General features: G+C 45.6%; 1 protein-coding gene and 1 pseudogene across 2 annotated transcripts; both read left to right on the top strand.

Moving 5' to 3' along the window:
* Window positions 1–7,305: 7,305 nt before the first annotated feature.
* Window positions 7,306–10,729, top strand: LOC144157132 (THAP domain-containing protein 1-like; annotated as a pseudogene).
* Window positions 10,730–14,954: 4,225 nt separating this feature from the next.
* LOC144141461 (glycosyltransferase 25 family member-like) lies at window positions 14,955–56,404 on the top strand. Of its 2 annotated transcripts, none has more exons than XM_077673027.1 (9): window positions 14,955–15,332; window positions 18,093–18,321; window positions 22,074–22,138; window positions 26,544–26,613; window positions 28,228–28,435; window positions 30,626–30,736; window positions 44,348–44,430; window positions 50,826–50,932; window positions 56,116–56,404. In XM_077673027.1, the coding sequence occupies exons 1-9, from the start codon at window positions 15,127–15,129 to the stop codon at window positions 56,120–56,122; spliced, it is 1,086 nt and encodes a 361-aa protein (XP_077529153.1). In that variant the 5' UTR covers window positions 14,955–15,126; the 3' UTR covers window positions 56,123–56,404. The 2 variants fall into 2 exon arrangements, with proteins under 2 accessions (XP_077529153.1, XP_077529145.1); XM_077673019.1 differs by lacking the exon at window positions 56,116–56,404 and adding an exon at window positions 51,213–52,024.
* Window positions 56,405–72,089: the final 15,685 nt, after the last annotated feature.

Genomic DNA, 72,089 nt, shown 5'->3' with positions numbered 1-72,089 from the left:
ATAACGTTTGGCGAAATGTGATGTAACGTTTTACATTGTTTTTAAACGTTTTTTGAACGTTATTAGCTTGTTCGCTGCAACGTTAGGGAAATGTAACACTAACATCAATAATATGTTGTAAAAATGTTTCGTGGACGTTTAAATAATATTTGACAAAACATTATATTAACGTTTTTGATAACATTAGTTAAACATTTAAAAAAAATGACATTAAGAACATTGCTCTAACGTTAGCACCAAACAAAAAAAAAAACGTTCTTCTAATGTTTTGGTGCTACTTGGGAAATTTTCACCGCACTGTCACCCCCCTTCTCGTATGTGGAACTCTGTATCCGCGGTGATTGCTGTTTACGCGAGAGATGACCACCTTTCGGCCACTCGCCACATCGCGCGTGAACGGGTCGGCGGTGCCGGGACCGACCTACGCGGCCGTTTGGCGTAAATCTCGGCAGATATTTGAGCATCGCTTTGAAAACCATAGCTGATGACACTACCTAGCACAATTTTTCACCACACTACCATCCACTTTCACCCACCTGAAACTTCTTTTCCACGGCTATAGTGTGATATTAACAAGCGGCGACAAGTTGCTGCCGCGACCTGCGTCGGTTCGAGCCGCTCCGTCGGCCGTGCGGGCAGGCACGGCGGATGCGTGTGCGGAGCGTTTTTGCGAGCAGTAAACGCTTCGTGATTTCCTGCTTTATACATTTTTTGCAAACAAGGGAAATCTATAGAACTTAACTCGGTGATCGTCGTAGTCTACAATGTTGATCGGGGAAACGAGCCGCAGCTTAAGCTTTGGTCGCATACGTCATACACCACCACTCTCAAGTTGTTTGCGGATAATGTACCACAGTTTATACGGTTATAAAGTGCCCGTGAGGTTAAACTGCACTTAACTGACGCAGAGAATTAACTTCAAACGACGGAAATTAACCCGAAAATACTTTTAGAACACGCGTCCTAAACGAAGTGTCACGCGCTGCAAGCCGCAGCAAGATAGGAACGGTGATCGTACAAGTAACGTCAAAACGATCGCAGCGCCGGCCTTTCCAGTGGTGGGCCATCGCGGCCAACACAAAGGGCTTGGGATAACTTTAAATAAACTACGTGGCTATTTTTAGCGAGCATCGAAATCTTGACAGCAAGGTGTTTTCGCTTTTCACCATCCCCAGGATTGAGGGACACGCGCCGCGGAAACCTGACTGCGCCCCTCTCCCGGCGCTTCGCCCGTCCGGGGCGTAACTGAATGGGGCAGAAAAAAGAAACGGCCGCCGTTTAATAACGAAGACAGCTAGAAAAATCGACTCCGGGATATCCGTAGCATGGCTCTAGCGGCATGCCGTGGCAAAATATTGGGCTTGTACGACTAACTCACGAGGTTCCCGGGCAGTCTAAAATTTTTCTGCTGCGGCCTATGAGAACAGGCTGGATTTCAGGTCGTTCCGCACTAGTTAACACAAAATTGTGGCGCTCAGAAAACAGATAGAAAAAACGACTCCCGGGTTTGAGTACTTCAGGTTGTGGGCTACAAACCTGTTATTGTAGATTTTTTGCAACGTTGTTTGTGTAGGTTCCCTGCAACACTTTTCATGCCCGGGGTGAGGCGTATCGCCACAAACTTCGAAAAACTGACGCTACGTGGCGCCCCCGTCCCCCTCCTTTTTCCTGGAAGGAGTGGAGAGGAGGACCGTCTCCACCCAACACAACACTCGCCTCTCCTCAGCGGAACCAGGGAGGGTTCCCATCTGTTGTCGCTGAGAGTAACAAAGAGGCAGTCGGTAGTGTGCACGAGGACGAACAAGGCCTGCTCCTCTGGTTTATCCCAAGGAGGTGGGGGAGATAATTGCTGCCACTGAAAAGGTTTGGCTGACTTGACTGTCCCCCCTCCTCATTTTTAGATTGCGCAGAGCAAACAAAGCGTGCTCCCCTGGTTTTTTCGCTCGGGGTGAGGGGGGGGGGGGAAGACTTTCCAGCACAAGAACTGTGCCTGAAGGACCTACGACGTGTCCACACGCGCTACTGTGTACAGTTTTTACTTCTTCGTTTTCTTTCTTTTTTCTGAGGTGGCAAATAACGCTATGTTAGTACGGTGTCAAATGTGAAAATAAGTTATCCGCACGGTTTCCTGCAGTGATGCGTTAAATGGTGTAAAACGTATATGTTTGCGCGCAGGTATGCCATTTTGTCTTTTTTTACATACGGATTAGTATGAATGTATTTGTAATCTGTTTAGCGTTTTCTCTTCTTTTGCTGTATTGTGTTTTTCTTATGTATACAGGTAATCATGCCGTCCTTGTTACTGTATATATCTATTCCCACACATGCCTAAGGCCTGGCGCTCAGGCTGGAAGTATGAAATAAATAGTAAATAAATAAAAATAAAGCACTATCTTCAAGTTTCTGAGACTGAAATTATGGCGCAAGGGGGGTTGCCAAGAGCTGAACGAGCGCCGCTTTTTTAACGCTATTATATCGAAGCGGCGTCCGTTTTATCAAAAATCGTTTTCTCGAATGCCGGTTTATAGATTCACCAATGTTCGTTGGTTTTTTTCATTTAAATTGTTATTTTATTCAATTTATGTACCATTCATCCCAATGCTATTTAAACGCTTTTTACCAGAGGGAATATATTAATTAGAGGTGTGTTCAAGTTTAATTAATTGTTTTTCATCCTTTTGAAAAATTCCCAGTATATTGCCGTAGTTTCGCAGTTTTTTTCCCGCAGCTTTTTGTTCAATATTTGTTGCCTTTAAGCTTTGCGAATTTTCTCATTCTTGTGTGCGCTCTAGAGAATGTGTTTGATATTTTGTTAATTGTAAATATTAAAATTGTGGCCGCGCTCCACTGCTTCCAAGGCGCTTCCATCAGAACAGCACCAGCTAAAAACTGATATGCGTTAAAAACGGTTATAAAAAGTATAAACGACGCCGTAAGAAGCATGCATATACGTGAAAAAGTCAATGGCGCTTAACCGAAATGGAAGCAATTATACATTTACAGCACACTGTTACAGTTAAAGTGTCGTGAATTATACGAACGCAATGGTAGTGCTGCACCTGAAATTAACCCCAATGTTGAGCATTGATGTTTGGGATTCCAAGTTACTACTATTTAGACGCCTATGAACGGCCCTAGGACATTTCGATGTACTGGAACATTTCAATGCGGGATGTTACGGTGCAAGCATTCCGGTGCACCGACATTTTCGTACGCCAACTTTTCTGCGAACGGATTTGTGTGCTTATTTGTGTGAAACTTTCGGCAACTTATTATTTGCGTAGGTATTAGGTTATGGATGACTGTCTACGCACTGATTGCATCGTTTGTGTTTATGCTTTGAAAGTTTTCGGTCAGAATTTGAGATTTTTTAGAGCTTTATTTAATAACTCCTTTAGGCAATACCAATTATTATGTATCTTATTTTTTTCTAGGGGCGCGGGCGAGGGTTAAGAAAGTCACAAAAAGAGCAGCTTCTTGCCGCCTTGTGTGGCGCCTTGCATCTGCGCAAAAAGAGATATTTAACGATGTTACGGCACATATAATGTTACACTGACGTCGAAAGGGACAAATTATGCAGCTCTTAAAGCTTTATGCTGTCGTTCATGAAACTTTGTGTAAATGAGCTGAAGAAACGGTTTTCATTAAGACTTGTAACAAATAAAACTTGCTCAAACGTAGGCACTTCCAAAAAAAGACGTCTATTGCTAAGCTTGCGCACCAAGCTTCTGAACTGTGCCTTTTCTGTGCACCCTTCGGTGTCACACACAATAATTGCAGCTCTTTTTCCTAGGTGTAAATTCCGAGGACACCTAAGCACTTTTTTATGATACAGTGATTGAGAAAGCATTAGTGTCCAGTTGCCGAACGTGCACTCTCAATCGTCCTTTTTTCTTTCCTGTCTGTCTATCTGTCCGTCTGTCACTCGATTCAGCCGCTGGGCCAAACATGAAACAATGCTGGAACAAGGAGTATATATAGGCAAAACCGTCCCAAGCTACTGAACCTGGCGGAGTGCATATATTTCTACGTGTCAATATTGTTCAGAAGAAAAACTTGGCCGCGTATCTGCTCGCTTCGCTGCAAATGTCGTCGAAAGGCGATAGTCTTCTGCAGCCCCTGCCGTCTCATACATTCTCCTCCCCCCTCTCTCACTCCTCGCGCGTCTGACGCGATGGAGGGTAGCTAAATTAAATCCACTTTTCCCGCGCTGCAGAGCTCGCACGCCATCTGTTGGAACCTTTGCTACTGTTCGGCTTAGGGTTGCGCTCGAGCTCGAGGCTCGGGCGCCAGCTTCTTTTCGTATTTTTTGGTCAAACCATTGTTTTAACGCCTCTTTTTTAAATTGCTATCGTGAAAACCAAGGCCATGTCTATGCTTATTTAAAAGAACGCGCGTAATCCCGGTTATGTGCTTACATTTTGCCTCAAATGTACCTGGGGTTTCCTTCGCGCCATATTATTGGGACATGTATGACAAATCTTGGCAGTTTTAGAAGTTTGGAACGGTTTTGCGTATATAAGCGTCTTGTTTAATAATATTTATAACTTTTGAACCGGTGGCTGAATCGGTGCCGTCCACCGGGCGGGCGCCCTAACATCTGCGCTTCATGCTCGCCAAATAAAGATATATCAATCAATCAATCGCGTTTAAGTAGCCCAAGAAAGACTATCGTCTTTAAAAAAGCATTAGGCATAATTGAGGCAAAACATTAGTGCATAACTGGCCGCAGCAGCGTTCTTTTATTCAAAAATAGACGTGCGATTGGTTTTAATAAAAATGCGGTAAAAGACGGTGTCAAAAACAGGCCAGATAAAAGTAAATATAATAAAAGAAAGATGTCTCCTCAAGAGTGAGAGAGAGAAACCTTTATTTGGGGCAAGGCTGGCCCTAGGCCTGTTGGGGGAATAGGATCAAAGGAATGGGTAAGGAAGGGGAGCAGACCGGCCGTTCTATACAGCTCGTGCTAGACCGCTTGTGACTGCGAATACAGCAATCTTGTGAAGGATGGGAGTGCCCACGGAGTGAGGGTCTATGGCTATCGCGGGATCGTTGGTGGGGGCAGAGAAATTTCTATAGCGAGTTAATTTGGGGCAAAACCAAATGAGGTGGTGCAGATCAGCTTTGGTTAGGGAGTGGCACTTGTTCACGAATACCTCAGCAGCTCTTGGAAGCGTAGGTAGAGAAGCCAGGAACCCAGGCGGGGTGAGGTTTTTTTTTGAGGCGCTGTTCCAAGAACAATTGAAAGAAAAGGTCCCAACAGGTGGCGCGCGAACCAAGAAAACGAGGGAAAAATGAATCTAATTCATCAAACTTCAATTGCATTAATTATGGGGCAGGCAGGGGGAGAAGAACAGCGTGAGGGGGAGAGGGGAGGATGTTACGAGGCGGGGGCGGCCGAAGGCTATGGTATACATTTGCAGCAAAGCAACCAGATACGCAGCCAATTTCTTATCTTCTCCTCGTGACTATGACTCGGCACATACCCGGGGAACGTACTGTAAATAAAAATACTACTTACAGTACGGTAGCATACCCCATTTCAGGTAGTATGACGGACAGGGCGTTTCACGTAAGAGCGCTAGTCCAAGAATATTGTTCACTGATCATGTCGCACACTAGCCGGTGGTTGGGGCGGGGAGTATTAAAATATTTTAGTGTACGTCTAAAAGAAAAGAAGAACCTACCCGCAATCAGTAGCACCTTTCTCTTCTTGAGCAAAGCTGCCTCAGGGGCTAGCGCGTGCAAGTCGATCCAGCACGTGCTCTTTTCAGAAGCGTTCTCGTCGGGCCGGCGTGCGTCTTTTTTAGCTTTGGAGGCACCGGAAAGCCCGTTGAGCGGACGCGTCCCACGCAATAGAAAACATTCATAACGTGTTTTTCTTTTACTTGCCGAAGACTTGCATATGCTCATCTGCTTGTTTTGGCACTGTCGCGTTAATTGCGTATTTCTTTGTTTTCCGTTACTCATAATGTTAGTATACTTGCACCTCAACCTTAACGCAAAGTAGGTAAGGGTTGAGGCATTTGATTTTTGGTTTTTTATGAACCCCGAAATAATAGATTATGATCTTGCTCTACCGCTTGTGCTTTGCAACAATAACGCAAAATGTTTTTGTGCTGCAAATTATTTGTCAATGCAGATATTAGCATAGGAAAAATAATTTTCCTGAATTCGGGTGTGAATGTTCGCGCGTAGAAATTAAAAGCGAGCAGAAAAAGAAAAGCTCGTTTCGTTTAATTGCATGCGTCTTCAAAAGACGCCCACATATCAGACACCTGATTAATTCTAATGTACGAATCAATGTACCAACGCAATTTGTGCAAGTTGTTCAACAGCAAAAAAAAAAGTTGGGGTTGTGCCAAGTGCGAACAAGTATCATGCAAGCGGAAGGAAATAAAAATGCCCTGTGACAAATTGAACAGATGACCCCTTAATGTCGAAAAGGCGACCCATGGGACCTGAAAGGCTTTCGGAACCGACGTCCCCCAACAACACGTTTCATTCCGTGAAATAGCCAGGACACCGGGCTGGTCGAGCGGCGCGGTGAGCAGACGATGCGTCCGTAGCAGACGACAAGACGACACTGGCAAAAGTTAACTCATTAGCGACGCTGCAGTTGACCCGAGCCTGCTCGATACGTACTAACGCACATTGTTTCACAAGTCGAAAGAAAATTGTACCCGGGTCTTTCCTTCGAGTGAGAAATGCGGCACGAGCGCCACGAAAAAAGCAGGCGCCCGAGCGGGGCGAGCCCTCCCCGTCCACACGGGTAGGGTGCCTCGATGCGCGCCCGCAGAGCGGGGGCGCATCGAGGCACCAACCGCAGCCCATGCGGGGTCGTTTTGTGAGGGCTCCCATCTTGTTTTTTTTTTTTTTTCCTTCCTGGTTCGGCGAATTACAAAGGCGAAAAGCTGGCCTGTTTGGGAAACCGTCGCGAGCGGCTAGACCCTGTGTGAAGGCCCTGCTTCTCGCACCGCGGGGGAGAGAACAAGAGAGAAGGAATTGTGTCTTCAGGTCGCGACGCCACGTGGTGTCAGTTTTTCGAAACTCGACGCCGTGTCCCGAAATCCTGGCCATGCTCCATCAGAAAAAAATTGCCGCCGTGGCTGGAACCGAACCCGCGTCGCTCAACTCACAGCACAAAGTGTTTTCGACCGCGGCGAGTTCGAAGAATTTCTGCGACAATCAGTTGCCACATGCCATTTAATATCCCAGATTAGTTGTATCCTATTTCTAGAATATTTATTTTAGACTGGAACAGTACGGGAACAAAGCCGATTGGGAGCTGCTAGCGCGGAGCCTATGGACAGGTACTCGCATTTCGACAAATTCAACATAGCTATAGACAAGTTACTATATCCATTAAAAAAATGTAAGTGGCACAAACTCTCCTCGTTGTGAGCATACAAGTAACGCCACGTCATCAGCATAAATTTGACTTTTACTAGCTGTTTCACTTCGTGGGAGAAGAAGGCCCCTAAATTTTGATGTCTCAGCACAGCCTGCAGAAAAAATTCCCCCGCATTTCCCCGAGGGGGAGAATGTGAAAGTGCGAATGCACGGTTGTCGGCCAAGGAGGATATAAAGATTTGCTGGAGTGGAAGCGGCGCCCATTAGGTGACGCCAGCGGCCGCCATCTTGCCGGAGGCAGAAAGCGCGCTGCCGGCGCGTCGCCTGTACGATTCTTCGCTGGTGCACGCTGTTTTGTTAAAGTTTTAAATGAGGGAAAGTCTTGCTCTTGGATAATAGTTGCCTCGTGCGTTGCCTACAGATGTACAAACAGGCTGAAGAAACGTTGTGGCCTCACATTTCACCTTTAAACATGTTCAATTGAGCTACTCGCGGTCATTTCAGCCGCATTGTAGTTTGCTTGCACGCCCGCGCATCAAGCAGCAGCAAAATGACGTTGCGGGTACGTTTGGGCCGCAGCTGATAGTCGTATATTTCTTGACAGGTTTCCGAAGAATGCAGAGGGGGGAGTGTTTGGGAGCGGGCAGTTCGCCGTGAAGGGTGGCGTGCTAAGGATGGAGGCCGCCTGTGCTCTGTGCATTTCACTCCTGAGTGCTTCGACCGCACTGGGCAAACGACGCGACTGCGGGTGGGAAGTGTGCCCACAGTGTTTCCAGCTTTCCCCCTCATCTGCAGAAACTTGTAAGTATTACTGCCATCGTTACATAAAAACTTGTCCCACAAACTGTTTTTGCGGGTACGCGCGGCATTTTTTGTGGGCCGAGAATAGGCGGTACGGTTGAGGAGTAGCTGTTGTTAATTGGTGATCAAGAAACATATCAAGATACATCCGGCGAATAGAAAGTTACACTAGAGCGGGTGCCATGTCTTTTTTTTTTTTGGCATACAACTTCTCGTGCATGACTATGAAGAAGCTTGTTGCTTAATACATCTATTATTTCTCCCAAAAAAATGTGTAGCCTAAATGTTGGATTCACAGCATTGATATAAAGTTTTATATAGTTTTTGCGCTTGCTGCCTTTTTTACTCGTCTGAGAAAACGTATGGTTTCAACTTCAGGTAAAACGGAAGCGTCCCGACCCCAAGTCTCGAGATTTCCCGGCCACGCCTAGTTCTGAGCGTTCTGGGTTGTGCGACCTGCATGGAGCTGAAGATCCCCCTGAAGACTCGCCCACCAAACAGTTCTACAAGGACAAGGTCCTTGCTTCACGAGAAGAGATAACGCAGTTAAAGAAGAAGGTCAAAGCGTTGCAGCAAACTAAACGAAGGCTGGTCAAGAGAAACGAAACCACCCAAGAAATCATCAAAGAAATCAGAGAGCGAAGGCTCTTGTCAGGAGACGGTTCGCTTGTGTTCATGGGCGTCCGGAAGGGGGGGCAAGGGGGGGCAACTGCACCCCCTTGGAGATTGGGATATTTTTATGCACTACAAAAAAGCTCCCCAGCTTGGTTGGCCCATAATTAAAATAACTTTGCCTTGAAGCACGGAAGAGAGGAGAGGATGACGCCGACGTTCTGTCCTTTGTCCCGCCCTTTAGCGCAAAGCTTTTTTAATTATGCACATGTACCAACTAGCCCAACAATCCATGTTACTGAAATGATTACCACACTCAGGTCCTGCGTATCCGTATGGAACGCCCTTCAAGACGGCGGTCAACATTGCACTTTAGACCGAGAAGCAGTCCGGCATTATAATTTCCCTTGTATACCTATGGCTTCGGGGAATCCTCGGACTAGCGGCGCGGACTCTCCGCGGTGAGTCTGAGACTGTAAATCGAAGAGCCCCACTGACTGAAATTGCCGGTCATGTGACGACAGTGAAACAGACTGCCTGTGCTGGCTATTTTAGATAGCGAACAATTCTGAAAGGCTTGACTTTTTTTTTGTTTTTTTTTCTTAGCTCTAGATTTATGCAGTATTACCGCGAGAACATCAGTTTTCGGACAAATTTGCAGCTATATCTAGCTTAAAATCTTCACCGCTACACTTAGTAGGGAGAGCGTAACATCCTCCCGTGCCACGGAGGAGAACCTTTTCTTTCCTCCATGTCCCGTGCCGTCCCAGCACATTGTACACCCATTCCTTCAAAATTGCGAAATGTTGGCACCACCCAAGCCCAGAAACAAAACCTATAAATCAGCCCCTCAAAACGCTTGCACGTCTGTAGTGCATTGAAAGTCAGGGAGGCCAGTAGTATCTTTATTGTGTGAGCCATTTCAACAGACTTCATCACACATGTCATCTCGCAATTTGCCCAGGAAAACTCGAGGCCTCTGCAGCTGCTATTCAAAGAACATTGACGGAGTGCAGTTGTATGTGAACGTGTTGTGATGTGTGCTGGCGATCAGTTAGCGTGAGTAGAGAACCCTCACGCAGCGAGACTGACCACTCTTTTTAACGAAGTGACAGTAACGTTTCGAATTTTCTTTATTAACTTTATTTCTTTCTTCGGTAATAAAATTCAATGTATATTCTTCAAGTCTGGTTCTAATTCGCTGTTTGTAGGTGTTGTAACCACAAATAGCGCTTTTTTGGTGCTGTCCAACCGTACCCCCCCCCCCCCCCCCCCTCCGCGAATGGATGCCCCCCCTTGCAAAAAGTTCTGCGGACGCCCTTGCTTGTGTTTACATCGGTTTTCTCAGATGACAATCAGCAACTACTTTGCAGGGCAGGCAATGAACAGAAGGGCAAGTACCCACCTGGGCTGCGAGCATTTGCACTGACTTTGCATTTTTATAGTCCCGCCGCGTATGAGTACGTACGATCCAAGTTCAACGAGTCCCTCCCGTCACAGCGAACACTTCTGGGCTCGTACAAGTCGATTCAAGGAGCTCCTGACATCTTCTAGTTCGGGAAACTGCACCAAAGACACGGTTTTCATCCTGAATGCCACTACTGTTGTCTCCCGGACATGTGCAGGTCCTCGATCTTGGAACCTCATGACGACCACGACTACATGCACCCCGAAAACCTTTCTGCCGTATAGTTGTTGCGGTGGTGGCTTATATTGCAGGCATCGTTGTACGCCAATTGTACAGGTCAAAAACATTCGAAGAGTGCATTGCAGCCTTGTACTCAGATGAGCCAGCTCCTCTAGTTGAGCAGAAAAAAAGGTGGGCTCGTGTCCCCGTCCAAGGATGTTATTGGCTTGTGTGAAGCCGTTGAAAAGGGGCTGCGACGGCTACAGATTGAGTGTGCAGCAATTCAAGCATCAAGTCAAAGCATCTCGTTTTGGGAGTGCTACGATTGTCTGTAGAGGAAAAATGTTTTCACAAGCTAGAGCAGTACATTCTTGACCTTGATCTCCTTGACAATCATATCTACAGCTTGGAAACCGCGAGATCGTAAAGGACAGGGTCAGGCCCGTTCTTTCCAGAATGATAATCTTCAAACTCCAGTGAGCCTCCCCGCAGTGCGCTATTTGGCTATGCTGTCGCATGTATTTTTAATGTTTGTGTGATTTTGTAATTTGTGCCATTTCCGAGTTTTTTTTAAAGCGTTTTCTTAGGCCATTTGGCCACCGACAAGCGAAGAATAAATGCTTAAAACCTGACGCAACTGTTTTTACTGCTTTGAAGATGCGGGAAACTGCATTTGCTGCACAAATAAGCGCGAGCGCAGATCTACTCGGCTGTTTCTTGCCACTTCCAAGATGGCCGCCGGCCGCTCGGCGCGGCTTCACCCGCTCCCATGGGTACCCATAGGCGGCTTCCACTCCAGCAAGTTTTCATATCCTCCTTGTTGTCGGCCCGCTTGCGGCGCTTGCGCTCGGCCCCCGCAGCCCACCGCCTCGCCGCCTTCTCTTCCATCTCTTCCATCGGGTTTGTAGTATCACGTGTACACCACGCAGTTATCACGCCGCTATAACGCCGCTGAGTCGCCAACGCACGCCGCTGACGACGTAGTTTGAATGCGTTAAAGATATAAGGCGCGTCACTAACACTGATATCAGCGTCGCGTCCGTGGCTTGGTCGGTAGAGTGTCGCGCTGCGGCCGCAAAGTCCTCGGATCGAAACCTGGCGCCGGATGCTGTTTCTTTTTTAAATATAGAGGAGCACTGCGGACGCCGACGCCGCCGCCGCCGCCGGCGGTGGATGGTTTGGGGTCGCTTATAAAGTGCACTTAAAAGCTCTAAGGCCAAAACGAACAGAGCAGGTGATAGCGGACACCCTTGTCGCAGGCCACGGATAACGAAAAAATTGTTCACTCTCTACGCCAAAAAGAGAGTGCTCCCGATCCCGATATGATGTGGCGTGTCACGCGCGATAGGCTCTGAATGCTGTGCCTGGGAAGGAACAGGCCTGGTGACAAAGCAACAGTCGCATTCATCGGAGTATATTCAGCTCAGCAATCGTCGTTGTTGATCGGGTGAATCGGGAAACGAGCCGCAGGTTTCGCTTCAGCACGGTCACGCGCAGTCTCGCTGGCTGCGAGAGCGACGCAAGAAACGCAAGCTCCTCTTGGGGCCAGCTTTGGGGCATCCGCTATTTCAGGCGCTAAACCGCTAAACGCAGACACAAAATCCCCAAGGACGGCTTGGGTTCTGCGCATGCGCAGTACGGCGCCCCAAGCCACTTGCGGAACCACGGCCGGACTCGACTCTCTTTTAGCGCGGAAAAAGAGTCGAGTCCGGCCGTGGTGGAACCTAGAGCATTGGCCCCCTATTAGATCTAAAACTCCCTAAGAAGGCTGGTAGGTCGCCACTACGCTGAGCGAGGAGACGGAATACCCTTCTTTGGAATTAGGCGCGCGCGCAGGATATACGTGTCCTACGTGAAATAATCCTGAAAATTCACTGTGGAAAAAAAATTCTGAAGGACATTTGTTAGGTGCGGTATAAGTCCCAAAAGGTGATGTAAAATTTTTCAGGTAGTTCATCGCCCAAATGCGGAGCTGCCCTTCATGGCGCCGTGCAAAATCTCTTTGACCTCACTACAGGTGGGTGGAATAGCAAGATAACAATGGCACTGTGCGAGCACTTGTGGCAACCGTGAACGCACGGGCTACAATACTAAACGGAATATTGATTTATGGCGCATTTAGTCCATATTAACCACAATGATGGGGGTGCAGAAATATGTACAAATTGTGTTGACTGCGCTTACGACAACCTGCGACGCACGCACGCAATAGCTGACAAATTTCACGCTGACTGAGTGATCAGCCGGTCCTCGGTTTTCTGCTCCCCGATAGCCGGTCACAGACGACCGAGCAAGAAGCTTGTCAGATGGACGCGACGTTTTGGAAGACGCTCACTCCCTGCATTACTTACAGACATCTGCGTCTATAAACACCACCAAGAGTAACAACAAGTGCAAGTGGTTGAAGTTGCGGCAGCGCTAGGGTACCCTAGCAGCGCGCAACGCATGAGAAAATGCATCTCTGCATCTGCCATATATGGCATCTGCAGCTGGCGAGCCCTATTTAAACATGGCGCCTTCCTTTCCCGTTGGGTCATCTGCTACATACATTTCTAGCTTAAGCGAGGAAAGTTAGCGCTGAATATGCCTATCAGCACCCCTAATAACGACATAAAAAGCAACTTCCCGCTCTGTAAATAAGATAATAATAATAAAAAAAGTACGCAGCCACTGCACACTGCTGCCGCCGCTGGCCATTTTTCGAAAGGCGTCCGCCAACACTGCCTCATTTGTCACGTGGCTCGAAATTTACCTGTTTCGCTCTGGACACGGTGTAGGAAGGAGAGGTGACTCAACGCGGCGGGCGAGCGCGGCGAAACTTGGTTCGGCGCGGACGCATGCGCTCGTAGGTGGCGCTACTCGAACGAGGGCCATGCACTGCGGGTTTTCGGTAGCCACGGGCATGGAAACGCGCCTCGTACTGCGCCGTATAGAACGCGCGCTTGGATTTCGGTGGCATGAATTTATGGTCGCTTCAAACGAAAATACCCTTTCGAAAGAACAGAGGTTCTTAGGGACGTCTCGGGTTAGTATGGGAATTTTAAGGCCGAAGCGCATGCACGCTATTTGGGGCGCGACAGCGACCGTAGCTTAATTCACTTCTTTGCGAAGACGCAGCCACCTCTGCGAGTAATTTAAACAGTATGGGCAAAAAAATGTTGCGGTGCACCAGTGCTGTCCACTACGGTCACGGTGACTACGGCATACGAAGGCAATTTGAATTTCGCTGAACTCGGGCACACATGAATCAAATATCTATTTTAGTTTTGCGTTGTTACTTTTTGCAAACTAGTTTTTACAAGCTTAATAAGCTTTTTCGAACATATACATGCCTATTGCACTGTTTTACACAAAAATGTCCCCAATAAGAAATATCGAGGAAATCACACACCATCAAACAGCAAACTCTATTTAGGACGCTTGTGCCCATCAAACACCAAACTCTGTTTAGGGTGCTTCCAACTTTTCCAACTTTTGATTCATAAACACAATAAACCCGCCGCAGTCTTTGCTAACTATACGAATAAATCGGGACGGAAGCGTGCAGCAAGATACAATACGTGCCTTCCATAATGCATTGCTAATAATGCATAAGTACTTGCGTTATCAGAAGAAAGCAACGCACACAAACACGTACAGAATACCTAGAAATTGCAACGTCTTCGTCATTACTTTATAAAATCACAGGTTCCTTTCCCCGTGCGGTGGCACTCATTTACGCAGCCGTTATCGCAGGGACTCCGCAAAGTGATAAAAAAATTTCTGATCTCACTGATTTTGAAAGAAAAAACAGGGGATAAGTCGTCAAAAACAAGTGAAAAACACAATGATACTGTCACTGATTTGTTACATAAGATATATGTGATAATAGGTCACTAAAAAACAAAATAATGAACAATTATGTTGTTTAAGTGCTACACATATCTCAGCCAATATTTAATACATAAACAATGTTTTTTTTTCTAGCAAGGCTACAAAACCATCGCCTTGCCTAAAATAACGCAGAATCGCGAACAAGAACATCTGTAATAAATTAGGTACATTGCGTGCTTGCAACCAAGGATTTATATATACACACCCCCCTAACTTCGACACCCCCCCAAAAAGATTCCTCAACCACAAGCACCCTGCCTAGGGATTTATACAACACCCCCCCCCCCCCCCCAAACATCCCACCGACACCCCCCAAAATCGAAATTCTGCATAAACCCCTGCTTGCAACCACCCCGTAAACAACGCGCTCCGCCTAAGCGTTTGCCGAAATTCGTCTTTGTACCGAAACAACCGTATCCCGAAAGGTCCGTGTCCCGAAACGACCGTGTCCCGAAACGACTGTGTCCTGAAAAGTCCGTGCACCGAAAAGACGGTACCGAAACGCCCCGTACCGAAACGTCCTGTACCGAAAAGACCGGAGCCGCCCTAGCACGCACCGTCCGCGGCTCGCATGGCCCCGATATTCCTAGCGCCCTCTGGTAGAAAGAAGGCGAACCCGAACAAGTTCTCGATGGAGCTGCTCTGCTGCGCCTCCGAGGCGATCAGTCACCTCTCCTTCCTACACCGTGGCTCTGGATTTGATCCTTCTTCAGGTGCGCTCCCTCTGCTCCTACGCGCTCATCCGCATCTTCACACTTGTGATAACTTGCGCACCTGTCGACGGCAGTGGATAAACACGATCTAGGTTCGCTTCTCTTGTACCGAAAGGGCGAAAAAAAAGCTCGTTTTCGGGCCAGGCCATGGGATACCTTTCGATCGTGTTGTTTCCCGTGCTTTGTCTGCTGGCTCGGGTAGGCGTGGTGCTGTGTCTGGATTCCAGTGGGGACAAACTTGAGTCACCGACTCTGCTCATCGCCGTCATACTGAGAAACAAGGCGCACGTGTTGCCGCACTTCTTTGGATACCTGGAGCAACAGAGTTATCCCAAATCGAGAATAAGCCTCTGGTGAGTTGGGGTGATGGTCTTCGTTGATCGTGTAGGCATTGGCACATCGCGCGGTTAGGACGTGCGTGGTAAACATGCCACATTAAAAAAAAAAAAAATGCAACGAACCTGTTCTAATTTTGACTCTGCGACATATCGACCATGTACTGGAAAGTGCTTCATTTTCTTACGCAATGTGATTAAAATTTTGATGCTGAAACCGACATCTAACTTATTCAGAGGTGGGCGTGAGCGCGCGTAAAAACGCTGTGCATTTTCCGACGACGCAGGAACAACTGAGAGACGTTACTGTGCTCTGGAATTGTTTTATTTTTGATCCGTTGCAAGCTGCCCGTAATCCAACAGGTGTGAATTCACCTCCCGCCCGTCGCTACTGATAGTTAGTTCAGTGCGTTTATTTTCCTCGTGCGCGTATATGAATAGGAAAAGTTTGAATTACTGTTGCAAGAAACACAAAAGGCTGCAAAAACAACTATGCCACGTGGCACGAGGCTGCTGAGATGCCTTCTTTCTTTTTCTTGGCTGTTTAATAATCCAGCTCTGTGTTTTTATCCTCGAGTATGAAAAGGATATACTTAATTCACCATATTTCGCCTAAACCTTTGGCAGTAAAAATAATGTGCGTTGTGAGGCATGAACGAGGAAATGATGTTCATAGTTATGGACGTCGCTGAGTGGAAACGTTGTCGATTAAATGTCCGCATGGCTGTTTTTTTAACGTTGTCGCTGCATTTACTTTGAATGTTAAACTGTGCAGAACTTCGAAAGCTGCTTTTCTGCTTCCTTTGGGCTAACAATAATCTGGGTCAAAAAACATTGTGTGAGCTGTGTTTCAGCTCACAAGTACTCTCGTGTAAGTTTTCAGAGCACAAGCAGAAAGCATACACTTCACTTCATGTGGAGAGGCATACTGCCACAGTTCACTCTACTGCCACCGAGGCTTGGGGCTATAAGGGACTAAAAGCTTACTCTGCCAACAAAAATGAAGTAAAGTAACTTTATTGTAACAATAAAGTAACAACTTTATTGTAAAGGACACAATAATAATCTTCAATAGCGAAAATGTGCAACTGAACATGCTCCCAGGGCCAAACAAAAAGGCTACAGCCCATATACTGATTTGTCTGCCAGCCAATCCATACAGAGCAAAACAATTAGATACTTAAAGTTTTGTCTCCGCATCTGTCTATGCTTGAATTCAGTCATTGCAGCGCACAATGTAAAATAGAATTAGTTTGGCTGGGCCTTCAACTATCTTGCTAGTTAATCGTGCTGTAGTTACTAAGAAATTAATTAAAAGCCAGAAAGAAATGACACATCCACTCGTCCCATTGTCGTTTTACTTTTTCCTTTGTATTTTCACCTTCTGTGTACGGTGCAGCTGTGCTGAGCTCTGTCATGCTGCTTCATGGTGGTGTGCTTTCTATGAGATTTAACATCCAATTTGTTGCACTTCCTGGCACGGTTCTACTTCACATGAGGCCGGAGCTTCGACTGCCAGCCATGGCAGCTTGATTTCCGTCTGAGGCTGTGGACGACAGTGCGGTGCATGTAAATGATTCTCATGAGGTCAGAATTGATCAACTACGGTACGCCTCATAGACCAGGTTGGATCAGTGGCACCTTGAACCCAAATTCAAAATTTTTCGGCAAACTGATATTGGATGTTAAAATGGCTTGCGTGGCCCTAGTTAGAGATGTGAAGGCAAAAGATGAATGCGCCCATGCATACAAGTCTACACATTCTTCAACACACCCCAGGGGTTCTAAATTCATCCAAAGACCATTCACTGTGGCACACAATTTAACAGTCATTTCTTTGGCGTGTAAACTGTCATCAAAGGAAAGTGTCTGCCTGTCTTAGCACAATGTTCTAGAATGGCTGGCACAGCGCCTGCAGCCTATGATCACCACGCTCTCTGTGAACGATACAAGACTCCGTGAAGAGCGCGTGAAGCTCCACTGCTCATCCGACACCATCTAGATAACAGAAGTGTGCGTGGGCTTCTTGCGTTAGTCTAGAAGGAGCATGTGGTGTACAGCAGGCAAATATGATTATTTTTTTCTCTTCCAGAGGAAGATGATAGAAAATGTGATAACTGCCAGTGCACAGCCTGCTGTCGGGAACGCCGCACCTTTTTTCTTCAAGTCTGAAAAAGGCTGTGTAAATGGGTGCATCGTCCCACTGTGATTGAAGGGCTGCCATTATGTAGCAAGTGGGGACCTGGAATAAAGGAATTTGCCCTCAACGCCATTTTTAGCAGGCCCATAATTCGGTGCACTTGTCACTACAGCTCATATAGTCCCCCACTGAAACTCTGGGGCACTTGTTGCTTGCATCTTTTCTAAGGGATATCTCGAGCAGCTTTTTTGGGGTTTTGTTTAGTTTACTTGATGTGGAGAGATAGTAATTGTTTGTGTTTTTAACATTGTGGTAAATAGTGATAAATCTTAATGCTTTGGCACCGAAGAAGAGAAAGGCAGGAGCTCCTTTTATTGCTTCCGAGTGTGTATTTAAAAAAATTCTTTTGCTGTTTTTTTTTGTAATGATTTCTTGAATGTACAGTAGAACACCACTGAACTGTGCCTGACGTGGAAGTGAAAAGGAAGTTCAAAACTACAGTGCGGTGTAACCAGTTGTTGCAGACTTTGGAATGATGACTTAGGCATTTCCCGTGAACTATCGAGCATTAACGGAATACAGCAGTGCTGTGCGTGCATTATATCTTCATCGTTCATTTGTATGATGCACCCCTGCAGGATCTATACGGACCACAATGTTGACCAGACAGTCGACATGGTCAACACATGGGCAGAGACGATGTCTGACGGGTACCACAACATCAATATCACCAACGAGGATGCTGACAAGTTCTTTCCCGACGAAGAAGGTGCCCAGAAGTGGACACCGGAGCGCTACTGGCACGTCATACGTCTGCGGGAAGAGGCCATCCATGTCGCCCGGTCGCTGTGGGCAGACTTCATCTTTGTGAGTTTGCCGAATGGCACGTGTAACAACAACAGGGAGGTAGTTATTAAAGAGCTAGTTAGGCTCGTTGCAAGCCTGCGGCTTGCACTGTGCAATATGTTGAGTCAAGGAATGAGCCAGCCCTTCAGGGTGAGAATAAAAGCTAAGTGATTTTGAGCTTGCAATCAGAGGAATACGTTAGGCGAGTTGGTCAAGTGCTAATGCGCAAAAGCTTCGATGAAGCAAACTACAGCAGCATGAATGGTCGAGCAAAAAGGATGCAGTTGCATGCTGTTAAATATTAAAACAAACCCGCCGCGGTGGCTCAGTGGCTAAGGCGTTGCGCTGCTGAGCACGAGGTCGTGGGTTCGGTTCCTGGCCGCGGCGGCCACTTTTCTGATGGAGGCGAAAGGCAAAAACGCCCGTGTGTACGAGATTTCGGCGCACGTTAAAGATCCCCAGGTGGTCAAAATTAATCCGGAGCCCACCGCTACGGCGTGCCTCATCACCTGCGTTGCATCGGCACAATAAACCCTACAATCAAATATTAAAACAATGGAGGCAACTTAATGAAATAATATTCCTATTCTAGGTATTGTGTTGCATACAATACTAGCTAGTATGGGAACAGGGTTGCTTTGTTCTAGCCGATACCCATTAGCGAGTGCTGACTTGTTAATGACATGCATGAAAAATAGTTATTGTTATTTTCTTGTTTGTTTAGGTTGCTTGGTGAGGGGTTGGAATATTAATGCCCACTATTTAGAGACCTTGATGTGTGGTAGCCAATGCTTTGGTGTACAAGTAAATCATTCTTGCGGGGGAAAAAGCAACAACAACAACAAAAAAGGAAAGGCTATATTTGTGCTTTAATTTTCTCTTTCATTATTTTTATTTTGTAAAACACATCTTTAACCTTTCCAGTAATTAAATTCCAAAAACAAGTGCTTGCTGATATTGCAATGCCTGCTATAAATAAGCTTCGTTTAGAGCAAACGGTCTGGTCGCTTGGAAAGATATTCGACAAAAAAGTAAAATGGGCATGGTTGTTGTAATGAAAATTCGTCCTGTAAATTACGGCAGTAGGCTGCCCTTGGACGCTGCAACGAAGTCTGGTATCTGATTCTGATAAGTCCGTTTTTACTGTGGCATTAAAAAATAATACGAGGGATCTAGAACTGGTAACAGAGGTAATTTTTGGATAGGGCAGAAGAAATGTGCGCTGAACCAGTAGAAGTTCATTTGAAATGTGGAATGGGGAAAGTGGGGGGAAGTGGGAGAACTGTGGTGGCTCAGTGTCAAAGCACTGTGCTGCTGAGCACAAGGTCGTAAGTTCAGTACCTGACCACGGGGGCTATTTTTGTAATGTAGGGAGAAAACAAAACATGCTGGTGTATGCAAAATTTCAGCACGTGTGAAGATCGCCGGAGAGTTGAATCTATATCCCTCCGCTAAGGCACACCTCACAGCTGAGGCTCAGCTTCAACATATAAAGCCGAAAATTTGACTGTTTTGGGGAAAAGTGTTAAGTTTTTGCAGTTGGCACACGCGCATTGACCCTAGACCTGGTCACGCCTAAGGTGGCTTGTTAGCGTGCAGAAAGCCAAAGTTGGCTGGCAAGGACATAAGAAAAACAAAAGTATCATAAAAACACATGCTTCCCCCCTCCTCCCCCTCTTCAGTTTAGTTTTTCATCCTCTTCACTTCGTTTTTCATTCCTTTCACCTCCCTGTGTGAAGAAGTGGTGGTTCTCTTCAGTGAATGTGGTGGAAACCCCATCTGGGCTTGTAAAGGTAATGGGGAACTTGGCAGACAACGGGCTGAGGATTACTGTGTTTACTCTATTCTCAGCACCCCGTTTTTTCATGGTCGCGATGCCTAAAGTGAGGGGGGTGTTTGGATTTTAAAAATCTAAAATCTAAATCTAAGTGAATATTAAAGCAAATAAGCACAGACAGTGAACTGCTTATACTCAGTCGCTCCCACTACCACTTGAGTGTGCCGCCATCGCTTGAGCTGCTGCTTTCAACATCTCGCTGCAAGTCACCTTCTGTACTGTCGAAGTGGTTTGTAATCTAACATTTCTTAAAGGACCCATGAAGACAAAATACAAGTTGGGTTTATTAGAAAGACTGCTTAGTCCCGATAACAATGATACCAATATCATCGCAATCTTCGAACAAATAACGGAGATATTAAAGAAAACGTGTGAAGCAGTCGCGACCCCCTAGCCAATTTCCCGCAACTTTTCTATGACGTCACGGAAACTTGTTTGTGCGATTGGCAGCCGCCTAACTGACCTGTCGCGACGACACATGACTGGACGTCTGTAATGGGGCCTCTAGTTCAATTTAACCGCATCACTTGAATGCTAACGTGCAGTTAACGCGTTGAAAATTATGTTTTATTGTTGGCCCGTATGACGTCATTCTTGCTCATAACACATCACTGTGGCGCAAAATTTGAAAGTTTTTAAATACTTCTTGCTTTTTCTTCGTTAAAAAAACATCTTTTGTGGATGTAATGGAGCTGAGTGAGATACTGAATCCTAGTTCTTTCAAATTAAACGAAGTTGTATTTTCTCTTCATGGCTCCTTTAAATTGCTTGGCCATAATGTCAACTTGAACCCGCTTTCACGTGTCTGAAATCCACCTTGAGATGGTTGATGTGGACGCTTTTTGCAGCTTTCCCTTTGTGTAGTGTCTTCTGTCATGTAGTGTTGGAACGCAGCAACACGAAACACAGCCGGGCTAGGCCTAGCAAGTAGAGCGTGTGCCTGACCATGCAAAAGAAGCCTAACAGCTCCAGCTCATGAACAGAGCGGCAAGCACAATTGGTGACCTGGGCAATGTGCGCTTCTTTGCAATGAAGGGTGCTTAGATTGGCACGTATCTTTCTTTCCAAATTATATTTCTGAAGGTAGAGGTGGGTGCTTCTAATTGGGGGTGCTTAGAATACTTTGCTGTTGTGGCTGTCGTTGAATATGCTAGTTTCAAGCACACCTTTTAAGTGCTTTCTTGTGCAGCTTTGGTGTCGTACAGAACAGCCAACTTCATGGCGTGCATTTCTTAGAGAAGCCGGAAGAAAACAAACCTTTTCTATTGCCGCCAAGTTATAATGCAAAGAAAAAGAGGAGGGAAAATATTGCAGAAAATCTTATGGGCCCCCATTTGAAAATGGCTGCATGAGAGATAATGGCATTGCTTGTCCTTGTGTGGCAGTGGAAGACAAAAATTAATGTTAAAAATAAATGGCTTAAAAAATTGGGCAAGAAGGGGGTGAATGTGGGCAAATATCTCATGATGCTTTTGTTTTTGTCCCCCCTGTGTGCAGTTAGTGCCGATATCAAAAACGAACTAGACTGCGTGGGTGAATTACTGAAAAAATTTACTTCACATGCCCTTGAGCTGTTAGTTCTGGCAGCGTTCTGTTTGCTGTTACTACTTTTTCTTTGCTGGTTTTTCAATTTGGAGGTGCCAAATCTCAGTCATTGTGATGACATGCATGCTGGTGTATTCTTTCCTGTCTGGTGTATCAAGAAAGAATAATGGAAATGGGGTACCAAACTATGTATGCTCAGGTGGTGCTGTAAAATTGGCCTGTTTGAATTTTGGGTTACACCCAAAATTAAAAAAAAAAATTGTGTGTGTGTGGGCAATTTCGTCAGTTTCTGTTTCTTGGTTGTGTAAGGGAATAATGGAGCAAAAGGGTAATCTAAAGTAGCAGTGGCTTCCGATTCAGTTCACTAAATGATTACTTGTGCCTGTTTCAGTTCCTTGACGGGGATGCGCTGCTGTCAAATCCAAGGACAATACAAGACCTTGTTGAAGAAAACAAGTACGTTGCGCACTGCAAATGATGCCACATGCTGGCAATGCTGCACATTACTAGTATATCGGTGGGGGAGACCACACCTACTTCGACATGCACTTAGATAAATTTCACCTAGGCCAAATTTAGTATAACAATCCCTTCTAACTTGAAAGGGGAAGGCCATTTGTAAGCATTGCACTGACAAGTCACTGAAGACCGAACTGGGTCTGACTTTTGTCAGTACTATGCTTACATGTTGCTATTTGGCACAACTCAAGCTAATCACACACCAGGTCTGCCTTTGCTTCTCTTAGGCAGCTGTTACATTTGAAATTACAGTAGACTCCGGCTAAGACAAACTCGGTTAACACGAACTCCGTGGTTAAGACGAACAATACTTTTGCTCTCTCGTAACGTCCACTATACAAAAAACCTCTGCTTAAGACGAATTTCTGATTATACAAACAAATTTTCACGGTCCCTTCGAGTTCGCCTTAATGGGAGTCTATTGTATATTGTATTTGGTTGGAAGCTGAAACACGTAATGTCAATTATATAAAAGAAGCAGTAGGGGGCAGCACGTCTTGCATACGGTCTGCCACAGCTGGGTGAACCTGCAACATTTAAGAAAATAATCACCAGAAATGAAGCTTCTGTGTGTAAATTACTTTGTTTTACAATAATCGCTTCTTGGTCAGCAAACCTGATTTTCAAACTAGCCACCAGTTGGGTGGCAGTTAGAGTAGTTATTGTGGCATCTCTCAATACAATTCTGTCGCCCCCACTTTGATTGAAGCTCACCAACTTTGAATATGTTTTTGGCATGCTATTGTCTTTGAGTTTCTTTTTCATAACTGTTGACACATAGCACGACGCATATGTGGAAAAGCTATCAATGAAAATAAAAGTTAATAAAAAATGGTGCAAAGTAGATCTCTAAGCCAAGCAAATGGAGTTGAAATAAGCATTGCCTTAGCCTGTTGGTGAACTTTTTCAAGCTGTAATTTTCGAATTGTATATAGGTATTCACAATTAATTTCTCATCACGTCAGCTACACACTTGTGGATAGCCGAAATCTATTTTCTGTCAGGGCTTTTAACTGCTCTTGTTACTGTTTTGAATGCCCTCTTCTAGAACTCTGGTGAGACAGCTTCCATTGTTACGGCTGCTTTAATTCGCACCACTAGAACGCTGTTTTTTGTCTCAGTAAGATTTCTTGCAGCACAGGGTACACCGGCAACATGCATGAAATGTCCATGTGCCGAGATTTTCAGAACATTTTAAAGTTTCCCAGGTGGTCAAAATTGATTCAGAGCCCTTCACTATGGCACGCCTCATAGGCCGAGTGTAGCTTCAGCACACTAAATCCTATAATCAATCAATCGACACTGTGCATGAAGTTTTGTATGTGTGATTCAAATTTCAAAAACCAGGCAAAGGCAGTATAGTGCATGTATTTGGGTGCATGGGGTAACACGAAAATCAATCGCAGGAACACGGGCAATGTCTAGCAAACAAAATGTCGCACCCTTCATCTTATGGTTTGGTTGCGTGTAGAGCTTTGCATTTGTTTCTAGATGTAATTGCAAAACCTATTTGTTTTTTGAAGTTTCAGTGACTGCAAGTAAATTTCTTTTTTTAAATGCGTACATGGTACAGCTTTACTCACTTTCTCGCAAAGGCACTTTTAAAGTGCAACTCCGTGTTTTTCCAAATGGCGTTCACAAGAATAACTGCAACTACAGTTCTGTGTTTATTTTTCTTCAGATTGGGGGGGGGGAATTCTCTGGCGTTTACTGTAGTCTTTTTTTTTTTTTTCTTGGAACTGTTGTTTGAGGTACCTAACATTAGGGCCGGGAACAGAGAGATGTTTATTGAGGCTTGTGTTGTCTGCCTATGGGTGTTACTAATAAAAATTGGTGCAGAAAATCACTCACCTTACGTTACACAACTTGGCTTACTCCGTATGTACTGGTATGTACATACCAAAACACTTTACAAAATGAATAAATAGAAAGAAAGTTCTCTAACTGCAATGCCTGTGGGGACGCGACATCAATAATTGAACTCCCTGAAAAAAGGTAAAATTAACATTAGCATTGCGATCTATTTGGCTTCTATAGGAGCGAGCTCCTTGGGGTAGGGAACACAAGCAAGAAAATGCATGTTCTTTATTCATGCTTAACACAGGAACTACACGAATATTGAGGTATGTTTTTGACTAGACCACGGCCATTCATAGCTAAATGCTGTCCAGATGCTTCACAAGGTAAACTTTTGTTCAAGGCGCCTTGTAGAGTCAATATTCTACAAGCGCTACACTCAAACATGATGATGCTGAAGAGTTTACAGCAGGAAAAAAACAATCTACTAAAATAAAAACAATCTATTGAAACAATTTACTGAAATTCCCTAGTAGACAAGCACATGTGTTTTGTGCAGCTGAGGCTGTCTCTATTCAACAAAAACTGAAATTCAAGTTGTTGTTTTTTCACCACTTCGGAAAAATAACTGGCTTGGTGGTTACTTCGCAGTGTTAAAAGGCGCACACCAAAAACCCCGATCCATAGGTATAACACAGCAGGACATCGGAATTTCTTTTTGTGATGTACCATGTGAAATGGCTGTTGCTTGCTTATTTATCTAACTTGTCAGTTGAATAGCTGTTCAAGAATGTAATAACAACTGGAGAATGTGGCAACCTAAAGGATAAATTTCACTGTATTTTGGCGATTATGCAATTCTGTATCTGTGGTTTGGGATACATTGATTATGTGGGTGAATTTCCAGCAAGACCTAGACTGAGCCTTAAAATTTTGCCTGTGTCTGTCCACCCTAATCCTGCCCAGCAGCTGTTCCTCCGGCAGCTTCTGCACGCCTTCTTCACCTTACCCTGACAGCTTAGTCCGAGTCACACTGAGGGGCTTTAAACAAAGCATCGAGCTGAAAGTGGAACTTAGCAGTTCTGGTGCTAGCATAACTTAATTACGCCGGCTCTGTATCTAGCAGTGTAGTGAAACGGGCTAAAGTTGTGGCTACAGCTGAATCGCAGACTGTGGTTTTCGGCTTTTGTAGTGAGGCTGGATGCACTAGTACAGCTGCTAGGCCCACCCGCGAAGGGCCATCCTCTCTGTGGGGTGGCATTACGACTGGGCGTATTAGCATCACCTCTTGGGGCATAGAACATTTGGGGTGGGGTGTTAGCGATTGTTTTAAAGGGGCCATGAAGACAAAATACAACTTTGAGTGATTTGAAAGAACTTGTCTGTACCTTACTCAGCTCCATTTCAGCCACAAAAGGTGTTTTTCTAACCAAAAAAAAAACAATAAAAAAACAATAACTTTTGAAAAAATTTCAAATTTTGTGCTTGTGCTACAATGACATGTCATGGGCAGATGCGATGTCATTTGGGCCAGCATAAAAACATAATTTTCAATCTGTGAACTTCATGTTAGCATTCAAGTGACGCGATCAAATGGAACTAGCGGCCCCACTAACATCACCCGGTCATCTGCACTAGCGATGGGTTAGTTAGGCAGCCGCCAATCGCACTAGCAAGATTCTGTGGTGTCAGAGAATAGTTGCCGGAAAGTGGCTAGGGAGTGGCCACTGGTTCACATGTTTTCTTTACTATTTCTATTATTTGTTTGAATTTTGCGATAAAATTGGTACTGTTGTTATCGGAATAAAGCAGTCTTTCCAATGAACCAAACTCGTATGTTGTCTTCATGGCCCCTTTAAGCCCGGTAATGGGCAAACGGGTCCTTAGATTGAAGTTCTGTAGACACGAAGGGGCCCCTAATGAACTGGTTTATGGAGATGTAGCGCATGTTTAAAGTGCTTGTCTTTTTTTTTTTTTTTTTAAAGGAAGAGCAATATGATTGAAACACATTTCTGCTCTTCAGAAAAAAATGAAGTTGCAAAGGAAGGAAATTGATGGACGTGTTTTCTGTTCTATTACATGTTTCAACTCACTGTACTTGCTTGAGAGACTGCGAATTTGTTGAAACAAGAACTAGACTAACTCATGGAATTTGTTGTCTGCCTGCAGTCAGTCCCTTATTCTTCGTGGTGGTGCACGCTCGCACCTGTACACACACTTCTGCAGCTAAGGGAGGACAAGAAATATAGACAGTAGTTTGTGTATTGTCATGTAATTGAACTTCACTCTATGTGCAGAGAAACTGCACTATTTAGTTCAACTTTTTTATGTTCTATTTCACCCTAAGCTCACATTTTCATATCAGAAGAAAAATTTGCTCTTTGGAGTTATTTTGTTTTTTTTAACAACTGGATTTGGTCTAGGATCACAAAATTGACCACCTAAGGGCCGGTTGTTGCTGTTGCTATATGCTAGAAGTACATGCCAGATGGCTGCTCGCATTAGTGCCAAGCAGTTTTAATCCTATTGTGTATTGCTCGTGCAGAACCGTCATTGCTCCCATGCTGGACTCCCGCAGCGCCTACTCCAACTTTTGGTGTGGCATGAATGAAAAGGTACGTTCACTTTGCTATGCTGAGTAGTGCTTGCTGAAGTACACTGCGGGCACCTTATCACTTGGCTCGAAATGAGGTTCACACAGGCACGGGTAACTAATGGAGAAGTTGTATAAATACAGCCCTGCAGCAGCTTGCAAGGGCTTACAGCATTGTAAATAAAATAAATAAAACACCCACCCCTGTGGCTCAGTTGCTAAGGTGTTGCACTCAGAGTGCAAGGGTGCGAGCTTTTGTCTGATGGATGTGAAAAACGAAAACGGCCGTGTGTCAAGATTTTGGCGCGTGTTGAAGATCTCCAGATGATCTAAACTAATCCGCAGCCAGCCGCTACAACGCACCTGCATAACTTTGGCACATTAAACCCTATAAATTTTTGAAAATAAATAAAATACTGTTCAAGATGGCAAAAACTGACTTGCACGATAGCGGCAAGCCACAGAAGGTTATAAGAGGACAGTGAAAGCAGGGCAGCCCCTGTCTGTCATAAACCATCAAGGCTTATGATCGGGTTGCCAGCAGGCACTGTATTTAATGAAAAAGTCAGCAGGGGGTGCGGATGTGATGCCATTGCAGCAGAAATAAAATGTGATGTGGCTTTTTTTTATCGCAGTTTTTAGAGTGCTGCTGTGAGCAGTATGTCTTCTTTTAGGAGTAATTGCCTCTTGAGCTGGTAGTTGGAGAGCATATAAGGCTGTCACAGCTCGTTAGAATGCCACTGTTTTTCTCTGAGCATCGTTCATCAAGAAACAGCCAGGTCGTGCCACCTGTATTTTCCTTGGCTGGATCATTGCAAAATGTCTTTTGCACTGGCATTTTTCCCTCACTTTTTTAAACAGTATGGCCTTTGGCAATATGGAGAATGAAAAATAACTGCAGGAGCACTGTCAGTCTCCCCTCAACAAATAGGTACAGCAGCAAGACCACTTTGATATGTAAAACATCTTCGGCCAAATGAATTCTCGAAACAAATAGATTCATGGGTAAATTTCTTTAAAAAAAAACGTAAAGGATCATAAAAATCTCATTCACACTGAATACTGTTTGGCTCTGTGGTTTTCAAGCATGGATATCACATCCTTTTGAACTGATTTGGGGGGCCCTTATAGAGGTATAGTGGTGCAAAGGAATAGGTTTGCACAAAAGACGAGGATGAAGATAGGGAGGACAAGACGAGCGCAACTTCCAACTTTATTTTGCATGAAATAACAACACACATACATATTGGGTGATGTGGCTGTGGATTGGTTGCGGGTGATACCGGTGGGGTTATTATATATGTGTGTTGTTATTTCATGCAGAATTAAGTTGGAAGTTGCGCTCGTCTTGTCCTCTCTCTCTTCATCCTCATGTTTTGCGCAGACTTATTTCTTCATACGTCATGAACCAACTAGCCAGCAATCAAGTCCTACTATGAGATATATAGATGTGTTTAGAGCAGCTAAATGTGCTAAAGGGCAGTTTTTTGTGCATTGCTTTACTTGTGTGCATAGCTGCCACAAAGTTTAAGTGTTCTTCCCTTTTCCCACAATACATTTCTCTGGAGATATGCAAAAGTAAACAGCAAATGCTGGGAGGGGGTATGCAATATAGAACAGGACGTTCTGTTTCCAGGGTTACTATGAACGCACGGATGAGTACATGCCAATCTTGGAGAAAGAGAAGGTTGGTGTGTTTCCCGTGGTGATGGTCCACTCTGCGACACTGATCAACTTGAATCACGCGGACTCCCGCAAGCTGACGTATGACCCAAGAAAGCTGGAGGGCTACACAGGACCAAACGACGACGTCATCGCCTTTGCACACTCTGCCAAGTTTGCGGGTGAGGCTGTGCTGTGAAAGTGTCAGCTGCTGGACTGTGCTTATGGGAAGTGTGCAGTGCACTTGTGGTCAAAACAAAGCAAAGCGAGCAACAGTGGGGTCTGATCAGACATTTGTGGGTTTATGGCAGTAGGATATTAAAGTACAGTGTGTGGGCTAACGTACGGGATAGCGGAGGACCCCGGCTAGCTTCGCTAGAGAACGCTACGCGCCATACACTGGCCCTGCGGAATCCGAAGACTCGCGCACGGGTTTGGGTACTCGCATGCGGTAGACAGGTTCCGGCAATCCAAAGTCAGGCTTTATTGCCTGGCAGATACAGGGCATATACCAGACAACACAACTATCGCTTGCGGGGAGACAGTGGCTCCTGTCGCTCGCTCAAGCCGTGGGACTCAGACCTCGATATCCGTCATCACACCCGGGGGAGCATTTGAGACATCCCGTGCGACCGATCAGGGCAGAATCTCTCAGCAGAGTCCGTGGAGCCAACTGGGTGATTTGGTCGGATTCTGTTGGCTCGGCAGTGCCTATTCCGAATGCCCCGATGACGGTGACCCCAGTTGGCTCCACGGACTCGGCTTAGAGATTCTGCCCGATTGGTCACACGGGATGCCTCCCCTGCTCCCATGGCTTTGATGACGGATATCGACGTCCGAGTCCCGCGGCTTGAGCGAGCGACAGGAGCCACTGTCTCCCCGCAAGCGATAGTCGTGTTGTCTGGTATATGCCCTGTATCTGCCAGGCAATAAAGCCTCACTTTGGATTGCCGGAGCCTGTCTACCCCATGTGAGTACCCAAACCCGTGCGCGAGTCTTCGGATTCCGCAGGGCCAGTGTGCGGCGCGTAGCGTTCTCTAGCCAGTTCGCATCTTTTCTTGTACAGGTTAGGGTAGAAATGTTCATTGTGGTAGAATAAACTCTATGAAGCTAAGAATAGGGCCATGTGATGCTTCTTTCCAATCTCTGGTGAGATGTGAACTGACAACCGCTCCTGCGAAATGCGGCTGTGTTAATCCTAGTTGTCATGCGAATTTCCTAAAGCACAGTACGATATGTACGTTCACTAGAATAAAATAGTGAACACAGCAAGTTGTAGTGCTCTCTCACTAACACCGAAGTATGCTAAATTGAAATTAAGAAATAATCGTATTGTGTTGTTGCATCCATTTGGTCACAATTACGTCAGCATCCTGGCCATTTTGCCCATGTACCGCAAACATAATGTAGCTCTTGCTGCACTTTTTCATGCATTGAGGCTAAAATGTTAGAGGATTTTATTAAGCAATGAATGACAAAATGACAAATGCAGTTCCTGTCTTTGGTTATAAAAATGCAGCTGAAGAGATGTTTTATGAAACACTCAGTTTGCTTGTTGACGTGTTTCTCCGGCCACTTCCATGGGTGCACTATCTGATCGCCTTTGATGCAGCTGAGCATGACCCTTGAGTGGCCACTGAGCATGACCTTTGAGTTTGAGCAGTGAACAGTTATGGCAAAATCCAGGCCTTGCACATCAGCGCAGCACACTCTTGCGGTGGACATCACCGTGCCATACAGGCATATGTCGGCAAATCTATGTCATACTCTCGTTATTTGAGAGCCATAAATTTTCTTCTGCTCAAGGAATTTTCACTGAAACTTCAGTATGCGACATATTTTTAAATGCTTGGTGACGTTCTGATTGAAGATTTTCCAGTAAAGGCACTCATTAAAAACTAATTATGTTGTTTTGACTAACTTGTTACTAATGAAAATGTGAATATGAGATAGTCGACACATTTTGGATTGTCATTGGTATACAGAACTTGGCAGTTGGGCTGCAGAATACGTACAAACATGTTTAAGGATGTTGTGAAAACTTGGCAACTGTGCCAGCTTATGAATTTTTCTCATGTCAGTTGCAGCTTGTTCTTAGATATCTGCTATAAGCACACTAATTTGTACTTGGAATGCTCTGTTGCATACTCCTTTATTTACATTGCATCTAATGGCAATGATGATGCTTTGTACATTGTTATAGAATTACTTGGTGCTGCTAAACCTGTGCGCCAGGTCTTGGTTGGCAGGGCTTACTAATGTGGGCCAGTGAAAAGGAAATAATTTTGCAGAAATCACCCCATTAGGTGTAATTATTGTGTGTGATAGTGTGTGCTGCGTGCTACCAGCAGCTTTGGTTTGCTCCGGTGCAGGCGTGGAGTTGTTTGTCAGCAACAAAGACCTGTATGGCCACATCTTGGCTCCCACTGAGTCCCCTGCGCAAGAGGCAGAGGAACTGTTGAACCTCAAGCTGGACGTCACAGGTGTGTGCGAATTGGAGCAATTGTATTTCCCTCTTGTCGTCATGTGAGGTATCTAGGGGCCAGCCTGCTGGCCTGCCACAGTTCTGCATGTGGATCTCTGTCAGTGTTCCCAAAACCTGGTGCCTCCTCTCCCCATTTTGTTGTTGCCTCCCTAGGGGTTGCAGGGTGAGTGGTAGGTGGGGACGATGAAAAGAGACTAGGAAGTTGGGGAGGAGTAGTTCTTTCTTTTGCCTTCTCCACCCACTACCTTTGTAGCCTCTCGTGTGCAACAACTGTGGGTACTCCTTTGGCCCGCGAATGCTGTGGCCAAAGAAGGTTGCCAGTTTTAAAGTGGAAGGCTTTGTGTGAATCCTGACAAGGCTGTTAAGTTGCACACCCAAATTCGAATTTGCTGGTACAGGGGAAGAAAAGGGTTATTGAAAAGTTTCCTCTTTCAAGTTAGTAGCAAAAGTTCAGCCCATGAACAGCAGCAGATGCTGGCATTTCTCTGCTACTCAGTCAGATTACTTGGCTGTCTGCTTCCTTTTGCAGTCCAGGGAGAAACAAGTGTCAAATGTATAGCATAGTATGCAACGGTCGAAGGTTACAGGTGTTGTGGCGACTAATGGAAACAAATAAACTCTTAATGCAATTTAAGGCCTATGCCACGAGACGCAGCACTATCTGAGGCCGACAGCTCGCACAGCAAGAGTGGCAAACAACTTTCCCCTGCGTGCCGATCAGAAGTGATTCAGACATGCAAACTGGCTATTCGCCCCGAGCGCGAACACAGTCGGCCCCTGGCGGCGGCGAGACGAACCGCTCCTAGTGTGGATGGCGCTCTCGCGTCGTCTGCTTTTTCACGTTGCGTGCGGCGCAAGACGCGTGCTGCACACGACAAAACAACCAATATGTGTGCTCGTTTGGCAGTAAGCAATGACATAGTTACCTCTGCTTGCGCATTTCCTCTAGAAACGCAATAATCAGCGGCCGTTGCGGGTTAATGCGCTGGTTTAATTCCACGAAACATCTTCGCCGTGGTCACCGCTTGAGTGTGAAACGTGTTATAAACATTGCTTCCACACATTGCACTTTTCGTATTGTTGAGTGCAGTCGTCTGCCGTTTCGGGAACGTTGAAGGGGGCTTTTTGAAAGCTGGCGTGGTGATTAGTTAAAGGATAAAAGTTTAGTACGCGAAACGGGTAAAAAGCGACAAGACATGTGCATACGCGTGCAAATTCCACACCCTTGTAAAATTGCGCTGTGTCCTTATAGAAAGAAGAAACAAACAAAAACATTTACACTGCACACGACCCGTGCGCTATCGCCCATATATTATCGGACACGTATTTTACACCCGCAAGCGCCTGTGTGATCGTGTCCTTCCCGTACCTTTTCTAAAATAAATACCCTTTTTGGACTGTCGTTGTTTATACTAAGGAGGAGGAATAAACATTTATTCAACTCTATCGAGTTGCTAATTTTACTTATTATTCAAAATACGTTTCTATGGATACGCAAGAGTATTTAGGGGGGATTTTTCGGTAAAATTAAGCAGTTGTGAGCTTGCGTCTGTCATGTGGCATTACTTGTGTCATTGTCATATATATCCTTTTCAAATCCGACATGAATCACTTTGTCCAGAAACGTGTCTCACTCAGCATAACCAAATGCCTAATATGGCCACGTCTTAACATTTTTTCCCACAATGCTTGCTTTCAATATTTGAAAATATTCAATGCTTGCTTTCAATTTTGAGAAAGGCGAGCCACAATTCCTGGACAATCTCGGACCAAAGGGGGGTTAATCAGTTTTGAAAATACGTGTTAAAGTACTGCTTTTTCACCGCTACAGAACACAACGCCTAGTGTAGTTTCGATTGTAAGTAATAGTGATAACCATAGTTTGGCTTTTCGCGTTACATGCGTTCTCTTCTCGCTGCTCTTGCAACGTTGGCAGGACCCCCCTTCCCGAAAAAAAAAACGAAATGCACAGAATTTTATTTTTTAACCAATCCTCAAAAAGTAAATGCCAAGACAAAGGCGATATTCAGTTTACAAAACAAAGTAATTACCGGGAACCCGTTGCGCTTATTCGCAACGAGAAATAAAAAGGAAATGTTTTACTACGTCTGCAACAGCGCAACTTCATTTATTGCCATCTTTAGGGTTCGTAAGCGACCTTATACGCAAGAATGCAAACACATCTCGCTGTTGCAGGCACCTGTTAGATTTTAAAAGGAACGCAAATGGTCAACAGAGCAGCCGTTACAGAAAATTTGTGCTCACTGTGAGGTCCCAGAAGCTTGGTTTGCACACTGGAAAACTGCTTGTCACTTTGCGAAAACCTAGCTAAACATGAGATGTTGATTGTACTGCGTGCGTTTACAATTCAATTCGCAAGTTCACTTGCGACGAAAGCCGTAAATAAGTGACCCGAAACCGTTATTCATCAAACCTTCCTTCAGACTCGCTAAAATTTCATTTAAAAGACCCGTTAGAGCGGTTACATTTATATCTCTGCGCTGATCAAAATTCAGTAATCTTATGTTGCCTTTTGAACACACAAAAAATATAGTAAGCTCTTAAAAAGAATTTCGGGGCAGTTAAGTAGTGTTACCATTTCAGGGCATCCCACAAATGCAAGAATGCGTCATGCTACCAGTGAAAGCGATTGAGATTGTCGTTGTAAACTGAATTTCAGAGATGGAGGCTTCCTTGTTTGTTTCTATTTATGCTTTTATTGAAGGCTCAAAGCCATACTCGGGAAAGATCGAGCTTGCTACGAGCCACAGCGTACAAGTTCATTGTCACAATTACGGCCATTCTGAGATTCCCGATGAGTCGTCGCTTTTTTTGGCGTAGTAGTGAAAACTGACTGCCGCTTCCATGCTATACATTGAACGTTGAGGAACCGAACTACAGCATACAACTCTTGTTTGCACCTTTCGTGCGCATATACGGCGAGAAAAAGGCACGAAGCGCGCCCACAGTGTGCATTCTTACGGGCCGCTCAGCGGAGCATCCACACTAGCAGCGCGACGCTGTCGCCACCTACATGTCGAGCTCGCGGCGAATAGGCCCACGCCTGATCAGCCACTGGCATGAGGCGGGAGTTGAGACATGGGATGTCTGTAACACAACAAAGCACATTTAATCTAACCGAACACACAGGAAAGGCATTCATGGCTTTGTGCAGGCACACTGCGTGCAAGTGTAACACACTTCAGTTGACACCCACTCTGGGGTTAGAGCTAGCTGACAATAGAAAAAACCTAAAATACATGAAAGAGAAAGCAAAATGGAGCTCACCAACACGAGCTCAAGAACAAGGCAAGAGTGAAAATCCAGCATACATTAAAGACAAATGAAGAAACAACTAAGCTCGCAGAAACAAGGTTGAGGGCAAAGTAACAATGAAAAGGGAGGGTGGGGGTGGCATACAAGCACACAACAAGCACAAGGACTTGGAAACTTAATTACTATGGGAGGAGTGTATGACACAGGTACGCCAAAGGGGTTTGGCATCATGTGTCATGCAATTTATGTAATGAATTACAGCAATGAAGGGGGCAAGTAGTGACGAGAGTTCTGGCATGAGTGGGGGAGGGCTCAACTTTAGTTGACGGGCTCCTGTCTGGAGGAAGAGTTGGCTTCCAGGCGTCTGCGGTGGGGTACTGTTCTTCAGCGATGCAATTCAGGTTCACTCAGACCGCACACTGTTCACCTTTGGGAAGCTTTAGAGTCCCAAGATCACGGCTGTCGTTGAACCGGGGTGATGCAATTCGGATTCATTCGGACCACGCATGGTTCCCTTCATGAGGAAACCTTTGGGGCCCCGAGATCACTGCCATCGTCAAGATGGGCCCCCAACACAGCCCTCACAGTCAAACGCTGGGGCCTGGCCACCTGTGCAACCCATGTGGATTCTCGTTCCCTTCTCAGTCCAAAATGGCGAGAGTACAGAAAAACAGGGAAGGTGGGCACAAATTTTGCAACAGTAACATGTGCATGTGTTTGGAAAACTGGGGGCGAGATGATGTAAGGATGGGAAAGGAAAGGCCAAAGAACGATATTTGATATGCTGAATGTTGGTACCTGCACACCAAGGGTGGGGAAGGTTTTTCAGAAGGGCCCTGTATCCATGCAAAAAAAATAACAAGAAGAAAAAGAGAAGTGAGTTCTTCAATTTCCCCCTTCACACTCTCTCACCAAGATGACTTCGTTCCCCAGCAGTGGCTTAATCAATTATGTGATTCCCAGGAGTTCAGCATGCTCATGCCAATACGCATGCAAAGTGCCAGTTCACTGCTGCACATATATACTTTCTTCTCACTTCACCAAAACACTTAGTTGTGTCTGCATTCTGTTGCCAGAGTGCAGACACAAGAACAGGGAATCAGTTGTGCATATTTATTTTGAAATGCTTTTTTTTCTTCAATCTGCAAGCGCTCTCACTGGGCAGCCAAGCCTTGCTTTGGTAAAATTGTAGCAAATGTGAATGTAGACACTTTAGGTTTTTAGCAGCAAAGCTTGTTCAGCAAATCGTAATTTTTCGTGTCCGCAGTTAAAATACCAAGAAATTTCCAAGCGTGCGCATGTGAGCGCAAGCCTCACAGCGGCCACCTGGTAGATAACAAAACCAAAAAAATGCCTCGCGCTCGTGTGTGTGTGTGCCTCGCAACGACCACCCAGCGTCCCTTGCGCACGTTTGTCAAGCCAAGCATGCCCACCTAGGGAGATTGGCCAAGATTGGCCAAAAAAAAACTCCAGCATTCGCCGTAGTCGTGGCAACACTTGCTCAGAATGAGAAAGACTCCAGTGTTCATCGTAATTGTGGCAGCACTTGCTTGGAATGAGAAAGACGTGTCATAGCGTGCGCCCCTCCAAGGTGATGTCCAATGATTACTGGAACAAAATTTTGGCATGCATGTTGTCAATACAGGCAGTATAGGTTGTATTCTTTGGCATGGCACGCATGCGGTCAACCCTGCAAGTGCGCCGCCATGCATGTGCCGCAGTGTCTGTGTTACATCGGGCTCCACGAGATGGCAATACTTGGCCGCGCTGGCGCCCAATGGAGCACAGCACATGACAACACAAGCTGTTCCAAACTGTGCCGCACTGAGCACAAAGTAATATCTCGACGCCAAATAGTGTTCCGTGCAGCACTCTACGATCTACCTATTGCCAGACAGGGTTGAAATCATCGCACGACTAGGTATAGGGACCGGGCAGCTGGACGGGTGGCGCCACCACTCGGCGCTCCGCTCGTCAGTGGAATGAGCCGGTGCATTGGACTACACAGCCTCCCGTTGTTTTTGTCGTGTTTATTTCGGTGCTTTGTATGTTTTGGTGGCGTTGTGAGCAGACATGTGAGATGAAACGAAGTCTAAACAGATGTGTTGTGTTCTTAGATGCAGTAATGACTACGCAAACTTGTCGGACGCGTCTAAAGTTGGGTATCGGCTGCAATGGCAAGACCGCTTTTTGCAGCGATCTGCGCTTGGCTCCACCCGTTCTGAGTACGAATAAAACTACTATTATTAGTATTATTTTCTCTTCTTAAATGCACTCACGGCTATGCAAACATATTGGATGCTTGTAAGGTTAGGGAAGGGCTACATTGACACGAGCCCTTTTTGCAGTGCTCTGCGCCTGGTTCCGCGCGATCTCAGTAGGAATAAAACTATTAGCAATATTAGAATTCATTTTTACCACTTTAAATTATCTTCACTGGTTTCAATGAGTACGGTTTCCACTCCAGTCTTAGCGCTGGGATACCTCGAGACGTGTGCTTTAAATAGAAAGGCACCTGCATACGAGATGGGTAGCCGTGTAGCCGTAGAAATGTTGCGGTAGTTTACACTTTCTGTAACCGTGAGCTTTTACCTTCGGTTTTGGTGAGCGACTCTGTGACAGCATGGGAGCCTGAAAGCCGAAGTGGAAATCCCACGTTTGTGGTGGTCATTTTTAGGGATGGGCGGATATTGATTTTGAGGTTCGAAGCGAATTCGAAGCGAATAGTGATTTGGTCGAATAATTTCGAATCGAATAGTTCGAATAGTACACATTGCAAATCACGAAGACAAATGAGCAACTTGTGACCTGACTAATGTACACAATTTTTTCTAATAATTAGAACTCACGTAGGCACAGCATTGTGTAAAACTATTACCAGTTGAACATTTATTGCAAAATCTTACACACAGCTTTCCTTTGCTGTATTCACAAGTTTTCATGAAGAAATGCCTGTTGCGCCACATGCTCTAGGTGCAGCAGTTTCCGCCGGCTGCTCATTCACAAGTTTAAGCACCACCTAGAAACTCGCAGAGTTAAGCGCCGCCTAGAAGCTCCGCTAAAAAAAGAAGTATTGTAGCCACTAGTATCCTCGGCCGTAGCCAAGCAAAGCGCGGGTCTATTCGATTCAGCCTGCACCTTTTGAACCAGTTCACAGCGGTGCAAAGTGGGTTCCGCCATCGGCGGAACCAGCCCTGCACTTTTTTCGTCTGCTTCTGCACCTCCTCGGCAGGAAGTGCAGGCGAAGCCATGAACTCGTCCTGCACCCGTTGGCACCACCGGTGAATCGAACGGCGCGGTTCAGGTGCCGCGAGCTGCACCACTGAAACGAACGGCGAAGTGCCGCACCGCCTGAACTGGTTCACGTGGTGCAGGTGAAACGAATAGACCCCGCAAGTGGCTGGCCGCCATTTTGAATAGGCTCGCTTAGTGCGGCGTACTGCCGCACTGAGCGAGCCTATTCAAAATGGCGGCATGCCTATTCAAAATGGCGGCCTGTACAAGTCTGCTGGCTTGGTGCCGCTATGTTCAGAGCGGTGTCGTTTCAGTGCCGCCTTTTTTTTTTAACCTAAAGTGTGCTGGCGGCTGAGGGCTTCGTCGAACCTCTAGGCAAGGCAGCAACTCGGCAGTGCCGGCACTGATAACAGAAATGTCCGCGTTGGTGGGTCTTGAGCCAAGCCTGGGGTAACTCTCGGGAAGCTTGACCGAAAGGCTTGGCTTTTAGCTGCCTATTCGGGAGCATCGAATAATTCGAAAATATCGAATACCTGCATTCGGATCGAAGCGAATAACGAATAGAGAGCTATTCGATCGAATATTCGACAATACCGAATATTCGCCCATCCCTAGTCATTTTATCAAGAGCCAAAATTATTCACCAACTCAACAGCCCAAGCTACAAACCATCCACCATCCCTCCTCCCCTTCCCGTTTTACCACCTGCGTAGAATAAAGACTGGCACCGATAGTTAAAAAATGTGCAGTGTTAACGTCAGCCGGTGTTTTTTAATGCTTAAGTATTCTTTACAGAGTACCTAAAAAAATCGTGTAATGCCTGGTGAAGACACCAAAAACGCGCGATTAGTTGCCTCAAATATGGGTGCATGAGCCCGAGTCCTCCACCACAGACACATTTCCGACACGCTGGAAAAAGTTTAGATTTGGAGAGGGGGCATGGAAGTTCAAAATTAAACAGCAAAATTATCTAGCCCTCCGTCTAATGATTATGATGGTTGAACACAAAGCTTTCTTCGTGCGTAATCGAATGGGAAATGGTCAAAGTCAAAGACTCTGCGATCAAAAGACCAAACTGCGTGCTGGTCAAATTCGACGCTTAAATAGTCAAAGTTTAAATCCAGAAGGCTATCAAGGAAACCCATACGATAGAGCTTTGCGATAAACCATCATCGTCGTTAGACGGAGGTGTGCATGATTTTTCAAGTGTAGGTGGCAGCTTGTAAACCGAACGCAGCATTCAGTTGTGAAGCTGAGAACGGGTCTTGCGTCCTTCAGCCACGCAGGAATTCGTTTTTGAAAAACCATTTACCAACTAGCCAGCAACCATTGCAATTCTTGTAAAGCAATGCTTCTCCACGACAAGCAATAACATTCTACTATCATGCGGTATTTATTCTATCAACGATTCTCGATAACTGTAGTAAGAGCATTTCTGTGAAATTAAACACGTTTCAGCCGTATGTAATGAAGATACGGAAGCGTCGTCCGTCACAATTTCTGTTTTGATGTAAATCTTCGAAGACACCCTCCAACTTTGTCTTTCGCTTGTGCACGACGCCGGCGCCGTTTCGTCATCAACTGCCAAAGGCCAGCGCCGCAGCATTCCTAGATCGGTTGCTCACACCGGCTTTGTGGGAGCATTTAGCGGCAATATACTCCTCGATTCGCGAAACTGCATGCAGGCATGAAAAAATTGCATGAAGCAACGAACTTTCACTTCCAGCTTGACTTCCAGCTTGGCGCATTGAGCGTCGTCTGCTATTTGTAAATACTGAGTGTGGGCGTAAATAACACATGGCATGCCTCGTAAACGTTACATCCACACTCAAGATTTACCGATCTGAAAAATTCACGTGGGGTTACGTTCGCTTTGCAAGCCGCACCGCAGAAAAACGACAGAAAGCCATGCACAACTACGCTGCGCTGACCGCCACCGGCATTCCACTGACGAGCGGTTCACCACGGGCGGCGCTGTTCGCTGAACCGACGGTGGTGCCATACAACGGCCTCCCGGTCCCTATAGCGGTAAAAACTTTGGAGCCTTGCAACTGCTTCGTGATGGACAAGTCGCGTGCGTATGCTACTGAAAGCTGCAAGCCCATCACTTCTTTAAGTTCTGTCACCTGTTCAAAAGCAACAACAGAAATATTGTTGCCGACAATTTTGCTGTGCAGAAGCCAAACTCAAGTGATTTGTTTAAAGGGTGCTTGCGATTCGCCAGCGCTTGTACTGACTAGGGAGTGTGAGCACAGCGGGGGAGATGGCCTCACATGTATTAGCTGCTATGCTATCATCGTATTTAAATCAGCGTACGCGTGAAGCATTTCTTCAGAAGCATTTGATTTTTGTACTCAAACACGTATTAGTGGGCGCTTGTGTCGACATCCGTGGTTGCAGACAACTACAGCATCGGTTTCTAGCGCGCAGTGTAGCTTTCGTTCATAGCCGTGGTTTCATTCTCTGTTGATGCGAAATTCCCGAGGGCAAGGAGGACACGACCACATAATGTGAGTGCGATTAATAATAAATCGGTTAACACCACAGCCGTGCGATTATTAATAGATCTGTTAAAGGGACACTGAAGTGAATTTGTCAAGCTCCCGGTTTTGCTTGCACTGCGTAGACTGGCTCAAATTACCACACTTTTCATCGTTTATCCGGTTGATAAGTCGTTAATTATTTTATAAAGCGGGAAAGAAGAAAAACTACCATGTGCGGTTTGTGGCGGCCGCACCAACTAAAGCTTAGACGTCGCAAGGAGATGGCACCGTGATTGGACGATGTCCGAGGTTAGCATTCAAACAAGTTTCGGTTTCGGTTCTGTAAAACTACATGTTTGACATCCGACGGCATCGTTGGATGGGCCTTCTCGATATCTCAGTAATCGCTGTACCACCCTTCTGCCATATTGTCGGCTGTAAAACGCCTGAGATAAGCCTCCCAGGACGGCTTGGAATCGTAGAAATCACTAGCCGAGGCCTACGCAGTGGATGACGTCCTCCGCGTCACCGCCGACGCTCAAATGCCATGCGCTTTTCCCTCATATTCGGAGCTTGCCTCACTCATGCCTGTATCGTAAAAAGCGTGTTTGCACCAGGCCAAGGGTGTGCTGATTCAGGCCTGTGCCCACTGCCCAAAAAGCAGCAGCACGCTAATGAGAACTCGCTAGAGCGTCAGTGGCAGTCTGCGTGCGTTCTGCAAACTCGCTCGTGGAACAGTGAACGTTACGGCCCAAAAATGGTGAACTCAGTTTAGAAAACATCAACCGAAAAAAAAAAAAAAAAGAAAAAAAAAAACCATCAACAGGAAAAAAAAAAAAAAAAGAGAGAGCACCTTTGGGGATTCGAACTTGCGACTTGCAAAACGACAACCTGGCGCCTCAGACCACTCGGCCACAGGCTAGCTCTGCCGAGGCTGGATATATAAGGTATATAATGTATAACCAGTTTACACTTTTACGTAGCCTTATCCTTTGAAGTACTTTAGGTGACTATTTGTCGTATAGGGCCCGTGCAGTAAGCGTCCCCCAAACTTCCACAATATCTCACGTCTAGCAATTGCATTTCTTGGACGGATAAGCGTTAGCAGATGTGCGGTCGTGCTGCTGATCGCTGTGCCGGCGGTCTAAACGCTGTGCCGACTGACTCGATCGGAAGGTCGGCGAATCGTGCAGTAGCGCTGCCAATTGCCAGCTCGTTTCCTCGTGACGTCACACGAAAATGCCACAAAAAATGGGCGAGGGTGCAGAGAGGAGGACAGCATTTTCGAATTGCTTTTTCTACTAAACAAATTCGTGTAAACGCGCTCAGAGTGGTCGAAACATGGCCTATGGGCTCCGGACTACAATTTGCAGTAGTAATCCCGCAATGTTTACAAATCACTTCTGTGTCCCTTTAACACCACGGCCGAGAATCAGTTTGAAATTGGGCAGACGGCTCATGCCAATGTTTCCTTTTTCTCTGTGAAATGTGGCGCGATGCGCATGCGCAGGCACAGTGGCACAGACTTGGTGGTTTCCAGTGTTGCCAAGCGAGGAAATTGCTTGCTAAACTTTTCAGTGAATACCATCTATGGTTGTATTCACTGGCGTGGCGTGCATACGGTAACCATTTGTGTGTGCTGCCATGCTGGAGTCTGAGCCTTCGCGTTGCTAAGGTGACATTGTATGCACGGGCTGTGTGCAGTGCAGGTGGCCACGGCTCCTCCATGTCTGCATGGCTGCCCGCGACGCAGTTTGTGTTTTTCTTGTACCAGTTGTGTTCGAGTGATTGCTTAATGTTGGGTGTGCCGCGTTAACATTGGTTACGCAGAGCGTGGATGTTCCGTTCATCGGTGTGACAACCTTGTGCTGCAATTCAACCCCAACTTCCTTATGAGCGAGTACAAGTTGATCGTAGCTGAAAGGCTGCAAATTGAGTGCCATAGTAGTGCTGTTCTGTGGCAGCATTTGTGCAGGCCGCAGCAGCAACAGTATTATGTTCCACCAAGCTCAAAAGCATCACCTCGACGTCAAGTACTATGTCGCACAGCGTCCTACAGTTACCTGTCGCAAGACATAAATGAAGTCATTGGCCTAGAGGAGCTGATTGCCAGCTGTTGTGCTTGTTCATGGATTGCTCAGCTCTCAACGTGCGCTTTCCTTGTTGGCCGCTCGGCCACTTGCTGATAGATGTTGCTAGTCTCCCAGCTAACAATGCACTCACTTCTATGCTACGGTCGTATCTCAGTCACCGTGTGCGTGAATGCTCACAATTTCGTCTGAAGCATTTTCTGGCTTTAGTACTCAGCGACTCTGCCGTGGGCAAGGTGCAAGCACACTTGTGTCGATATCCGTGTTCACAGGCAACTGCGATGCAGCATAGACATTTCATGTATCGTGCCTACTGCGGCTCCATTCTACAGTGGTGATGTGAAGTTCTCAAGGGCAAGTAGAACATCACCACACAATGTCACTGTGATTATTCACGTCTGTTGATGCCACGGCCGAGAATCGGGTGGTAACGGCGCAGACGCTGGATACCGGGGCCTTTTTTTTTCTTCTGCGAGGTGCGGATGTATGCGCAGACACAGCAAGCGCTGTCGTGGCAGTTTTCAGTGTTGCCAAGAGAATTAGCCCGCTAAGATTTTATATATTTTATAGTCATCTATATATTTGACAGTCATTGAAAAGATGCTAGGAATGCTGATAGATGGTACAACCTTACTGCAAGCGAACAAGCAAGAACTTGATTTATCACTCATGCTGGCGCCTGTTTAGACAACAAACTTGTTTTCGTTTTTTTTTTTTAAACCAACCGCCGTGGCTCAGTGGCTAAGGCATTGTGCTGCTGAACCCAAGGATGCGGGTTCAATACCGGCCGTGGTGGCTGCTTTTCTGATGGAGGAGAAAAGTGAAAACACCTGTACATTGAGATTTTGGCGCATGTTAAAGATCCTCAGTTGGTCGAAATTAATCCAGAGCCCCTCCGCTACAACGCGCCTCTGGGCCTCTTAGCCCAGGTGTAGCTTTGGCGCGTTAAACCCCATAATCTAATCTTCTTTTCGGTTTATCGAATTTACACAATTAGCGCTCCACTTCAGCTAGCATGCATCAGAGTTGGCATACAGCATACACTCATTTTGCACAATGCTTGCACAAGTTAGGTTTTTTGCACAGCTTTGGTGCCATGCAAAAATGCCAACCTGAGGGGTCGTGCTGTACAATTGAACTCGAAGGTTCGCATTTTATGTGGCAGGACCAACTTTTATTGCTCTATTATCTGTAAATTCTGGACATTTGAATACTTCGATTGGTAAAACTGTGCTGCTAATAAAATTCGCGAGCTATTTGAAGTTTCAATATTTGCACATCTCTATAATAAATAAATGATGATGTGTTATCTTGCTGCGACCTGCTCACTTGCATTGTATCAGCTTGTGCAAGAGCTGCCTTTTCTTTTTTTTTGCACTGTGCAGCTTTTACACTGACTGCTTCTTTAGGTATGGCTTTTGGGTGTGTGGGCACCTTTAAAAATGTTGGTGTTCCAAAATGAATGATTTCAGTTTCATACGCTGAACGTTACATGCTTCATCTTGTTTGGCCCAGATGCACTCGCTTCTTGCACATTCACACCCCCTCAATCCCCATAAGCCCTCATACAGTCTGTACCCCTACCCTCGCACTCACTACACAATTCTTGTTGAATAGTGGTCTTGCATGAGCAGTATAAAACAGTGAGTCTGCTACCCATGCCAACCTGGCCCACCCGCTCGGCTGATGCTCTGTGCCGAGAACTATTTCGTTTAAACAGCCTCCATCTTAGGCTGAGGTCGGCGAAAACTTTTGACGTGAATGGGACACATATTGTAGCGTACAGCAAATGCGTACTCGGGGTGGTGGGGGGTGGCCTTGTAGTTTAATGAGGCACAGAAAACCAAAGAGCGACAGCGAAGGGTCTAACCTAAAAGCGCTCGAGAACCGAGAGCCAGGCACCAGCGTGCGCGATCTGAAGACGATGATTTTGTTTCTTCTGCCTCGTCGTCGATCACCGTTGCGTGTGTCCTTTCTTATAAAACACGTGACAATGTGCAGCTTGTTGTCTTTGTACCACCACAGAGCCCCACTCCCAACCTAGCACACCTCTCTCCAAATGGGCCTAGAGCCTTCCCTCCTAATAAAATTGTTCCTCCTCCTCAAGAGTGTCTTGTTTGGACTACATTGTGTAGTTATGAGTGTATGGCAGATTAATGAGCTTGGAAGGGGAAGTGGGCAGTGCCCTCTTTAATGTTAATACCACTACATTGTTGTGAACACATTTTCGCCTTTTCTGAAGGGTGCTAATATGTGTCCGGTGCCATTGACAGCTGGGAACTTGGCAGTGTCATCATGTGAGTTTGTGTATCGCTTTGTGTCTCGCTTTAGTTTAAATGGCTGAGTCTGGGCATTCAGCAGAACCAACAAAATACAGTTGGTTTTTATAGACTCCAAACTATTCTCTAGTATCTTTTAGGTATCAGATACCTGAAACTAGATGTCAAGCACATATGAAGCTCCGAGCAGGCTTGATGATTGTATGTGTCTTTTGTTTTTTCTGTCTTGCTTCTGTGTTCATTATAGTGGATGGCGAGCCACTGATGATTTCACCAGCTTTGGAGTCCCTGGTGGTGCCTCCAAAAAGAGACAGCCTTGGCTTTGATCAGGTAAGAATAGGTGCTATCATAAGCATGGTTCACATCTGCTGTAGTGAAAACAAAAGAGAAAAAAAAAAGAAAAAAAGGAAAAGATATTGGCCGCATATCTGCTCACTCCATTGCACTCCATTGCAAATGTCATCTAAAGATGATTGTCTGTCTGGCACTCCTGCCACGTAAAGGAATTCAATTTTACCGCGTTCTTCTGCACCACACTAAGGCCCTTCTCCACGTGCGCTGCGTGCGCCATCTACTGGAATCTTTTGCTACTGTTGAAATTCTTGGAATGTTGCCAGGAGGGTTAGTGTCGAGCGCAACAGGGGGCGATGGCATATTCAGGGGTGAAAGTGCTGCTCCATTTGCGCCACGCTGCTCCAATCCGCTTTTCTTGCTCCATCTTGCTCCAAAAGGCATAATTGCACAGATACTGCTCCAAAATGGTGCCACAAGATGCAAAGCAACTGTGAGGTGAGGTTCAATGCTACTCGCATTGAGCATGAAGCAGTAGGCACTCATTCGTTCAGCTGTCATTCACGACGTGGCATGCCTTTAAACCCCCTAAAGGATGCTCGCAGCTCAGAGACTCGCCGCAATTTCCCGGTCCCCAAATGGTGGCACGGTTTCATGCGACTTGGGAGTGACCTTGGGGTGTGGGACATGTGCGAACTTTGGCCTGAAATGCAACTTCACCTGACAGCACGCTGTGCCGTGATGCATGCGTTGGCACCAGCCGTCATAGCAATCTTTCCGCTCAAAAGCAAAAATTAAAGTAGTTTTTATTGTTTAGTAGGTCCCTCGCCTTTTTATCTTATGAAAAGTGCACTTGCCGTTCCAAAGGTTACATGCCACTGTGCCGTGTCCACTAGGATGAGATAACAGGCAATGCACTGGCTCAAACAAGAGGGGAGATTCCGTTAGGCTAGCAGCTATCTGCAAGTAATCAGCTCCACAGGTGTGTCGTGCTCAATGCTGCCTGTTTCTTGCGTGGGGGAGGCGACTTGGGGAGGCACGCCCTCTCCCTCATTTCCCCTCTGGGAAGCCCGCTGTGCATGCTAAAAAAGAAACAGTAATGCTACGTTTGTTATTTGGATAAACACGACACACTTGCACAGTACGTTTTTTAGTTAGAGGCATGTATATTACTTGGCCAATAATGTGAATAATACGCTAGGATATTTTTTTCCCTTTGTTTTGTGAAGGTCAACAATTAATTATTTTTACTTTCTCTGGAATCTAGTCGGGTTTAGTTCAGATTATCGCTAGCTTCCTCTTAATTTATTTTCCTGTTAATCTCTTCCTCTCTCAGTTTGTTTTTTATTTGTCTATAGTCTCGTTAGGTGTAGAATGAAAGTAAAATTTTCGTTTTAGGTGCAAGACAGACCATTTCACCTAGCTCTGGTCTTCTCGTAACACTTTCGTGACCGCAGAAAAAATCAATTGTTTTTGGGTGTTCCAGAAAATATTCTCTTCTTGCCACAGACAGTGGGTGATGCTGAAGTGTAAGATACAAAATGACGGAGAAAGAATAAGGCTTTCTAACAGTAATAATTTCAAACAACAGATTTATTACAAATTGTATAAAAAAATTAACAAAGCCAAAAAAGTAACAAGAAGAAAAACAAACTGATGAAAACATCAATGCCACTTTGCACAGGGTACTTATAAAAAATTTTGAAATATTCAATTTGAACAACATAAGGGCCTTATTAAGTAATACTGCAAAAATGAGCTCTGTAAGTACAAAGTTATGTACATACATGCAATTATATAAACACTAGTGCCTGCCAGTTGTTTTTGGGTAGTCCAGGAAGTATTTTTTTTCTTGCACAGAAAAGGATGGATGCTAAAGTGTAGGTTATAATATGATAAAGGAAGAATGGGGCTTTCCAAAAGTAATAATTTCAAACAGCAGATGCATTAGACATTTTATTTAAAAAATTGTGAAAACGAAAAAAAGTAAACAGAAAAAAAATTGATGATAATCTCAATAGTACTTTGCACACGGCAGACATAAAAAAAATTTGAAATATACACTTTGACCATAAAACGCTTATAAAATAATACTGCAAATATGAGCGGTGTAAGTACAAAAGTTATATACATACAAAAATATCAACAAACAGCCGTGCGCTGCTCCAGAGCGTTATGCCAAGGTCAACAACGGGCCGTCTTCGTGGAGAAAGCTCGGCTCCCTGTGCAGCTGGCGCCAAACGGTCTCGCCCGAACATCGTGGACACGCTGCAGATAAGAGCTGTGGCCTTTAGAACAGGGCCGGATCTGTTTACAATAGCGCACGCCTGCGATAGAGCGACCGGAGAAGAAAGCGAAACTCAAGGGTGCACACCTGGTGGTGGTCCGGGGCGACTTGACGCACTTTCGCTGACCGTAGGAAAGTGATGAATTGAAGTCATCATCTGTGTCTGTGCTGCTACCATCATGCACAGATATTCAAGCTCAGTTACATTGGAATCCGCCGAAATTTGCCGTTCTCGCGAAGCATCGGTGAGCGGCGGCGACGACGCCATAACTGAAACCACATGAGCTTGTCTCGCTGCCGGCAAAGGAGATTCAAAAATCCCCCACGCGGTGGAAAAATGAAAGTTGAAAGCGAAACTGATAAAATACTACCTCCTTTACCATTTGAATGGCGTGCCGGTCCAGAAGCGCTCAAAGAACGCCAAAATTTGAATTTATATTCATCGATAGCATACTATCGATGGGAATAGGCACGGTCACGAAAGTGTTTTAATGGTTTCTCATGGCTGTAATGGTATTATTTTTCACTTGTCTGAAGTCTAGTGAGGTGCAGCTGTTTGAAGCATCGCTTAGCTCTAGTTTTTTCTTGGTGATTGCAGTGTCAGCTGTGACGCTTTAATTCTGGGAAAGTATATTTTTGTAACTTGTCAAAAAAGTGGTCTGCTCAGTATTGATTGAGTGTTAATAAAATCCATTTTAATTTTTTTTTGTTCTTACCAGAAATGAAAAACTGCAAATAAATGATGTTTGGCTCTGGAAATCAGTTCCCAAGCAGACTTAAACTTCTCTCTTTTGGTGCTCCAAATCTCCTCTGAAACAGCATTATTCCTGCTCCCTGAGCTGCTCCAAAAGGCTCAAGCCTACTTCCACCCCTGCATATTGCTTATCATTTCGTGTTGCAAAAATGAAGCAGCCATGTATATTTAGTTACAAGAACACTGCAAATATCACTTACGTATTAATGTTTGGCCTCAAGTATGCGTAATGTTTTATTTTTGCTGAACAATGTTGACGAGTATGAACATTGCCATTAGATAGTGAAGTTTAGAAATGCTTTGCCTATACTATAAGTGTTTCATTCGACAACTCTATTAACTTTGGCCGGGCGGCTGAATCGAGGGACAGACGGACGGACAGACAGACAGATCAAAATTTCCACGTTCAAGTAGCTTAAGGACTGTCGTCTTTTAAAAAAAAAAGGCCATCCCAGTTAGTACATTCCCCACTTACACAACAGTCTGGCATAAAGTACAGTCACTCTAAATTTTTTAGTCAGTGTTCCCAACCTTGTTATTAACTGGTTGAGCCATGTGTTTGCAATTTACTTGGCTGGCATTGCGTTATTTTTTTGCCTCCCAACTAGATATAATTTAACCAAGTTTTACAGTAATTTGTGTAATATCTTTTTTTATTTATATATTTTTAGGAGATGAACCTATGTTCACAATCAAATCTCTCTTTTAAGTTATCTTGCATACATCAAGTTTTTAAAGCTCATCTCATACAGTGCGTGAACTCAGAGCCTACGAGCATTGAGCAAGGCCCTGATGTTTTCTGTGTTTGCACGAGGGGCCCGCTCACGTAGTATGCTCTTCGGCTCAAGCTACAGTCACGTTCCATCCATAGTCCCCTTCATCCGCCATCATGAACATCTCCATGTTTTAGTCTACGGGCCGTCTACACCCATGTATACAGTATTTTAGGATGTATCGTACTCATTTCATACATATTTTAAGCTCAAACCTGACTATTGAAAGACCGCGTAACATAGTTTTGGCGCTCTTTGGTCCTAGATACCCTTATGCCAACAAACACAAACATACTACTACAGTCACGTATGTGTACGGCGTGTTGTGCTACAGCCTCCCTGTCCTGTCGCAGCTGTCCCCTACAAACAAAAGACAGCTCGAAGCGGCGAGGAATAACTGCCCCAGGAAGTGCCTCGGCCTTCCTAAAGGATTGTCGTGTTCTGGGACTATTACTGAAGCCGACTGCCTGCCCTTGGACGTGTTACGACTTCAAGAAACGCTACGAATTCATTTGAGGCACAGGTTACATACAAGAACGCATTCGTTGGCTCATATCGCAGATCGAAGCAATTCCAGCTTTGGGCAAGCGATCAGGACTATCAAAGCTCCAATTCCAACTCAAGCACTGCAGACAATGCCCCTGGGATTCCCGCCCTGGACTCTGTCGCCCCTTCGGATAGAAACATTTATACCAGGAATTGATTCAAAAAAGCAAATGCCTCAAATCAGCCTACTTCAGATGACACTTGCACACATTAACAAATTTTACAGTGCAACGACTCACATTTTTACAGAAGGGTCGGCAACATCTGAGTGCAGTTCATCAGGAATTTTTATTCCATCAGCCGGGAAAGCCTTATCATACCGGCTTGAGCGACCGACTTCGTCCACGTCGGTTGAGCTTCATGGGATAAAAGAAGCCATCCGATATATTCTTCGCCAGCCGTCGACACAGTGGACCATTTTTTGCGATTTGAAGGCAGCTCTTCAGACCCTGCAGCACGCTAGCTGCTTCAGCCTTCATGAACATGCCCAGCGAGAAGTGAAGTATCTCCACCATCTCGCATTCGTCTCTGGACATCGTGTGACACTACAGTGGCTCCCAGGCCACTGTGGCATTTTGGGAAACCAGAAAGCGGATGAGGCTGCCCGCAGGGACCTAGAATTGAGAAGGCCAAGGAGGATTTTTTTCACGAAAAATGATGCCTCAGCCATGACTAAGGCAGTAGTTTTGGCTGAAAGAAACCGCTTATGGTCCCTTCCGGAGTTTCATCAGGCCTTTCTATATTGCATAGACTCGTGCATGAGAATGAGGCTGCCGGAACGACTACCTCGCCAACTGGAGACACTGTACCATCAACTGCGACTTAATGCAGCATTTACAAATTCGTTCCTTTATCGTATAGGCCAGACTTCCAACCCATACTGTGACAACTGTGGCTCACCCGAAACCGTCGAACATATATTACTAGAGTGCTCTGCTTATGCTAAATCAAGGGGCCGTTTACAGCAAAGAATTGAATGCCTCCAACCTGGACCATTAACACTAAGCTTGATGCTTGGACCATTCCACTCGCCATCCTCCCAGCGCAAAGCCCTGTCTGCATTATTTGAGTACCTCGAGGACATTGGCGTCGCTACAACATTGTAGCCATCTCCCTAGCGTGTACAGTCAAGTTTTCACTCAGCGCCCTTAAACAGGGCTCTATTCATTTTTAATTATTCTTCTTTTCATTTTAATTTTTATTCTTTTCTTCTTGTCTCCTACTCTTCTTCTTCCATCTACTTCCTTTGTTTCCTTCTCCCCCCTTCCCCGCAGAGTAGCATGTCGGCGAATTTATGCTGGCAAACCTCTTTGCTTTCTCTGTAATAAAGAGTCTCTCTCGCTCTCTCTCTCTCTCTCTCTCTCTGTGCTATTACTATATGAAGTCCTGAAATTTGTGTGTTTATATGAATATCAGCACATTGAATGTCAGCACATGCCCTGTCCATTTTTATTCTGTTGTTTGTCCCTTGGCTCTGGTAGCCTAAACACCTAGCCCGTCATGTTATTCTACAGTGGCAAAAATATGGAACTGCTCGTTTACAGAGTGCAGTTATTGCGCTTAATACATCTGCCTACCCACACGTTGCCATAATTTGGCCTGTTTGAGCAAAATTCTGAAATCTGTGTGTGCTTGAATGAAAGGAATCGTTTTTTCTTATCTGTTGCTGCATTGTTATTGAATGTAGACGAGTCCAAACAAAGTAATGGTACCTTAAAACCGAACTTTTGTTTTGTATTGTTTGATGGCCAGTGGAACAGATGATGCAGCAGCGGGAAAAGGGTGCACTTACCCTCCGCCATTTTTTTGTTGCTGGTTCATTATGAAAATGCAACATACATCTCTGCTTGCCCCCTCAATCACTAACTGCTTCCTTTGTTCGTCCACTTTGTTGGTAGTTATGTGCAGGAGTTCTTTTTCTCGGGAAATTTAACTTGGTAAACCGCATGGAAGTACAGCTGCCCTTGCAAAAGGAGAGGGTGGTGGTATTGCTTCAGAAGATACCAGTGGGCCGGTGCCTGATGAAAAAAGTGCTGCTCCGAAATTAGACTATGTGTATCTGGTCCTTTTCCAGGTCTACCTCATCAACTTGGAGCGTCGGCCAGAGCGGCGCAAGCGCATGGAGTACTGCTTCCAGGAGCTAGGCATCGCCTTCAAGGCCACCGCCGCCATCGACGGAAAGTGAGTATTGCATGATGTTACCGTGAAATGCCTGTGGGGTATCCTATTATGGAGTAGCCTGTGGAGTATCCTTTAGGGTCCTCAAACGAGTATCTTAGACGCATGCGTCTCAGTGCTTTGGAACAGGATGGAGAGTTGGGCAAGTCCAAGAGCTTTCATGATACCTGAAGCTCAAATGTGCATGCATACATACACGTGTGGGAACAAAAGCAAGTAAACTATAATGGCTGCTTAACAGATCTACCTCCTGAATTTTTTTTTTCTTTGTTTCACACTTCAGGTACGATGGGTACCACGGGTTATTGGCAGCGAAAAGCAAAACGGCATTGAATTCAGTGTTGGACACACTACATATTTCGTTCCTGAGACGGCAAGCTCATTTCTGGCATGACGGCAGAGTAAGAGGTGCATACTGACCTCCAATTTCTATATTCTGACAGGAGTATCCTAAATTTCGGAATGCAACTGAGAGTTCAAATTGGGGGGTATTTATTGTACTGGAAGCAGAAATACACACATATACATGCATGCACGTGCAAACAAACAAACAAAAACGAGGAGATGACAACAACTGTCTAAATGCTTGTTTGCGGCTCTTCTTATTTCTGGTTCTGTCATTTTACACTTTAGGCGCTACGACTTGTTTGCAGTAAGTAAAAACTAAACAGCACTGAAACGTTTTGCATGCTGTGTAGGTCATTGCATGGGTGATGGGTTGATTACTGGTGCCGTGGCCTTTGAGAATGAAGTAATAATTAGAGTGGTGCAGGTGGAATTCAGGAGAGAGTAAAGAATCAAGTTTTATACATCCCTCACACACAGGCTAAAGACCGTAGAGTCCAGCGCTATCAAACCCTCCAATAAAGGCACTTGATCATCATCATATTAGTGTGGCTTTGCATGCATTGGACAGGCCACATCAGGTGCCAATTAAGTGTGCCCTTATTCAATGCCCTGTCTGTGGGGGCCTCACTCTCTCTTTTTACCAGGGAAATAAGCAAAATGAAACCATATATCGTGTGCAGTAAGCGAGTGCTGTGCCTTGCCACTTGTTGTATCACCTCACGAAGGCAAGAAAATTGTACGTTACAGAATAATTTTATCAAGTGACTGTTTTTCTGTGTGATAATGAAGCTGGGACTATTTCTGCTGCTTTGTTTTAATAAAGGTGTCACTTGTGCCTACTCAGCTGTCGTGTCTGTCTTGTGTTGTGCACAGTTTCTGTGTCTAAGCAAGCTGTGGTGCCATGCTAACTTGGCGGCGAATCAAATATAGATCAGATGGCAGTTTCACAAAGGAGCTTTAACACACCTTAGTGCTGACAGCCTGCATGGAGCAGAATTTATAAGGGAAACCAGAGGGCTTCATGATGGATATCACATCATCCCCCCAGAAAAACTATGTGTCAATTCTTTCGCTTGGTGAAACAAGGCAGGCGTTTGATTTTCATGCGCTCGAATGCTCTGCCTGAGAAGCCTTTGGTATATTATATAACACAGTGGTTCTTAACCGTGGCTGTAACGCAAAGCTCGGTGGAGTGGTCTTGAGCATCTTCATCCCCGCTAAGAGGGAGGCCAAGCTGCTGACTGTCGATATGCTCTCATAGTAGCTTCCTCCTGTGGGTAATGTCACTGGTACAGGGGTGAGACAGCTGCGCATATTGCGCCTTTTTGATACAATTCCATTTTCCTGCGCCAAGCTGCTCCAAAAGCATGAAAATTGTGAAAATTGCGCCAAACTGCTCCAGAAGAGCCTGAAAGGCACGGATTTTGATGCTCATGTCAGTTCCGGCGGGGACGAAAGCCTCGCGCATCCTGGTCACCACTTTTATTGTCAGTCAATTGCAAACACCGAAATGGCAGAAATAGAAAGACTGAAATGAAGCAAACGATAGCTTCTAAAACACGATTGGCTTTCCGTCCGGGTTCGCTGAAACGGCCTTCCTGATTGGGAATCGCTGTGGCTACAAACATGGCCACCGCCTGATCCGGCTGCTACTGCCTACTTCCGCGCTCAGTGCGCATCGCCGATATTTTCCCTGGTTTATTTTACGCAATCAGCTGGGTTCCAGTCTATTAATTCTATCAGTTGTGGCTCTGAACAGTGACGTTAACCCGGGGTTATGGTTTGAGATTGATGCGAGATTACAAGGAGTTGCGCGGCTCGAAAAAAAGTTCATTGAAATGTGGGGCCTAAGACTTCCGCGTGGCTTGTCCTGGAGTGCGAAACGCGGTGCGTGCATCTATAATCGGGTTCGTGAAGTGAACTTTTTTGGCTCACTGTGGTGTTATAAAATGCTGAAGTGTTGCTGTGCTTGGAAGCGTGATTGCGAGCCTCGGGGGTGGAACGGTCGACACGTAAGTTGCGGGCTGTGCTGCGGCGCCGCGACCTGTTCAGGCAGCGCCCAATGGCTGCAGGACTGCATAGTTGCCATAGCACGCGACTAATAACACTTGATGTATGCGAAGTGAAGTTCAATGCCAAAATCTAGGTGGCTAAACAGTAACGCTACTCAAAAGACCATGGGGTGAAAGTGCGCCCCACGGACTGCAACGGGTAGGCTGGTTGGGCTATGCGACCGTTAGCTCGAAGTTGCTCAACTGCTGCCGTGACTAGACTCGTTCGTACAACGCAGCCTGGGATTACAAAAATAATAATTTTAGCATTGAAACGGTAAAAAAACATGCCACTATTGCAGATCCCTTAAATTTGATAATGTTAACGGCAGTTTTGTTGTCAGTGTTGCATACAGCCGCAACACAATATCACTAGTTAGGAAGAAGGTAGTGAGTTAGAACTTTGTGGTACTCTTAAAAAATTCTTTCACATAAGGCTGTTTCAGTGTTCTGTGTATTCAAAACTGATTGGAATGTGTACTTGACCCTTCAAATTGCTAAAATTATGATTTTTTAAGCTCACAAGACGATGTAATAAATGTCCCTAAATGCTCCAAATCAAGATTCTTCTGCTCCAAAATGGAAATTTTGCTGCTCCGAAAACTGCTCCCAAATCTCTTTGGGCTGTCTCACCCCTGCTGGTACTCATTTTTTATGGGCACCCCTTTTATGGCCCTACAAAAATGGGAACATGTGTACAGTATATAATTTTTTTTAATCTATGATGATGCTTTTGTTTGCACTTTTCCAATCATTTCTTTAACTCTTTCGTTACCGCGGGAAATTGACCAATTTTGAGGGATTTAACAAAACATTATTTTCTGTGCTATACTTATTGGTTAGGCACCCATTGTAGTGACATAAAATGCATATGATTCCACGCGCTTTCCAATGACACCAATTTTAATAATGTTTTCATAAATAGTGATTGTGAAAAAAAATGATCGAATTCGAAATTTTTGTCCAGACATCGAAGAAAATTAAAAAAAAGTAAGTTGTGTATAATAAACCACCAGTAGCAGAAAAAATTTAGGATATACATTTAGTAGGTAAACATTTCAAAAACACGTTCTAGAAAAAAAAAATCTTTGCGTGGTACAATTTGTCAGATATAAAAGAAAATGTTAGCCCATGTGGTGCCCGTGACTTGTGGTGAAGCCCAACCACAATTTCAAATTATGCTATTTTGGATGGTTCTCTAGAAGAAATCTGGTGATTTGACATTATTAAAGGCCCCAATTAGCCTCCACATGATGTAAAAACACCTTGTCAATTATTATGTTCAGCACAATATTGAAGGCAAGCAAGCGATGCGAAAAAATCCGCATGGAGTTGAAACCAAACTCTTTGGTGGACGCTTGTTGATGTTCTGATGATCACTTATCAGTCAGAACTTTCATTTGCGGTTTATTATCATGTTCTGACTCGCTATGGTAGCCCTGCTTGCAAGAATAAGGTACGATGCGCTAGAATCGTGCCCAGCAAGCTTTCACCAAGCCGCCGTCGGGCTATGAAGCGAGTTCACTACTACGAGCCTACTACATTGCAGCGCCACCAAACAATTTCGAAAAGAAACAAATACAAGGCTGTTGGAGACTTTTTCAGAATACACAGTTCTACTAAGCAGCGACACTAGACCTCCGGAAATACCCTCGTATGAAACCGAAACTGGCCGGCGAACAGCTGGCGGTGTTCAAGGACAATTGGAAGCATTCTCCTCGTCTGAACTGATACCCAACGACTTGGTGTTATCTTTTATCTTTCAACGGAAGCTATTATTGCAGAAGTAAGGCGTAGATAGAGTGGAGGCACAAGTGGCATGCTTGTTTCGAGGAACATTAGCGGGCAACGGAGGCGCCATGGCAAATCAGCTTGTAGTTGGGTGACTGCGTAGTAGCGCTTAATATGGATTTCGCAACACAAAAACGAAACCGGAACTGCTGGAAACTGGTTGAAAATGCCAGGTACACTTGCTAGACATGCGGGGGACCATCAGAAATAAGCTTTCGCAGAATAAAGCTGCCCTTTCTCCGAACCAAAGATCACTAATACGCTGTCGGATTACAAAGCTGACATTATTTGGTAGTTGATTTGCTAGAAGCCTTAATTTTGACAAAAAAATATTATGGTAATGCAGGCTAACCATGATCTGCATCCTTTTCTGTCAAGTGCAGCAGCCACGCCCCCTTTCCTCAAAAACACACGCACCTCAGCTCGCAAAAAAACGCAGTAAAAAATCGGAATGTCACCGGAGCGGGAAAATTTAAACTGATTCTAAAAGTGCAGTGCCTAGACTAACCTCTGGCCGCATTAGGTGTACGATCGAGAAACGACGCCAACATGTCTAAATAGGCACTATAAATCATCGATCACCGGTGATCGATTTTTCTCAGACAGCCTTGGCGTCACATGGGGAAGCAAAAAGAACTGCACCTACTGTGTGAAACAAATGGCAGTGTGAACTTGGTAAAGCCAACAGTGTGGCCTGCCGCTGAGGTCTGACTGAAAAAAAAAGAGAGAGAGAGAGAGAGAGAGAGATGGGGAGGACAATGTTGGTGTGGATGTTTTTACCGAGATGAATGCCAGTTTTGTTTACAGTTGGAATGCCTTTGTGGACCCTCATTTTGGCACTATTGGTGCAAAAAATGTGTTACGCAACATAGCAGCTGGAATTTGTGCTGTCGCGTGTGGCCTCCCGTTTCCCGTGTCATGCCTCTGAAGATAGTCAGCTGCCATGCCGCAAGTTGTTTCTACCAGAATGTGCTGATGAGCCTTTCACATTTTCAGCGAATGAGGGAGCATGCAAAGCAGAAAAGTAGAAAGGCCCGTGTCGTGATCCTGTTGCACCGCCGGTATTTTCTGGGCTTCTGCTGCCGTGGCATCTGTTCTTTTAAACATCAAGAAACGCAAACGTGCTTTCTCGACACAAAATGAAACAAAGTTAAAGCCATGTCTGCAATTTTGAAAACCCTTGTAGCAGCAGCTGATGGGAGAAAAGACTTGAAAGAAACACCATGCCTTAGTTGTTATGTGGCATTTGTTTGAGTGACGGTAAATAAAGAATGCATTTTTTTGAGTGATGGTAAATAAAGAATGCTTGAAAAGTATAAATTGTATATGTCGCTTGGTTTGTGCATGTTTTGGTTATAGTGCGGTACTGCTTATAGTGCAGGTATTTGCAGATGCCGTATTGCGCACTTGAGACTGCAGAACCGTCATCAAAATGTGTGCAACTCATACTAAACCTAAGAGCTAGCTGGGTTTTCTGAGCCTTGCTGCTGCCATTTTATGCATCGCTCTCCAGGCTGCCCACAAGTCCAAAGCCTTTATCCAATACCAATGAGGCAGACCAGGTACTTCAGGCTCTTTGACGACCACGTTGTTTTGTTAAGTGTAAGTAAAATGAATAAATATGCATGTCTTCCAACGTGTGTGGGGACACAAAGGCTTGGGTGGTTGACATCAGCATTTTAGAGATGTGTAGTTTCCTGGCACGTTTTTCTTCATTTAGCTAATTCGAAGAAAACGCCTTGGAGGACTAAAAGTGAGTGAATCCGCTGATGGAAACAAAGGGATACATATTTCCTAATTATGCATCTTCCTATTGCAGCCTCTGCAGCAGAATTCTTGTGTGCTTAAGTGCAAGAAATTGACAGAGTGCAACAAGATGGTTTTTCGAAGTTTATTTCACCATTAAAATTTTTAAAACATGTTTTATGTGAATATGCAAGCACTAATTTTGTTCGCTTCTTAATTAGTCTGAGGAAAAAACATATGTAGGCGCTGCATCATCCCTTAGAAAAACAAACTGCGAGGGAAAATAACAACAAAAATAGCTTTTCAACTGCCAGAGGTTAGCTTAAGTTTTCTTGTGGCATCCATGTCAAAACAGGGAGTGCAAAACTTTAAGTTGCTGTGCTTTATCAGGCCGAGGATGATTGTTAGCGTGACTGAACCTGTGTGTGGGCACCCCAGTCCTTGCAGAAAGCATGCCGTGCCTGTAAATAGGCCAGGCACTCAAATAAAGTGTTTTATGTATTCTCACAGCCCTCACAGTTGTTGTAATGAGGGCTGGAGGCCTGGTCAGTCTGAAATTGGCTATGCACGAATGCAATGTTGAGGTCAATGCAATGGTAAAGTGTTTTCATTTGGTGGGGAATCTGCTTTGGTAGTCTTGTCTTGAGCATAGGGTCAATAAATTATAAGGGCGATAGTTATATTCTAGCATGGTCCTGAGGAGTTTCTGTTTACTTGTTACAAATTTTCTCCCTAAAGTCGAACCGTCAGTCAGGGTTTTTAAGGGCCATGAAGACAAAATACAGCTTTGTTCAATTTGAAAAAAAAAAAACTAGCCTTTGGTGACTCATTCAGCTCCATTCTCACGAAATACTTTTTTTTTTTACCCAGAAAACTGGAGTGTTGACAAACTTTCAAATTTCCCGCTAAACGTCGTCAGCAGTGACGCAATAGCAGTCGCAGTCGCACAAGGGGGGCGAGCACTAAAAACATAATTATTAATGTGTTAACTGCACATTAGCATTCAAGTAATACAATCAAATGGAACTATAGGCTCCACTGTAACCTGTGAATGCTAGATGCAGGTCATTGCCATTACAGTGCTTCCCGAGTGACTTGGCAGTCTTAACTGCTCACTCTGACATACCACATGGCTGTGGATGTCAAGCGTGGAGGTGTGATGCTCTCACAAGGTTGGCCCATTGTAACTAACTACTTCTGGTTTTCGTTACCGCACAGAATCAGCTTTGATTTTTGTCATAACAGCTACAGAAGTTGCAGGCAACAGTTACTTGATTTCCCCCAAACCACCGTAAAATCAAGACAGACTGTTCTCTTACAAGATAGTGCAGTCTGCTTTGATTGAATCCCGGACTAGTGATACCTTTCATGGGGCGAGGCCCATAACATCGGCCTCTGCTCGACAAATAAAAATTTATTCTCTCTCACTCACCACCCAATTTGCCGAACCTCTTGCGCTCTGAATCACTGTCAGTGAGAGGAAGCATATTGGCACTGCTTCCTCTCTCAAGACACAAAATCAAGACAATGCTCCTCACCAAAGTCAATGTGTGCTGTAGATGCTTGTCACAGCTAATCCTACAGCTGTAAACAACATATGAGGTGTTTTTTTGTTTTTTTCTAAATGAGCCAAATTTAAATAAAGTGAATTTGAGAAAAATGTGGAAGTTTGTTACCGGACCTAAATGCAACAATGTCAGACAGGAGAAGTTTATGGCCACAAGTAATTAAAAATTATGCCATGAATTTCAGCAATATTGGGATGACAAGCTTGGATTTGGCCCATAATAAATTGAAACACTCATGTTGATGCGGCATTCTTATGAAAATGTTATTTAATTTGACTTTTAAGAATGGTGAGATGGGGTTTTGGTAGAAAAGGCATTAAAAGTATGCAATAGGGCTTCAAGAACAGGACAGGAATATTTTGAGGCAGAGAGAAACAAATAAAAATAACATGCCTGAGCCTGGCTTCAAGGACAATAGAACTATTCAAGAACAGTAGAACTGTACATGAAGAGAAGGTGAGTCCTCTTGGTACCATTAGCAGCTGTTTTCGAATTCTTCCTAAGATAATTTTCTTCGGCACGCTTGAAGGCACTTGCGAACTAAGCAAGCTCTTCATTGCCTTGACGTGAATTTCCAGAACGCTTCACAAGGAGGCTGCTCATATCTTCTTCTCCACCTTAATGAAGTGGTTCGTACCCTCAGAGGGGGCAGGGAGATTTGCCGGGGCTTGTAAGCTGCGGCTATTTTAGTTAAGTATTAAAATGGTAAATGTGGGAATAAAGAAATAAACGGGACCAGAGTTACTCCGTAGGGATGGGGAAGACAAGATGAAATCATTGTTCCACATCTCTCAGTTTCAGTTCGTACTTCTTCTGTTCACTTTGTCATCGAAGTCTGGCGGCAGGTCTTTCGCCGATCTCCTAATTGCTGTCTGAATTCATAAGCCAGCTCCGTAAAGAAAAAAAAAAAAGAAAAGAAAAAGAACCTTCTGAAAACACCCACGAAACAGTACGAACAATCAAGCCAAAACATGGAGGAAACCGCCCGTCCACGCATGTAATATGCTGATGATGATGGCAGTCTCGTGATGCTACCGCAATGAGGATGTTGACAAGGGTGGTGTATTTCTAAATATCTACCACATATTTTTATTTACACAAGTTGTCTGTCTGGCACGAAATGTGCTAGTGCCGTCGTGTGACGTCTTTTGTAAGCGATAAAAGCGTTCAGTATCATCTTCGGCACTTTCTGGTGACGTGGGTCATAAAGCTTGACGGCCTGTCCTAACGGCGCAATTTTCAAAATCTGCGTTCGATTTCCCATACATTGGGCCTCTTCGATTTTCCACTTCTGTCTCCCCGCGGGTTGCCCGCGGGTAGTCCGAGGATTCCCCGAAGCCATAGGGATACACGGGAAAATCGAATGTTGGACTGCTTCTCGGGGAGTCCGCGGTGAGCCCGAGACTGTAAATCGAAGAGGCCCATTGTTGTAAAATCAGGGAGGGTAGGGTGAACCGATGCGTTGGACGGCGGGGTTGGTATCTACATTTCGCGAATGTTGGAGTTCCATGCTACTATAGGGCTACTAGTTCATGTGTGTATTGGGACCGGGCAGCTGGACGGGTGGCGCCACCACTCGGCGCTCCCCTCGTCAGTGGAATGAGCCGGTGCATTGGACTACACAGCCTCCCGTTGTTTTCGTCGTGTTTGCTTCGGTGATTTGTATGTTTTGGTGGCGTTGTGAGCAGACATGTGAGATGAAACGAAGTCTAGACAGATGTGTTGGGTCCTAAGATGCAGTAATGACTGCGTAAACTTGCCGGACGCGTCTAAAGTTGGGTATCGGCTGCAATGGCATGCGCGCTTTTTGCAGCGATCTGCGCTTGGCTCCACCGTTCTGAGTACGAATAAAACTACTATTATTAGTATTATTTTCTTCTTAAATGCACTAACGGCTACGCAAACTTATTGGATGCTTGTAAGGTTGGGGAAGGGCTACATTGATACGAGCGCTGGCTCCGCGCGATCTGAGTAGGAATAAAACTATTAGCAATATTAGAATTCATTTCTACCACTTTAAACTATCTTCACCGGTTTCAATGACTACGGTTTCCACGCCAGCCTCAGTGCTGGGATACCTCGATACGTGTGCTTTAATTAGAAAGGCACCTGCATACGAGATGGATTACCGTGTAGCCGTAGAAATGTTGCGGTAGTTTACACTTTCCGTAACCGTGAGCTTTGTACCTTCGGTTTTGGTGAGCGACACTGTGACAGCATGGGAGCCTGAAAGCCAAAGTGGAAATCCCACGTTTGTGGTGGTCATTTTATCAAGAGCCAAAGTTATTCACGAACTCAACAGCCCAAGCTACAAACCATCCCTCCTCCCCTTCCCGTTTTACCACCTGCGTAGTATAAAGGCTGGCACCGATAGTTAAAAAATGTGGCAGTGTTAACGTCAGCCGGTGTTTTTTAATGCTTAAGTATTCTTTACAGAGTACCTAAAAATTTGTGTAATGCCTGGTGAAGACATCAAAAACGCGCGATTAGTTGCCTCAAATATGAGTGCATGAGCCCGAGTCCTCCACCACAGACACATTTACGACACGCTGGAAGAAGTTTATATTTGGAGAGGGGGCATGGAAGTTCAAAATTAAACAGCAAAATAATCTAGCCCTCCGTCTAATGATTATGATGGTTGAACGCAAAGCTTTCTTCGTGCGAAATCGAATGGGAAATGGTCAAAGTCAAAGACGCTGCGATCAAAAGACCAAACTGCGTGCTGGTCAAACTCGACGCTTAACTAGTCAAAGTTTAAATCCAGAAGGCAACCAAAGAAACCCATACGATAGAGCTTTGCGATAAACCATCATCGTCGTTAGACGGAGGTGTGCATGATTTTTCAAGCGTAGGTGGCAGCTTGTAAACCGACCGCAGCATTCAGTTGTGAAGCTGAGTACAGGTTTCGGGCACCCTCCTGTCTTGCGTACTTGAGCCCCGCAGGAATTGGTTTTTGAAAAACCATTTACCAACTAGCCAGCAACCATTGCAATTCTTGTAAAGCAATGCTTCTCCACGACACGCAATGTTGTACTATCATGCGGTATTCTATCAACGATTCCCGATGACTGTAGTAAGAGCATTTCTGTGAAATTAAACACATTCCAGCCGTAGGCAATGAAGTTACGGAAGCGTCGTCCGTCACAATTTCTGTGTTGAGGTAAATCTTCGAAGACCCCCCCCCCCCAACTTTGTCTTTCGCTTGTGCACAACGTCGACGCCGTTTCGTCATCAGCAGCCAAAGGAGAGCGCCGCAGCATTCCTAGATCGGTTGCACACACCGGCTTTGTGGGAGCATTTAGCGGCAATATACTCCTCGATTCACGAAACTGCATGCAGGCATGAAAAAATTGCATGAAGCAACGAACTTTCACTTCCAGCTTGGCGCATTGAGCGTCGTCTGCTATTTGTAAATACTGAGTATGGGCGTAAATAACACACATGGCATACCTCGTAAACGTCACATCCACGCTCAAGATCTACCGATCTAAAAAATTCACGTGGGGTTACGTACGCTTTGCAAGCCGCACCGCAGAAAAACGACAGAAAACCATGTACAGCTACGCTGCGCTGACCGCCACCGGCATTCCACTGACGAGCGGTTCGCCACGGGCGGCGCTGTTCGCTGAAACGATGGTGGTGCCATACAACGGCCGCCCGGTCCCTATACTAGATGCAGTCCGTCGATGGGTGCTTAGTGGTCCGCAGACCGGCTTAGAATGAGTAGAAATAACGGGACATACTTGGAATTTTCTGAGACTGTGAAGGTTCTGAGACTGTGTGTGTGTGTTGATCTTTCTGTTGAACTTTCATGTCGCTCTCCACGGGCCGCTGCCGCAGCTTCATCATTAGCCGCTTCCTCCCGACGGCGGTTACGACGAGCGGCATTCCGAGCTGTTTTAGCCTCCTCCGCTGTGGCCTACTTTCTCGGCCTTCCCCACCCGCCAGTAGGGCCTGGTGTACCACACAACGCGACTTTGAAACATAGGGGTCTAAGGCTAGCCTTAAAAATATTGCCGTGAACCAGGCCTTCTTATTTGTTTATTTGTTACTAACACGTGGTCGCGCTCGGCTACCCTATCTTGTTTTCCATGCGAAGCGCGCGTATCCTTGTAATTCGCATGCTGTCTAGCTTGATAGCGAAAAGGGGAAGCTTCTCAGCCCCTTTCGTAGACTGCTCTTGTTCCATCGACAGTGTTCTCGACCTAATCCGATGTTTCCAGAAACGACACCACAACAGCTAGATGAATGCGTGGAAAGCAAACGCCGCGGCATTACGTTCGCCGATGATCATCTGTGAAGTTCCTTGCAGAGTTCGCTCCAGTAAATGTTGATTTCTTCAAGAAGCTCGCTTCCGTCTTCGCTACGTGACAATATTGCCGCGAACCATGCATTGAATTTGTTTATATACGTTTTTGCTTTTACCGCCCGGCTGCGCCGGGCTGTGTTATCGGTGTGCCAAGTGAAGCGCGGGTTCATTGATTATTTTGTATGCCGCGCTTGTTATCTCCTTTGTTAGGGAGAGTGTTTCGAAGTAACGTCACCAGCCTAGAATAATCTTGTTTGGTCTGCAATGTTCTCGATGAAATTCGACGGTTCGAGAAACACCAGCGCGAAAGACAAATACCCGCAGAGCAGACGTCGCGGCATTATATTTACCGACACTCGCCTGCGCACGTCACTTTGTTGACTGCGGCTTCGCCGCCTCTGTATTCTTTGAGTTGTTAGGGGAGCACAAGTTCGCTCCAACAAACTTGTTTTTCCTTCAAGACAACTGCGTCGTCTTTGCCTTCGTGACAATATGTTGTTACTGTCATCATTACTTGTTAACTTGAATAGATTTGACTCACCTAAGTAATTTTAGGGACCTTAGACTCACCGCCGCAGCTTTTTTTGTGCATCATGACAACAGGAATTGTTAAATAGCTTGTTTTTCAATTTGAAGAGGAATACTACACTGAAGTTGCACTTCGCGGGGGAGAAGGACTTCCCTTTCTCGTGAACGTACAAAACTTGATAAAACGCCGTGTTTTGCCATGCCCGAGATATTTTATTCAAATGTTGTAAAGAACTGCGAGCGACATTTAATAGACCCTATGCAAAATGCGCCCCGCCATCTCACGTCGACTCCGGTAACTAGGTCCGCCATTTTGGTACGGTCGTTTGAAACCGAAACCAATTAGCAAAACATAGAAGGCGGGCATTGACCGCTCTTGGTGATGGACTACTATGCCGGAGCATTGCTTCGTGCCGCAGAGCACGCAATGCGGAAATACCGGTTCAAATGGAAAAAAGGTACCTGAAGTTCCACATTTTTGAACGAACTTTGTGACGCGAACTGTGCCGGCGCGAGCAATCTTAGTGACACGCTGGGCGCGGTGCGATTGGAGCGAATATTTGTCGTTGGTTCGCTAAGCGCGGGTTTCCGTAGTCGCTGTCCGTATGAAAAATACAGCTGCGTTGGAGTTCTGTTGTCCAGCCTTTGTATTCTAAATGAAGCCTGAGCGTGCGCCGCCTATTCAGGCGACTGACAGCGGCGCTCGACCGGGAAAACAGTACCTCACGTTGCCAAAATTAGGCTGTTTCTTTACTCGTCCCTGTGGCTCTGCGCCCGCTTTTTTCATTGTTAAAAGGTACCGCTTAGCCCCTACACGAGCCTTTATCTTACCTAGGGCTGTAAACAAACTTTTCCTGCCGCACTACGCCGTCACGGCGCGGTTGAAAATTTCCTCTGTGGCGGGCGCGCACGGTATGGGATATGTTGTTGGTTTCTTTACGTTGCATTTAGCCGCGTGTCATTGCAGAAGTGGCGAACACTGTTTTATGATGAGGAGGAGTGGGAGGCCAGCACAACTGGGGCAAAAAACTCATTCCCAAGGCTACCAAGTTTTCTCCCAAGCGCCTGCACGGCACTTTGTTGATGCTCGCATTGCTCCTGTACTCGACGTGCATCGAACAGACGCATTGGCAAGGGAAGGGAGGGGCCATTTTATCGCGGGCTTCTCCAGTCAATGTTTTGGACACTCGCTGGCTTGATGCCCTGCTGTCTCGGACGTCCCCCACTGTTGTGGCAGCTCAGTGCACGCAAGCTCCGGTGGCGCCTCTTAAAACCTTCGGCTTGCAAGAGGGCGAGTAGGTGCACAGCAGCCAGGATGTGACTCCATGCTCCACTGCAACCCGCTGGGTACTCGCACGATGCCTCCCCAATCGCCCCACTGTCCGTCTCAAAGGTGAGGCACACAACATAGGGCCGGCCACTTTTCTTCTGGGAGCGAAAGCAGCTGCTGAGCGCATGGATGAGGCCCAACCTGCAAGAACAGAGGGAATATCAGTAAATAACACTCAGGGAAGAACAGGACTAGTCCGCTACAGTTTATGGTAAAGGGACAGAGCAGAAAGAAGTGGCCACAAGGAACAGACTCAAAATGACCAGATTTTGTGTCTTGCTTAACAGTGTTGCAAGGGCAATAATCTACACCTCAAACAGCAATGATGTCAAAATTGTTTGTCAAGTTCGAGCGTGCAAGTATCTCTGCATGCTTTGTTAATGCATTTTTCAAGAGAAGGAAGTTTAACATTTAAAAACCTCAGCGTGGGTAATGATACCAGTACCCGCATAATCGTGTTCGTCATAACTTAAGCAAGCTGGAACTCACTCCCAGAATCTTTCGAGATAAACAGGTAAACATTCGGGCTATACCGATGACCCATCGAATTAAAAAAAATCTTCTAGTTCAGTGAGTTCGAGCTAACGAGGTTTTACTGTATTATCTATTCGTGCACACCAAAAACATGCGCTTTAGAAACAAACACAACCACTCCACCGCCAAAAAAGGAGAAGAAAGACACACAAACAGATTTTTGCGCAGAACATGCGCAATAAATAATGCAAACACACAAAAAAGAAAATTCAAGGCGTATGTGCGCTTTTGTAGTTGACTTCGCCGCAAAGCACGATTGCTTTGCGACAAACGCGCGGGCGGACGACCGTCACGGAAAACGGCCGCAACCTTTCCGTAAACATATTCGCCAAAAATCATCCCGCAAATTCCATGTACAGCATTTGAAAATACCTAATCCACCCACTAGCGGTACGGTCTGGCGATTGTCGCTCTCCTCTTTCAGGGTTACTGCAACAGGGTCGCCGCTACGCATTTGCGTGGTAAACAACGGTGAACAAAGTGCTCTGCAAATGCTCATACCGGTTAACTCGCGTCAAGTAAAAATAAAGAAGGATTTACTTACTGTGAGTCGCACGTGTTTGCCCGCACCGATGAAGGCGAGCAATGCGCCTCGGTGGCTAGGCGGCATGCCCTGCTCCGCTGCCGCTCGGATGGGTCTTTGGCGCGGCACCCCAAGTGGTATGAGTCTTCAGACACAGTCGGCAGCGCAGGCAAGCCCTTCGTCCACAATCCGCGGTCGAGAGCCGGAAAACACCGTCCAGTTTGAGCCATACCGCGTTACCGTCACCTATTCTTCCACAGTAAACAATACAAGACTTCCCGATCGGCGCCCGTATCAATATGGCCGACGGTCTCGTTTACATCAGTGTTGCTAGATCACCAAGCAATTTTGCATAGGGTCTATTGGTTGCAGAATAAAGGATATATGTTGCGCGCGAACACACACACACACACACACACACACACACACACACACACACACACACACACACACACACACACACACACACACACACACACACACACACACACACACACACACACACACACGCACGCACGCACGCGCGCACACGCACACGCACACGCACGTGATTTCATAGAGAGGGCGCATATGGCTAGTCAATCGCCGGTCTTTCGGCTGTTTTCTTTATTATCTAGATAGTTTGTTCGAAGTTTTTAAAACTAGAGCGAACAGCAGGAGGCCACGGATTCGATGCCAGCAGCGAGGCCCTTTGTCTGGTCGCAGCGAAAAACGAAAACGCCGTGTGTCGAGATTTGAAGGGACACCGAAGTGATTTGTAAACATTGCGGGATTACTAGCGCAAATTGTAGTCCGGAGTCCATAGGCCATGTTTCGACCATTCTGAGCGCGTTTACGCGAATTTATTTAGTAGAAAAATCTATTAGAAAATGCTGTCCTCCTCTCTGCATCCTCGCCCATTTTCTATGGCGTTTTCGTGTGACGTCTGGAGGAGATGACTTGGCTTGACTGTGCACGGCTCGCCGACCTTCCGACAGTCAGTCGGCTTAGCGTTTATGGTACAGCGTTTAGTCCGCCGGCCGCCGATGGGTCGTCGCAATTCGTTCGCTCAGTTTAAACTAAGCCATGATACGTTTGTGATTGGAAGAATGTGCGTTTCTTTAGTTTGTTAGTACACTGTATCAAGCTCCAAGTCCAGGTCGCTCCACGCAAGCGCTGCACAAGCGCACATGCGACGCTTCGCTGGCTGGTACGCTAGTACAAAATCTAAGGCCACTTGAAGGCGGGAGAAGTCAGCAAGGCCAATATAGGTACTAAGGAAATAAAATCAACTGAAACTTTTACCGTACAGCGTAAAACTAGGGAGCAGGAAGCACTTTTTTTGCGCTGGGTGAACAAGCACAGCGGTCAGCAGCACGACTACGCATCTGCGAACGCTTTTCCGTCTAAGAAATGCAATTGCTAGACATGAGATATTGTGGAAATTTGGGATACGCTTACTGCACGAGCGCTATACAACAAATAGTCACCTAAGCTGCTTAAAACGCTAAAACTAAATAAAAGTGTATACTGGTTATACATTATATACCTTATATTTCCGCCGTCGACAACGCTGGCCCGTGGCCGAGTGGTTTGGTGCGCTAGTTATGTTATTTTGCAAGTCGCAAGATCGAATGCCCCAGGATACATGATTTCTTCGGTTTCTGCCGATCTTTTCTATGCTGGCTTCAGCATCTTTGGGCCGTAGCGTTCATTGCTGCTCCACGAGCGAGTTCGCAGAACGCGCGAAGACTGACACTGACGCGCTAGCGAGTTTTCGTTGGTCTGCCGTTACTATAATAATCACATAAGCACGGACTGCTTGCGGGAAGTGGGCACAGGCCAGAATCAGCAGACCCTTGGCCTGGTGCGAACACGATTTTTACGATACAGGCATGAGTGAGGTAAGCTCCAAATATGGGGGGAAAGCGCATGGCATTTGAGCGCTTGCGGTGACGTGCGGGGCGTTCTTCCACTGCGTAGGCCTCGGCTAGTGATTGCTACGATTTCAAGCCGTCCTGGGAGGCTTATCTTACGCATTTTACAGCCGACAACATGCCAGAAGCGCGGTATGACGATTACTGAGATATTGAGAATGCCCATCAGATATCGTTGGATGTCAAGCATGTTGTTTTACAGAACCGAAACCGAAACCTGTTTGAATGCTAATCGTGGGCATCGTCCAATCACGGTGCACCTCCTCCCGTCGGTCGCCGCAGACCGCGCACGGTGATTTTTCTTCTTTCGGGCTTTATAAAATTATTACCGACTTATCAACCAGATAAACGATGAAAATACGCAGTGCAAGCAAAAGCGGGACCTCGACAAATTCACTTCAGTGTCCCTTTTAAGATCCCCAGGTGGTCAAAATTAATCTGGAGCCATCAAAATTGTGCAGCCGTAAGTAAAGGAGCCATGAAGAGAAAATGCAAGTTGGTTTTATTCGAAAGATTTCGTGATTTATAGTGCCCCCAGCGCTTGTCCGGATACAAACGGTGCTTTATTCACTGAGAAATTAAACAATTTAGGTAAAAATTTTGATTTTCCCGCTCAATCGTGCGTTTTCGTGGTCCCAAATGACATCACAGGAACCGACCGCTCTGCAGCCTAGAATACCTTCATTCACGCATCCGCCGTACAGGGTAGAGACACGTATACGCTGGCGCCGCCATTTTCGGTTGCTCGCTCGCCGCCGAAGCAAGTCATTGTGTCGAAACCGCGCTAAAATTATCGCCGCAACGCGGTTTACTGAAGAAGTTTGAATCATATTGTCTGTTTCGCGTTGCTAGGTCTCGTGGGAAACGAAAAGAATAACGCGTTGAGCCCGTTGGCCCAATTGCGGCGGCACGGGACCGTTCAAAGGTTGTCTCCACCCTGTACAGCGGTGTTGGTTTGTTCCCGCGTTTCTTTACGTTCCGTAACCTAGATGGCGCCACCATACCGTGGCAAGCGTTTGGTTTGTTTTTGCCCGCATTTAAACCTGGCTTGTTTTTGTTCTGGGAGAAAATATTCGTTCCCTGAAACAGTGCTCGCTCGACAAATGGGGTCACGTAAGACACCGTTGCTTGCGTCAATCGGCCAGTGTCGTCTGAGACAACCCCAAGCCCCGTAGTGCTGTGCGCAGTACGAACAGCAGAACGCATCAGTACTTCTATGTTTACATGTGCTTTCGTAACTTCCACTGTTTGTCCCATCATTCTTATTGCTTTGTAAAGAATGTGCCCTAAATTTAAGCGCAAATCGCTCGTTCGTCTAGTTTGTAAGCTCTACCTAATTTGCGTCTGCTTCTGCCAGCCTCCGCCAATCGCAGAGCTTAGCTCATGTGACATCATAGGTTCTGTTGCGGGAAATGAGCTGGTGGGTCGCATGACCATTCCCGTTTTTCCTAATTATGTAGTTTATTTAAGCGAAGTTTACGTTAAAAGTGGTGTCAGTATGATTCTAACGAGACAATCTTTTGAATGAACCAAACTTGTGTTTTCTCTTCATGGCTCCTTTAAAGCTAATAGGGGTGGTAAAGTAGATTTACTTATTTATTGGGAGGGCGTTTTAAAACAAACTTCTTATATGTTTTTCTCGCAAGATTATTTCTCTCGCATTATGAGTTACGCCCGCGTTCATTCGCAAAACTAAAAGAATTCTCAGGGGCTTAGCTCGGCTATGCCAGGATATACGTAGCGTGAGCTAAGGTTCACCTGGGTATTCTTAGGTTTCCCTGTTGTCTAGGATCAGCTGATTATCAATTGCTTACTGCTGCTAAAACGATTTCCAACCCAATCCAGTCCAATCCAATCCAATTTAGTCGCGGCGGCGGTGGCTCCCAACGTTTATAGATCGTTGGTGGCTCCGGCGCGTCAGCTGTGCGCCGTGACACGTCACTGCTCGTCGCGCATGCGCAGCACAGCTCTGCAGGAACCAGGCGAAACTGCTCAACCTCGGCCAGTGTAGCTCACGCTACAAAAGACTGAAAGCGGACGGCGGAACCAGCCGCTATGTTGCCATCGCATGTCGAGTACGAGCTGAGGGTCGCATTGTGTCCACTTTCGCCCGTGTTAAAAAAAAATAACATTGAGTTTCACGCTCCGAGGATACTGCTAGGCTGTTAGACGCTCGTAGGGGAGGGCTATTGATTTTCGGAAGAAAAAAGAAAGCGAGCAAGAAATGCAGCGTAAATACTACGAAATGAAGTAAAACGTAAATTCCTGAGAAAAACGTATAGAACATTCAGACTATGCCTTACTTCTTGCGCGAAAAATTCTGCCCCGAGCTGTTATTCAGAAAGTTAATGACAGAGTACAGTAACGCCCCCACCCCTGGATGACTGCTGTTAACACGCAGAAAAAACACTCACGTAACTGGAACGACCGTTGTTTTATACTTTGGAGTTCAAGGTAAATACAAACGGACCAGAGCAATGCAATCAGGGCCCCCGCATTTGTCTTGTATTCTCTGTCTCGATCCTGATTGTTCAGAAACTTGAAGCACAACTCGCGCTGTTTTCTGGCAAATGCGAGGGTAGCGCAGGATGCGCTGTGCACATGATTGAACGGCTGGTGTTGAATGAGTTCTTTCATCTTTCGCGTACGAAAAGAACGTGATGCATCTGCTTTAGATGGCCTTTTGGTGCCACAGCTTAGTTTGCCTTTTGGTGCCACAGCTTTGTTTGCCGCTGTGCGGAACGTTTCGCTCGGGAGCCGCTGCCTTTGGGCATGCAGCGTCATCTACCTGCGCGCGGAGTTTTCAGCCGTGAATGTCCCTGTGGTGGTCTCCTGAAAATGGAAGTTGCGTACCCTATTTTGTAATCCTGTAGTTCATAAACGGGCATTTGAAGTAAAATGCGTCGATTTCTTTTTCCTTACAGGAGCCATGACGACAAAACACAAGTTTGGTTCATTCAAAAGATTCCCTTGTTAGGATCACACTGACACCACTTTTAACGCAAACTTCGCTCAAATAAGCTGCATAATCAGGGAAAAAGGGAAATGCCATGCGACCCACTCGCTCATTTCCTGCAACACAACCTGTGATGTCATACCTGCCAGCTCTGCGATTGGCGGAGGCCGGTAAAAGCAAACGTAAATTAGGCAGAGCTTATAAGCTTGCCGAACGAGCTATTTGCGCTTAAACTTAGGCCACATTCTTTTTAAAGCAGTAAGAATGGGGGGACCGACAGTGGAAGTTACGAAAGCACACGTAAACATAGAAGTACCGATGCGTACTGTTGTTGGTACTGCGTGAACTATGCTTGGTTTAGCTGCACAGGACTGCGGGGCTTCGGGGTAGTTTTAGACGACACTGGCCGATTGACGCTGGCAACGGTGTCCTACGTGACCATAGTTGTCGAGCGAGCACTCTGTTTCACGAAACGATTATTTTCTCCCTGAACAAAAACAAGCCAGGTACAAATACGATCAAAAACAAGCGAGAGGCAGAAAACGGCTTGATGATGATGATTATGATGATGATGCTTAGCGGCTTCCCCTTTGTAACGGGGTGGCGTTGCACAGCGGCCTTAGTCGTTACGCCACTGTACAATCACGTCGCCAAAAAATTTCAAAAATTTCAAAAATAAAAAATACAAAATAAAATAAAAAGAAAGTATACCTTTATGAAATTTTTGTGCTAGTCTGACTTCTTTGTTCGGATGTCTTCCCACTTTGTTCTCTGCTCTTTTCCAACCTACCTTCTAACCTTCTTTTACTAACCTCTACTGCTGTCCAATTCACTTTTCCGTCAAGGGCTTCCGGAAGCTGGATGGCTCCTTCACTGAGGACTGGACGGATACTTTTGCACTCCGTTACATAATTTCGCATGGTTTCTGGCTCCCTGCCGCAGCCTGAGCACAGTTCTTCCTGTTCCGGCTCACAGATAAGCGTTTTTGTCACCAAGCAACCCGCCAGGGCTTCAAAAAGAAATGCACTCCCTTTGGTATTATCGAAGAATTTTCCCCTTGTGATCTCCTGCTTCCCGATCGTGTAGATATCTAAGGACTTCTTCGCGTCCATCCTCTTTTTCCAGGTCATTGTCTCTGATTCTTTCACGTCATTTTTTATTGCCTTGGTCGTTTCCCCAGCACTTCCAGGTTTCATATACTTTGTCGTGGGCCTTCTGGTTATTTTCCTCCTCTGTGTGCAAGCTTTTCATGTAAAGATACCGTAACACTTTGGCCACCCATCCCTGGTCATCAATATTTCTAAGTCGTTCTTCAAAACCTATTTTGCTCTGTGCTTCTTTCACTTCAAAGGAGGCCCATCCCATGTCTCCCTACACTGCCTCATTTGTTGTTTTACTGTGTGCTCCTAATGCCAATCGACCTACCGCCCTCTGATTTACTTCTAGCCCTGATTGAATCTCTGATTTGAAACACACTACTGCGTTTCAAAAGGTGAGTGCGGGTGCCATTACTCCCTTCTAGATTCCTCTCACTACTTCATATCTGTTATATCTCCACAG

The sequence above is a fragment of the Haemaphysalis longicornis genome, unplaced genomic scaffold (assembly GCF_048455015.1).
Source record: "Haemaphysalis longicornis isolate Haplotype H1 unplaced genomic scaffold, Haemaphysalis longicornis Haplotype H1 scaffold_1, whole genome shotgun sequence".
In the NCBI taxonomy this organism is placed as follows: Eukaryota; Metazoa; Arthropoda; class Arachnida; order Ixodida; family Ixodidae; genus Haemaphysalis; species Haemaphysalis longicornis.
This window is presented reverse-complemented; position numbering and strand designations above follow the sequence as displayed.

What these genes read in the sequence shown, in the direction of transcription:
- LOC144141461 (XM_077673019.1), top strand. Translation starts at nt 15,127, where the DNA reads ATGGGATACCTTTCGATCGTGTTGTTTCCCGTGCTTTGTCTGCTGGCT. An exon ending in ACACTCTGCCAAGTTTGCGG is followed by an intron (nt 28,436 to 30,625) that starts GTGAGGCTGTGC and finishes GCTCCGGTGCAG; the next exon opens with GCGTGGAGTTGTTTGTCAGC. An exon ending in ACCGCCGCCATCGACGGAAA is followed by an intron (nt 50,933 to 51,212) that starts GTGAGTATTGCA and finishes TTCACACTTCAG; the next exon opens with GTACGATGGGTACCACGGGT.